This window comes from Lissotriton vulgaris, chromosome 5, assembly GCF_964263255.1.
Source record: "Lissotriton vulgaris chromosome 5, aLisVul1.2, whole genome shotgun sequence".
In the NCBI taxonomy this organism is placed as follows: Eukaryota; Metazoa; Chordata; class Amphibia; order Caudata; family Salamandridae; genus Lissotriton; species Lissotriton vulgaris.
The window spans coordinates 32,966,897-33,038,985 of NC_141693.1; the positions used below are offsets into that span (position 1 = coordinate 32,966,897).

A 72,089-nucleotide genomic window follows, 5' to 3' on the forward strand; every position below is an offset into this window, starting at 1 on the left:
GCAGTTGATGACGTCTCGGAGGTGCGGTACTATGACGGAGTTTGCTTTGTTGAAGATGTGGTGAGGACATGGGTCTGTGGGGGATCCTGAGTGGATGAGTTCATCAGGCGGATGGTGTCCTCAGTGGAGATTGGGTTCCAGTCGTTAAGGGTGTTCAAGGGGGGAGGATGTTCAGCATATGGTTGGGTGGGTTGGTCTCCGGGTTGGTTGTCGAAGCTGTTGTGGATGTCTGCAATTTTGTTGTGGAAGAATAAAGCCAGGGAGTCGCAGAGGGCTTGAGAGGGGGTGATGTCGTTGGAGTTGGCTGAGGGATTGGTAAATTCCTTGACGATGTTGAAAAGTTCCTTGCTGTTCTGGGCGTTGTTGTCTAGTCGATCCTTGAATGCTGTTTTTTTGGCCTTTCGGATTACTTGGTGGTGTATGCAGGTGGCGTTTTTGAAGGCTTCCTTGGTGCTGGTGGTTGGGTCTTTTTTCCAGGCCTTCTCAAGGGAGCGGCAGAGTTTCTTGGACTTCTTAAGATCATCGTTGAACCATGAGGCCTTCTTGTTGCCAGGTTTGCTTTGACGTTTTTTCAGTGGTGCTAGGATGTCGGCGCTGTTGGATAACCATAGGGTGAAGTTGGTGGCGGCTTGGTCTGGGTTAGAAGAGTGGGCTGGGGTGTTTAGAAGGAGCGATGAGGAGATCTGGTCGATGGTGATTTTGTTCCAGTTTCTTTGAAGAGTTGGTTGGGGGTGGTTGATGAGTTTAGGCTTGTTGTAGGTAAAGTGGACGCAGCTGTGGTCAGTCCAAAGGAGAGCCGTGGTGTGGCTGAAGGAGACGTGGTTGCTGGAGGTGAAGATAGGGTCGAGTGTATGACCTGCTATGTGGGTGGGGGAAGTGACCAGTTGTTTAAGTCCGAGGTTGGCGAGGTTGTCCAAGAGGGTGGTGGTGTTGCGGTCGTTGTTCTTTTCAAGGTGAAAGTTGAGGTCTCCCAGAAGGATGTAATCTTTGGAGGGGAGCGCGTGTGGAGTGATGAAGTCCGTGATGTCATCACTGAATTTTGCGCGGGGTCCTGGTGGTCTGTAGAGGAGGGTGCCTCTGAGTGTGGTCTTGGGGTCGATGTGGATCTGGAAGTGAAGGTGTTCAGAGTTGGCGAGATTGGCGTCAGAGCTGGTTGAGATGTGGATTGATTTTTTATCAAATCCGAAGGTACTGGATTGTTCCCCTATGTCGGAATCTGGGATTTAAGAGGTGTCTGGCCGCCTTTAGAGTCTTAAAAACTGATTTGTCGGACCATATTGTGTTTGCTATGACCAAGTACTTTGGCGCCCTCTGGTCTATCAGAAGGAAATGTCTTAAAATACAGACTTGAGTGCAGACTTGTTTTTAGCATACAAGGATTTCTTTTTAGTGGTGTTTTTATGAATTTTACAATTTGCTGTATAAATCATTTAAATGAAATGTTCTTTATAAACGTCTTTTATGGTAAATTTTACCGAAATAAAGATATTTTTGAATTGAATTGAATTGATAATCTGAACCTGTTTCGACATTTCGCGTTGACATTTCATTAAACAATACTGCCCTTTGTTGGCCCCCAAAAATGATCACAACATATAGTTTATATCCCGGTGTCTCGTCTCACACCAAAATACAAACCAAAGAATGCGTAAGGTTTGTGACGAGATGTTAGTTGTGGGAACAAGTGACGCCAACATTAATTGGTGGTAAGAGCCTGGACAATGAATGAACAGGGATTATATAGCGCTACAAACGTCCCGGGTTTACCAGGAGAGCCCCGAACAGTCAACGACTGCACTGGAAAATATTTGGCATTTTTGGTGAAAGTGAAACACACAAAAGGTGATACATATCCTTATGTAGCGGTGCGGGATTGGTATGGAATCCGGACCAGAAAGCAGTTTCAGTAACACAAATGATAATGTGTCAAAGCTGCATTTAATTTCCTCCTAGTGACACATTGCCATGTGTTTTATATGTTGGTGAGTCCTGTCAAGTCAATTCACGGTGTCCCACCGTCGCTACAAAATAATAGTCCTACTTCTATGTTCTTGGCATGTCCCAGTAGGATCTCTAATATGAACAGAACTTGGAAGACTTCTTTCTGTAGCACCCCTCCCCTCTCCTTCTAACTCAGGGTGTATCCTTCTCTTCACTGCTCTCCTTATCTCCCTCTCCCTCTCTCCTTCTCTCCTCTCTCCTATTCTCTCTCTCTCTATCTCTTTCTCTCTCTCTCCTTCCCTCCATCCCCTTCCCTCTATCCCCTTCTCTCCTGTCTCCCTCTCTGCACTTCTCTCTCATCCTCTTCTCTTCTCTCCTTCTTTCTCTCTTTCTCCCATCCATCCTTTTCCCCCTTCTCTCCTCTCTCCCTCGCTCTACTTTTTTCCTTCTCTCTCCTTCTCTCGCTCTCCCTCTGTCTCCTTTGCTTTCTCTATCTCTCTCTCTACTTCTCTCCCCTTGTCTCCGCCTACACTCCTCACTTCCATGCTCTCCGATTTTCCATCACTGTGCCCAGGGCACAAGTCCTAAAATAAGAAGTGGGGGGACGCGGTCACCGGAAGTGATGTCACAACAGGAAGTGACTTCACGAGAGGTGGCTTGCACCATCGGGCTCATTGCTTCCCCTCGCTCACCCCTTAGATGAGATTGCATCTGAGAAGCCAGTGCGTGAGCAGCGCGCTGTGAGCTCTGATCTCGTCCCAGAGAGGCCAAAGAGTGAAGTCCAGCTGTTTGGCAGGGTAAAATAAGTGGGGGGACACCGTCCACCCGCGTGGTACCCCGACTCGAGCCCTGACTGTGCCTTCCTCTCTGCCTTGCTCTCTATCCTCTCTGCTTCGCTGCATCCCCCGTCTTCCATGCTGCCCGTATCTGTCTCCAGACTCCTTTCCTCACGTTTTTATCTCTCACTAACACACCCTCTCTTCTTTTATATCTTCGTGTCTCGCTCCTACTTTTTTGCACTCATCACCTTTCCTCATCAACCTCGCACTTCATTATACTTCTCTCTTGCACTCCTTCCCTATCTCTCTCTCCCGCCCATCTCAGTTTACTTTCTCCCCTTCTAGAAGGGTGTAAAAAGGCTGTTTATTAGGGAGCAGGGTGGGCAATGAAACAAACATCATAGCAGGATGGGCAATAAAACAAACACCTTTCAATAATTTTAAAAATTAAAAGCCAGTTATTTGTAATATCAATACATCTAAGTCACGTCAATACAAAACATGTTGCATTACAAATGCTAAAAGTGTCACATTTGCTAAAGTTAAAAGTATTGGCATTGTAAATCACAAAACATAAATATAAAATGTAATTTACAAAACCAATAGCTCCAACTTTCCTACTGCGAGACCTATTGGCAACGCCAGTGCTTGTTGGTTTTATATTGGTTGCTGAGCATTTCATTAAAGAAATGAGAAAAAGCATAATCCTCGCCACCTTGTCCTTAATAGAATTGAAAATTCTTGTCATATATGTTTGCAAATGTTGAATTCTTGCGCCCTTTAAAGTGTCGTTAGCCCCGCCCATTGTCCCGCCTTCTTGCCACGCCCCCAGCTCAATTTGATGAGTACCTGCACCTCTTTTTTCCCATTTAAAGCACTGCAGACACGACGAAAGCGCTAACCCTGCCTGCCGGCCCATCGACAAATCGGCCTGCACTAAAGACTGACTTAAGCGTCCTCCCGGTGGTGCTCAGGTGTCAGGAAGAGGCCGGATCCTCCTCTCCTGACACCTTATAGGCCCTCCCCAATCCCACCCCTTCCTTTACGCCTGTAGTGCCTTCATTTTGTGCTTCCGTTTTGTCGTACGAAAACCCCGGGGGAAGAGTGGTCTGCGCCCTTCCCTTCCCCCGGGGGCCGCATCGACGCTCGAGCCTCCTTACCTGCGACAACCTCCCCGAGGTGCACAAAAGCTGAAGAGTCGGTCGTGGGAGGAGGTGTAAGCCTGGACCGAGGGAAGGAGCCGGAGAAAACTCCGCGGACCGAGTATCACAGCAGTGACCCCCCACTGCACCCTCAGCCCCCCAAACCCGCTATGGAGCCCCGCTCCGCCCAGCGCTGCCTGGCGCTGCTCTGCTTCTGGGCGCTGCGGGCGGAGCTGCAACAACAACCGGGTGAGTCTGAGGGGGAGAGGGGACCCCGAGTGAATATAGGGGGGCCAGGGACCACAACACTAAAGCGCCATGTCACATAATTCACTTCACAAATCCACATCAAACCATAACGAGCCGCCTTTTGAGTGGACTCTGCCTACGACCGACCCTACGCCCCCCTTCTACCGAGGATGGGAGTCCCATGACGAGCAGACAGAGCTGGCAGGTGGGGGCAGGTTAGTCTCGGCGTCGACTCAGCCCGATGCATATAAATAAGGGTGACCTTGTGTAAAGTATATGGTGCTCGTATACAACACTCCAAAACCTTCAGCTTCGAATTACCGCAATATCTTAAAAAAATACACTAGCATGTATAACCAAAGACTTAACACGAGGAAAGACAAACATACACATTTACTTGTTGATTTGTTCAAAGCGTAATAAGAAAACTTGGAGAAATCGCGGCTTCCCTGCTTAAATCGTGTGATATTAGGCGAATGTTTAACTTCACCAAAACTCTTTGTTTCCATTATCACTTTTAATAAATACTTCTCAGTGCAGTGCTGCTATTACGTGCCATACAAATGTCAACGTTTTCATATATCAAAGAAATAAACTTTTTTTTGTATTTTGAAGATACTTAGTCATATTGCTGTACGATTGGCATACCAGATATGTTCATTGCTCGGCTCATTAACCGGTTCTAAACTCCAAGCCCGCCCTCCAGCCGTAATATTGTCCCTATTCCAATAGGGACTAACCGCCTGATTCATCAATCTTTTTTGCGCTCGCAAAGGGCCAGATTCTAACTGCCTGATTCATCAAGCCGAAATGGGCCCGCAAAGGGCCAGATTCTGAGAATCTGGCCCTTTGCAAGCTCTATTTTTGCATTTGGGATTCAGCATCCCAAATGCAAAAATCGGTAATAGCGATTTTGCTATTTTGCGATGAATTACATTTAAGGAATCTCTATTTGAGATTCCTTAAATGCAATTCATCATCCTATTTTTTTTTTGCGAATTCGCAATTTCTAGGCGCAATTTACCGCGAGGTCAGACCTCGTGGTAAATTGCAAAAACTCAGAAAAATGCATTTACATGCATTTTTCTGAGTTGCATGTTACACACACACATGTCCAAAGGACATCTGTGTAATTTAACATTTCAGGGGTGTTACAGGCTGTCCTGTGGACACCCCTGCACCCTTGAAATCGCAATCTCATTTGCGATTAGCTAATTGCAGCTAAATCGCAAATAAGGAATCAGTAGGACTCGCAAAAAATATTGCGAATCCTACACGAATCCCGTTTTGCGAGTCTGAAATAGCGATTCCTTATGATTCGCTATTTCAGACTCGCAAAACCTCCCCTTGATGAATCAGGCTGAATATTATGACCATTTATGATGCACCTCCTGCGAGTGGACTCGCCCACACAAGGGCGGGCTCTGAAGTTGGAGGCCCCACCTCTATGGCAATCACCAGCAGCGCCCAGGGCTCCCATTGGCTGGGGCAGCGGAGGCCTGCCTCTATGGTAATCACCAGCAGCGCCCAGGGCTCCCATTGGCTGGGGCTGCGGAGGCTCCGCCTCTATGGTAATCACCAGCAGCGCCCAGGGCTCCCATTGGCTGGGGCAGCGGAGGCTCCGCCTCTATGATAATCACCAGCAGCGCCCAGGGCTCCCATTGGCTGGGGCAGCGGAGGCCCGCCTCTATGGTAATCACCAGCAGCGCCCAGGGCTCCCATTGGCTGGGGCAGCGGAGGCCCGCCTCTATGGTAATCACCAGCAGCGCCCAGGGCTCCCATTGGCTGCGGCGCCAAAGGTAACTTCTGAGGTTGGATGCTTTGGTATTACCAGTCCTCTCGCTCAGCAGATCCGAATGCAGGACACAGCAACACAGATGGTGCAGTGACCCCACCCCAGCCCCGCTGACATGAGCCTCCTGCGGGAGAGAGGGGCCCCGGGAGCCCCAGGGTCAGTGTCAGGGACCCTGGAGGGAGGGATGGAGACCCCCAGCACTGTGGGAGAGGGGCCACGGGGGCCCCAGGGTGAGTGTCAGGGACCCTGGGAGGGATGGAGACCCCCAGCACTGGGGGAGAGGGGCCCCGGGGGCCCCAGGGTGAGTGTCAGGGACCATGGAGGGAGGGATGGAGACCCCCAGCACTGGGGAGAGGGGCCCGGGGGCCCCAGGGTGAGTGTCAGTGACCCTGGAGGGATGGAGATCCCCAGCACTGGGGGGAGGGGCGCCAGGGTGAGTGTCAGGGACCCTGGGAGGGAAGGATGGAGACCCCCAGCACTGGGGGGAGGGGCGCCAGGGTGAGTGTCAGGGACCCTGGGAGGGAAGGATGGAGACCCCCAGCACTGGGGAGAGGGGCCCCGGGGCCCCTGGGTGAGTGTCAGGGACCCTGGGAGGGATGGAGACCCCCAGCACTGGGGAGTCTGGCTGAGTGTGAGGGGGCCTCTAGATAAATGTGAGGGGACCCCAGCTGAGTGTGAGGGTGCCTCTAGAGGAATGTGAGGGGACCCCGGGTGAGTGTGAGGGGGCCCCGACTGAGTGTGAGTGTGAGTGGACCCCAGCTGAGTGTGAGGGTGCCTCTAGAGGAATGTGAGGGGACCCCGGCTGAGTGTGAGTGTGAGGGGACCCCAGCTGAGTGTGAGGGTGCCTCTAGAGGAATGTGAGGGGACCCCGGCTGAGTGTGAGGGGGCCCCGACTGAGTGTGAGTGTGAGGGGACCCTGGCTGAGTGTGAGGGGACCCCAGCTGAGTGTGAGTGTGCCTCTAGATAAATGTGAGGGGAGCCTGGCTGAGAGGGGCGGGGCTTGTCCAGTATGACTGGGGGTGACCTTTGGGTTCCCCAACAATGAGGACGTCATAATGTTGAAATCCGTTCTGTGGCGAGCGGGGCGTACGAGGGGGCAGTGGAGGGAGAGGACTGCGGCCTGTTGGGTACTAAGGGAGAGAGAGCACATTATTCTGTCAAATAACCAACATTTCTGAAGACTTTCCAAACACTGGAAAGGAGAGAGTGGGAGTGAGGGTAAAACTCCAGGAGAGGTCACCCCAACAGACTGAAAGCACGGGCAGCCAGCTATTCATCTGATCATATGTTTATTGCTGCGGTGTAACACACAAACACAGCCCCCCCCCCCCGAAGCTACGCCCCTGCCAGCTGAGTGTGAGGGGACCAGAGTAAATGGACCGCCTTCTTCTCCCCCTTGGACCCCCTCCCTCTCCCCCTTGGACCCCCTCCCTTTCCCCCCCTCCTGGCCTTACTATCCCTTCCTAGCGCCTCCTGGCTGTACTGTCCCTTCCTAGCGCCTCTTGGCTGTACTGTCCCTTCCTAGCGCCTCTTGGCTGTACTGTCCCTTCCTAGCGCCTCCTGGCTGTACTGTCCCTTCCTAGCGCCTCCTGGCCGTACTGTCCCTTCCTAGCGCCTCCTGGCCGTACTGTCCCTTCCTAGCGCCTCCTGGCCATACTGTCCCTTCCTAGCGCCTCCTGGCCGTACAATCCCTAGTGCCAATATCGGCCCGCACACCAAACCCCCAATAAACATGTTGCACATAAATAAATAAACAGACAAGACAACTTGTTGTTGGGGAAAAAGTAGCTGCAGGTTTATTAGCATAACTTATGCCAAAACATGGTGGGTTATCTTACAGACGATCCAATGATCACAGCTTGCCACCTGATAGGCCAAGTAGCCCGCAGCCTTGGCCAGACGGTGCTTAGCGGTTTTGGTGAGAGGATAGCCCCTCCCATATCCGGTGAACCATTGGTCCACCCTCTTGCTCACACCCCCCTATGAGGGGCGGAGCGTTCAAGCGACCCCCGGTTGTCCAGGTAACCAACCGCCCGTAGGATAACGGGGCGCCGTCGCACCTCCAGGGTCCACCGCACAGATCTCCCGGGGATATTGGGCCTCAGCACCCTTTGTGCTTCTGCTTACGGTACTCCTGAGTACCTTTCGCCTCTGGATCGTCCTGTAACTCCTCCACAGCCCTGGATGTGGGGACCGTCACAGCCAGGCCCCCCCACCAGAGCTAATCTCCTAGATACAGCCTGCTGAGAGAAGGGCTTCCTGAATGTCCAACAGGAAAAAATCCATGCCTACCCTGGAGAGGTGGACTCCTTCCTCGTCAAAGCATCCTGTGTCAAGTTCCCCATGCCTAATGAAGCCAAAGCCCATCAGCTCCGCGTATTTACGCATTGCGCAGTTCACCTTCCTTCGCGCTACTTCTAGCGTTTGCCCAGAGCGAGCCCCTAGCCAAACCCAGCGTGGTGTGATCTCCGACCACCACAGCTCGCAAGGTTCTAATAAGTTGCTGAACTTGGAAATGTTCACTTTCATGTCCCTCAGTAGGAACCTTTTACCTAGGTGCAGGATAAGCACGACTGGGGGGTGGGGTTTCCCCTGTAATTCTTGTTTTAGAATGCCCAGCAACCCGTTCCAACGCAAGCCATTGCATTTGCGCCAAACAAAATGAGTTTACTAAACCCATGATTCCGCTTCCTGCTTTCGGCCCAAAGAGCCAACTTGGAGACACCCTCGTGGACCAACACCCAGACCGTTGTTCTTGGTAAAATAAAGAGAAGAGATGTCTGAAACTACTTTTTATTAAACACACATTAAAACCAGGCAGCCAGGGCCCCCCACCAAGGCCGGCTTTCCTACTTACATCCTGCTATATCTAGGGCCTCTTCCCTAACCAGCAAGGAACAGTTCGTGCTTATACTGGGCAGGTGTACCCCTCGCTCTCGACACACCCAGGGAAGTAGGCGTGTAGCACCCATGTCTGATGAGACCAAGGCTCCTCAGCCCAGAGAATGCACGCATAACGCAGAATTTCTGCGCGCAGGCTCCAATGCCTCCCCTGCCAAGCCACTTGTCTCAGGAGCCAGGGGTGATATCCTACCACTGACGTTTACCTGTCCCCCATAGGTGGCATAAACGCCCATGTGGACATTGTGGTCTTTATCCCTGTTTCATACCTTGCCACATAGACCGGACAACTATATAAATACTAAATTATCCGTGGTGCCTATCGCAATGGTGACACTCTGGTTTGAGGGAATATGAGGTGGTGTCCGGAAATAGACACTGCACCCTATAGTGCAGTGCCAACGTACAGGTGCCCGGACCCTGTTATCCACCTACTAAACCAGTGGAGGTGCCACTCTAAGATAGTGTGTCATATGTTAAGCTATCCCCCAATTTGTGGATTCGCTGGGACCCAGGTGTGTCCCAGCCAAAGCTGCGTCACCCACTTCGGGGGAACATATACTTCACCACTCGTGTTTGCTGGTGTGTGAAACTGCAAGGGGAAACCATACTTTAATACCTGTAAATCAACCTAAAATACTGTCTTGGGTGTAAGCTTGCCAGTGGAAATAGCCAGGTCCCCTCCACTGCGTGCCCACCCAAGCTGTTAAATCTTTGACTGTGCAAATTTGACTAACTGGACCCTTCAAGTGAAGTAAGGAAACAAGCGCCACATGGCCAACGCACCACCTGTGTCCGGAGAAATAAGCCAGTTAGAGTCTAATGTATCAGCCAGACCCGGGGTGCCGGGAAATAATACTGTCTGTCACTTGGCCCTTGGACCCAAGGCGGCTATTAACAAATGTAGGTATAGAGATGGGCTGCTTGGGCAATACTATTTTGTCACTGTGTACTTCCCTGCTTGGAGAGACTGCCTAGGATCTCCCCACCTAGGTCCTGACTAACTAAATGTGACTCGGGCCAAACTATTACTAGTGCACCTAGCCAAGGGCCCTCCACTGCCTGTCGAACCCAGCAGTTCGTACAAAGACTGGTTATTCCTGCCCACGTCCGGACCCTACAAGTGAAACCCAGCAATATCAATCGCAGGCCCTCCTGCTAAGACACCACCCTATCTGGCCGAAGTGCCACAAGCTATTCTGGGCACCAGTAATTACGCAAACCAATAACCAAGGCAAAAGTCACCGACGCTTTTGACTTACCCCGTGGCAGTAGTAGCGGTCTTCTCTGAAAGACAGACAGTGCTCTGTAGTGAAAAAAAGCGCTTTCAGCGTTATACTCCAACTCGCTGCTTGAGGTCATCAGGCGCTAATTTCATCTCTGAACCTCGAATAAAATTAAAAACTAAGGGCAGAAAGACCTTTTCATTTCTTGCTGCTAGGGCATGGAATCGCCTCCCCCCCAATCTTAGGCATGCCCCCTCAGAAAGCCTTTTCAGGAAATCCCTGAAGACTTGGATTTACTCTCAATCCGACTCCTCAGTTCTCGCAGCTATCTGATCCATGCTATCCATAGGAGATCTGCTGTGGGCTTAGCGCCAAGATGCTCCCTCCGGAGCGAAAGCAGCGCTTTACAAAAGCCAATAAATATCAAATATCAAAAATATCAAATAAAAAAGGGGATGGTGCCACGCACCAGAACCAACCACCCTGTAAAAAAGAGCGCCGGTGAACTTGCTGCTGATAATAGCAGTGGCGGGCACTAGCCGCACTTACGGAAGTCCATGCGGACTCTCACCTAGTGGGGTTAACAAGTTACCTGGTGACAAGGGTGTACCCCGCAACACTAGGCGGGCAAAATTGTAAGGGCCCCTCCCCCTTGTGCGAAACTGGTGGATTGTTATGCCAGGAAAGATGTACTTTATTCTTATATTATGACCAGGAATATTTTCGTGCAGCAACATCACGGGGATCACCAATAGCTGATTAGGGCAGTCCAAAGCTTGTTAACACAAAACTGCTACTGTACACCGTAGCGCAAGAGCACTCCTGTGAGCCCTATCAAGAGTGTGCAAAGCATCGCCTGCTAGTAACATGTGCTTGGGTAAATTAGCCAACTGTCTACATGTACTAACCTCTAGTACATGTCAAAAGGACATGCCCCATTATAGTATAGAGTGAAACTCTTATCCTGCCTCAGAGGTGAGGCTCCCAGGTGCATCTGGGCCAAGGCAAAGAAAGAATTGCTATCCTGGAGGCAGTAACTACCAGGCCTGAAACGCATGACAACATTGTGTAAATGCTGGGTCCTATTAAGGCAAGAGAAAGTGGGAATGAGTCTCTCCCCTGCAGAATACAAATGCATGTTGAGGACAAGCCATATGTTTAAAAGAAAAGCATATAAAATGTTGCCACAAGGGATGTAAGATTTGCCCACAGTCTGCCATTGCTTACCGAGCGAAACCCCAATATCTTCCTAGTAAATCAACAAACTACCAATGTGTTACTTCCCTGCGGCGTAACCTGCGCTCCCCAACAACCGGGACAGTAATGTCCGTTAGACGCCCTGCCCCCCTCAATACCAATATATATTCTCTGCAAAGATGCAGGGGCCAGCAATGCCCCGCACGCTACCCAGGCCAAGCCTGTATGTCAGTTACGAGAACTAATTTGACCAAAATACCTTCTCATAAGGAGTTGGGTGGGGCGAACACTTGCGTACTTCCAGTGCCAGAGGCAGAAATGTAGTAACGTGTCTTGAACTAAGCCAAAATTCAACAGCTAAGTCTGATACTGACCATTGCACATAGGTGTGAATGACTGCTAATCACATCTTACCTCGTCCCCTTACCATTCTACCCAGGAACACCTCCTCATCTGAAGCCTTCAACTGACCTCAACGTTCTCCTCCTATAAAGACACTTCCAAGTGCGATACGTGCCCTCTCCAATATCTGATGGAGGACCTCTTATTATAGCAAGTTCTATTCTCCTTGACTATGGAAGTGTCTTCCACGAGACTTGTGGTTTGAGAGTCTGCCATATATTGCAGTAAAATCCTTCAACCTATCTTGGGACTCTCTTATAACATGTACACATCACTTTTATCTTGTGACACACTGTTTGCTACTACATACGTCGTGCGCACAATGCAGTGGAAACTCAGCGAGCGAGGGCGAAAGGAGCTACGGAGGGAAATAATCAACGTTAGTTGGTGCACTTGAGCGTGACGCTTTTACCGACATACCCTCTGTTGGTTCCATCTCCCTTTTAGCGGGCAATCCACCCCCCTCTGTCCCCTTACAGACAGGGTCCTTAGCCATATACCTGATTCTGCCCAACAATTTTGCCACCAGGACAATCCCCTCGTCCATTGCGGAGAGGTGTGGCTCAGGGGTTAGAGGCGGCAGACCTGGAAGCTGAGATCGGCCCTGGACCAGGGTTCAATTCCCCGCCTCGGCGGGTCTTGGGCTCAAAAATTCCACGGACTCGACAATTCTCGCTCCGGTGCCCACTCGACTCACGGGTTCACACTCTGCGTCTCTGGGCAATAGCTTGCTTAATCTCCACAACGGCCTCTTGCGGTGGGATGCCTGGCTTTCACCTTGTGGATACCCTGCCGGGGCCATCTAACAGGGGAATACCAGGATGGGTTCCCTAAGCAAGCGCTTAGATACCGGGTCGGTCATTTGCGCTATATAAATACATGTACATTTACATTTACATTGCGCCGACTGCTTTGCTTTGACTCCTGAAAGATAAAAGAAATTGTCTTAACGTTCTTTTCATTCCTTCTGCTGAGTTTTTTAATCCGTTTTGCTCTTTCAGCTTCTGGCGTCGTGAATCCACAGCCCAGCTTTCCTCCGGCCAGTCCTCCGCAGCCGTACAAGGTCCACTCTTCCTGCAAGTACACACATGCTAGGCCCATTTTTTACATTTAAATGCTGTAAGCCCTGTCCACCACTATTAGTTTACCCCCGACGCCCCAGGGCTGGAGACCGGTAAAAGGCGGGGGGGGGGGGGGCAGCACTTATACAGCGCAAAGAAGGTGCCCCCTGGACCGACTCCTCGTCCTTAGCGCCGATTACTTTGCTTTGAATCCTGAAAGATAAAAGACATTGTCACAACGTTCATTTCATTCCTTCAGCTGAGCTTTTTAATCTGTATTGCTCCTTCAGATTCTGGCGTCATGCCACCATCGCCCAGCTTCCTTCCAGCCAGTCCTCGCCAGCCGTTCACATACATTTCCTGAAAGTACACACATGTTAGTGCCTACTTATACATAACATACGTCAGCCCTGATTGCCCTTATTTATTACTCCCTAAGCGTCCCAGGGCAAGGGCCCGATAAAAAGGTGAGAGGGAGGGGGGGGGGGGGGGGGGAGTTCCGGCCCTAGTACCACAATAAGTGAAGGTCGCATCTACTTCATAATAGCCTCCCCACTTGGGAATGCGGTGTCTACCAGGCCTAAACGGAAAACCCTAGGTCTGAGCGCCTGACGTGACTCCACTGTCCTTCTAGCGGCGAACACGACTCTCGGGAACTTCCCCCCCGAACAGAATCCCTAGGAAACTGTTGGGTATGATGCCCTAAATACCCAGCATTCACTGAAGCAGTCTCCTGTGAAGAAATCACCTTAACTTAGAAAATGAAGGAGTCTTAATGCAAAGTTCTAAAAGTTTTGCCGCAAGCGAAACCCGGCGTGCGTGCCACTTCGCCACACTCCATTCCACAATGTACCGAACGGGACCGGGCACTTCCCCCCCAGCGCTGGCCAGAGCAACGCATGCGTGACCTCAGCCTCCCCCCCGCCCCCTGCCTTCGACTCGTTCCTGTGTTAATAAAAGGCGAGCCTGCCCCCGATCGCCATACAAGCTGCGGGGGAAAACCAGGACCCTGCTGTGCACTCCTGTGAGCGCCCCAACCAAGCAAAGCGAGGACAAAAGACGCTGATAGATCGCAAGGGAATGCGCAGTATGAATTTCCAGTGAGACTCGAGCAGAGCGGCACGGGCAAACCCCCCATAACAGGATCAAGATAGGTGAATGTAATAAAAGCATCACGCTCTTCTCCAGTGTCGACCGACATCGCGGCCCGCAGGCTGAGCGGCGCACCCCAAGGAGATGAAAATTAATCCAGAGGGTGTCGAAAGGTCGCACAAAAATCTCTTAGACCAATCTAATAGCAGCCTTAACAATGCACCCATGCAAGGCAGCAGCCTCAACCTGCCTGCAGTAAGAAATAACGTAACATGCTGGTGTGATTCCAAAACAATAACAAAAGATGAAAACGGCGGCAACATGTGCACCGTATCCCCCTTACTCCATACAAACGAAGGAGCTGCTTAGCATAAGTCTGCCCTGGACCATTTCCAAACAAGCGCCTACCATAATAAATAGTGCCTAATAACTGGCCGCCCACAATCGACATACACTACGAGGGTCGGACAATGCAGCCAACCTGCCCCTAAAAATGGCCACGCTGTGCGCCATTAACCGTATGCAATGGACATACTGCCCCTCAAAATGGCCGCACCTGGACGCCATTACCACGTGGGCGAAAGTGAAAACAATATCCAAAACAGCCCATCTCCGCGCTCGGTCTCAAAGTCCCTATCTAAACCCCCATCGGAACTTACGACATGGAATGGAATGGAAAGGAGTTTTATAGAGCGCGGACAGTTACCCAGAGGCATCCAGGCGCTGATAGGTAGAGGAACTTCTGCTGGGGTGGATCGCTGGTGAATGATTTTATTTAGATATTTTTTTGGTTAAAGAGAAAAGTTTTCAGTTGTTTGCGAAAGGTGAGCAGGTTCGGGTTGGATCTTAGGTGGAGTGGGAGAGAGTTCCATAGCTTGGATGCGTTATAGGAAAAGCAGCGGCCTTCTGCTCTGGCTCTTCGTATCTGTGGGACATCAGTTAGAAAGGCTTTCGATGAGCGGAGTTCATTTTTGGGATGGTAGGGGGTGATCAAGGGATGAATGATCGGCGGCCCCGATTTCCAGAAGGCTTGGTGGGTAATGCAAATGGCCTTGAATTTGATCCTCTCCCTAACAGGGAGCCAGTGCAGGGACTTCAGACCAGGCCCTATAGAGTTTCTACGAGGAATTCCGAGGAGGGTGCGTGCAGCGCAGTTCTGAATCCGCTGAAGTTTTTTTAAGCATTATTCTGGGGATCCCAGATACAGAGCGTTGCTGTAGTCTATACGAGACTGGATTAGGCCCTGGATGACTACCTGTTTTGCCTCAAAAGGGAGGAGTGGTAGGATTTTTTTCAGCTGCCTAATTAGGCCGAAGTAGGTTGCTGACACTTTGGTGACTTGTGTGTTAAAAGTCAGGGCTTTGTCTAGCCATACTCCGAGACTCTTTATGTTGTCTTTGGGTGCGGGGGGGATCGCCTAGGCTAGGGGGCCACAGAAGCTCTAGAGTGGAGGGGGCCTGAGGGCCGAGGAGCATCAGCTCGGTCTTCTCCCCGTTAAGCTTTAGGCATGAGCTTGTCATCCAGCTCTTTACCTGCTCCAAACAGGGAATTAGGTTGGTTTGTGATTGCTGGCTGTCCTTATGTGTAAGGGAGACCACTAGCTGAGTGTTGTCCGCATAGGTAACAATGGTAATGCCATGCGGACGAACAATCTCTGCCAGTGGTCTCATGTATGCATTGAAAAGCGTGGGGCTAAGTGAGGAGCCCTGTGGCACCCCACACCCCAGAGGCTTGCTTGCGGAGACTGAGGCTCCTTCAAAGACGCTAAAGGTACGGTCTTTTAAAAAGGATTTGAGCCAAGCTAGGGCTTCTTCCGATATTCCCAGACTTAGTAGACGGTGGAGGAGGATTTGGTGGTTCACCGTGTCAAATGCGGCGCTCAGATCGAGGAGGATCACTGCCACTGCTCCTCCCCGATCTAAGATCCGCCTTGCCTCCTTTGTAACCGCCACCAGGGCCGTCTCCGTACCATGCTTGGGGCGGAAGCCAGTCTGTGTAGTGTCCAGCAGTTGATTACTCTCGAAGAACTCGGTTAGACAGGAGTTGACATGCTTTTCAAGGAGTTTGCTTGCCCAGGGGAGTAGTGAGATGGGTCAATAATTATTGAGGTTGCAAGGGTCGAGGGTGTTTTTTTTTTTTTTTTAGGAGTGCACGTACCCTTGCATGTTTCCATGCAAGTTGGTCTGTGCTGGTTGTTAGCGAGGAGTTCAGCAGTTTCAGTAGTGTGGGGAGAATTACCTGTTTGACCGAGATCAGTATGTTTGGTGGGGCAGGATCACAGGGTGAGCCGGATTTTATTTGATGCATTAGCAATCTAGTGTGACTGAATCTAGTTGTGGGAAGTGGGCTAGGGTGTTATGGAGAGATACCTCTGTTTCTGTTGCGGAAGAGCAGTTTTTGAAAGAGGGTTCTGCTTCCGTGTTCGTAAAGGATGTGTAAATATTATTTATTTTTTGAAAAAAGAATTCAGCTAGATCTTCACATCGTGGTGGTTCAGTGGGGTTAGTGATTAAGGGCGGGGGAAGCGTAGTGAGGCTTTTTACCGTTCGGTACATTTCTTTGTGCTTGCACTTGGCTGCCATTATTTTAGCCTCATAGTAGGCTGAGTCAATTTTATTGCTGACTTATAGGCTCTGATGGCATCTCTGTATATAGTTTTATCTGTGGCCGTATAGTTTAGACGCCACTTCCTTTCTAGCCTCTTACAGGTTCGCTTTTTTTCTCTGAGCTCTTCCGAGTACCAAGGGGCTGTTTTATGGTGTCTTTTTGATCTGGTGACGCCAAGGGGTAGTATGGAGTCTAGCGAGCTCGTGATCCAGCTGTTGTACTCAATGCTGCCTTTTGAGGGGGCACTGTTGAGTACAGGTTTAGTTGTGGTGAGGTTGCTAGCCCATTTATCCAGACAGAGTTTGGACCAGTTCCTAGATCTAGAGGGGAAATGGGGGGGATGGGACGCACTTGCGTGTGGTCCAGGTGAAAGGAATGAGGAAGTGATCAGTCCATGGGAGGCGGGTGAGGGCGCCAACTGTTAGTTGGGGGCAGTTGCTGAACACGGGATCTAGTAAGTGGCCTTGTATATGGGTGTGGGAGGGAACGAGCTGTTCTAGTTCGATTGCCGCCAGACTAGCTTTTAATTCATTGGCGACTGTATCCTGAGTGTTGTCGAGATGTATATTAAGGTCGCCTAGTACTGTAAAGTTCGTCGATAGGGTGGTTAGTTCAGCCACGGTATAAGGAAGTGTGGTGGGGAACTGTTTAGGCGCTCCGGGGGGCGGTAGATAAGGATGCCCGTGAAACTTTTGTTTGGGGAGAATTTGATGGCGAAATGCAGACTTTCACAGTCTGCGATGGGCTCAGGTGTGCATCGGCAGGTATAAGTATCTTTATAGATGATGGCGAGCCCCTGCCTTTTCCCTGGGCGCGGTCTAGGCGTGCAATCTGGTAGCATGGTGTAAGTGCCTGGACCAGATCAGGCTCAGAAGCCTGGGTGAGCCATGTTTCGGTCAGGAAGAGTATGTCTGGCATGAGCTCATCCAGCAGCATAGAGATCTCCAGACGGTGTTTTGGGAGAGATCTGCAGTTTAGTAACAGCATTAGGTATTCCCGCAGCTCATCCTTCAGCAGAGAGCTGGAGAGCTTGGTCTTGTAGTGAGGGCACTGGTGGGGGATTTCCAAGGGATGAAAAGTGTGGCCGCACTTGGCATTGTTAATATGCCGTAGTTGGTAGAGGGTATCAATGCTGTATAACCTATTTGTTCTCATGAGTGAGGGAGAGGTTGTTGGGGGGGTGGCCCCTAGCCACGGCCGGCCGGCCGCGGCCTTCGGTGCGCAGGCGGCGCGCCCGCTGCGCGGTCGAAAAATACACATATTTGTAGTGACAAAAGGGGCGTGGCCTCCCGGCAGTGGGCGTGGCCTGTGGGCTTGCGAGGCTGATGGCGGCAGTTACTTTTTCCAACCCGCGACAGCGTTCTCATGAGCTGCGCGGGGATATTCCAGCAGGTCTCCAGGGGGGGGGGGGGGGGGGGGGGGGGGGCAGCTCGCCCCCGGGTGCCCGGACACACTCGACTCAGAAAAGGAAGGCTAGCCCAGTAACGTACGTGCCGGGAACACTCTGAAAATGTGCCCCGTGACCCTGCCTGGCCAACCGTTGGTGTTCCGATGCCCCGCAAACCTCAATGCAGGGACGCATCTACAGAAAACATAAGGGGGGGGTGTTGGACTAAGCCCGTGCTTGCAACCTCCACACGCGTGGATACCCCCCATCTCCTCCGCGCTGCCTTGGCCTGTGTCGCCCTACCGGCAAACCTGGCCCCACTCACAAACCCTCTAGCGACACCCGCATCTGAGCAGCAAAATTAAAGCCCCCAAACACGCTCCATTAGAGTAAAGATACAAAGTAGCTGCAGGTTAAATAGTTCCATGATGAAAGCGCCCAGGCAGACGTGAAGCAGTCCCCGGTCAGAACTAGTCCTGTAGCTACCCGGAGAAGAAGAGACACCCCACCAAGGGCAGTACAAAGAAATCCAGAAACCCACAAAAACAGAACAGTACAACGATATAAACCCCCCACACAAACCCCCGGGCAGCAAAAAATACATTCCCAAAAATCACCCCACTCCCGTGGCAAAACCCCCGCAAAACAAGGAGACAAGGCCCTGAAAGTAGGCCGGAGAGGGCGAACCCCTCGCCGTGCCCAGACCCAAAGAAACACAAAACATAAACAAGTACCAAATTACAAAATCGAAGAAACATGCGTGCCCCAGCTTCAGCGGCCCGCTACTATGCAGGCCGCCCGGCCCAGCTCAACTCCCATTATGGGGGAAGCAGGCACGAAGGGGGAAAACAGCTCACCTCAGTATAAGACTCCCTGGGCACGACCAACATCGAAAGAAGAAGGATGACAAAGAGGCCGCCTAGAGGGAGGGGGAAGCCTAAATACCCCGACACCCTTCCCCCCCCCCCCACCCACCAGAAGTGACGCGCCTGCAGCTGGCTGCTAGCAGCTGGGACCTAAAGGGCTGGTGCGCTTGCCATCTTGTGGCACTACGGTGTCCGCCCTCTTATGAGGGTCCCCTGCGGCGACGAGTCGGTCGGCCTGCATTCCTAGCGCCTCCTGGCCGTGCAATCCCTTCCTAGCGCCCCCTAGCCATACTATCCCTTCCCTAGCTGCAGATGTTTTGTTAGATTTACTCCTTTTTTACTGGCCTTTTTACTGCAGCATTCTGAGTAGTTTCTTGCATGTCCTTTTTTAAACCCCCATGCCCCGCCCCCACACCCACAGGGGCAGGGCCCCCCTGTTTCAGCGCTGGTTCAAGGTAAAATGATGGAAAGTGCCCCTCCTCGGTCCCGCCCCCTCGACTGACCCCTAACTGTGAGACGTCCCCCACCCCTAATGTCTTCCGCCCCTACAGCGCTTCGAAGCCTGGCTCTACCTTTCATACACTTTACACATACCTCGACTGCTCTTCCTTTAATAAACTTGTACTTTGTTTGTTTTTCTCCCTTGTAAAGGCGCTGACCCCCGCCGTGTCCGCACCCCTGAGGGGTCCCCCTTCTTCATCCCGACCATGAACCTGACGTCTGCCCTGGTGATGTGAAGTGGGGCCCAGGCCCCCGACTGCAGAGGGGCCCCCATCATCACCGTGCTGTATGAAGAACCCTGGTCATTTAAACCTGCCCTTGGGTACCGTGTCCGGAACATGCCTGTCTGGTGGCAGCATCGTCATCGATGACGTAACCAAGAGGGATGAAGGATTTTACACCCTCTGCACCAGCTCCGCTCAGCCTCTACTGGTGATAGAGCTGAGGCTCACTGGTGAGTTCACAACTGAGACTCAGGAGTGTGCATGGGAGGGACCAGGTATGTCAGGGTCACTCACACACAGGAGTGTGCATGTATGTTAGGGTCACTTACACACAGGAGTGTGCATGTATGTTAGGGTCACTTACACACAGTGCATGTACATGCATGTCAGCTTCACTTATACATGGCGGTACAAAAGGGGGTGGTGATGGACGGAGCATCTGAATCAATCAAACACTCACACCCAGTCAAAAGATCTGAGTTTAATCCATCCCCGTTCTTTAGCCCACTCTGCCACCCCAGTTCAGACATGACTATATGCAAATCAGTCTGACCCTGTGCCTCATGGGAACAGTCCAGCTTGAACTGCCAAGCCATGTCTTCCCTGGACCGGAAACAAGCTACCGAGGACCGGTTTCTTGCATTCCAGCCGTCTTCAGCCCGGCTTGCTTGAATCCAGTGGCAAAGTGAGCAAGGGACTCATGTCTGAGCATACCCTGCCACTCTTATGGCGGCCAAAGCTGTACAAAAGGGGGTGTTGATGGACGGAGCATCTGAACCAATCAAACACTCACACCCAGTCAACAGATCGCTTTATTCGCCCTAAGTTGGCAGGGTATGCTCAGACGTGAGTCCCTTGCTCACTTTGCCACTGGATTCAAGCAAGCCGGGCTGAAGACGGCTGGAATGCAAGAAACCGGTCCTCGGTAGCTTGTTTCCGGTCCAGGGAAGACATGGCTTGGCAGTTCAAGCTGGACTGTTCCCATGAGGCACAGGGTCAGACTGATTTGCATATGGCCATGTCTGAACTGGGGTGGCCGAGTGAGCTAAAGAATGGTGATGGATTAACCCCAGATCAGTTGACTGGGGGTGACTGTTTGATTTGCTCAAATGCTCCGTCCATATCCCCTTTTGTATCACTTAGACATGGGTCATGTACATGTGTGTCAGCTTCCCTTACACACTGGTCATGTACAGGTATTTCAGCTTCACTTACACACGGGTCATGTATAGGTATTACAACAACAACAAGGGGAACCATATGCGGACAATATTTAGCGGGGTCCAGTGTACCTGTCCGGACGACTAGTAGCACAAGAGGGGTACAAAGTTCCCCGACAAGAGTGTGTGAGACAAGAGTGCGTGCAGCATAGAAGAAAGGAAGGAAGGGAAGGGCATTTCCCTTTGTGGAACTAAAACCCTCACACACCTAGCAAGCTAGATGTCATGCTTCATCATATGTTTTCTGCTCCTCGTCAGGTCGGTGCTGCAATGTCTGACGGGCACCCGTAAAGGGGCTCTTTATCGGAGATCTTTTGTTCCGGCCATATGGTGCGTGTGGGTGAGAGGGCAAGTGAAGGTGTAGTCGTTAAGGAGTGGTGAAACTAAAAAAGGTGGGTCAGTCCACAAGGATTTTTATTAGCGTGGCTGACACCCTTGGTTGAAAAGGTGGGAGGGGAGATATATGCAGAGAAGTGTGTTCAGCAAAATACCTGCGACCCTCAGATCAGGTCAACATGTTTCTTGCTCAGGTGGCAATTCTTCAGGACCTAAGTGCTCAGTACAACACAGTGAATATAAATTAAAAACTCAATGTACAACCTTATTCCAGGAGGTCAAAAGGAAGGCAGGCCGACAGGTCCTGCTATTGAGTGGCGACCTATGGAAAATACAGAAAAAAGCGGCGGGAAAATCAATGCATTGTTCTATTTAAGGTCACAACCATATAATGCTGGGAAAGCACTCTGATGCGAACACACTCATTGGTTAAAACAATTAAAATCAGAGAAGGGTGCTGGAAGATGGGCGAGAAAGCAAGAAAGGAGCTTACCCTAAGTAACTCCCTAAGGCGCCTCGCAGTCTGCTCTCGTGGGAACTGCGCCAATGGTCACGTACCTGTGGGTATGGAGAAATAAGCAGCGAAGCCGCAGGCTTAGGGACGACTCACAAGAGGATCACTGTGTAGTCGTTGGTTGACAGTGAAGGGTGCTCAGGGCTGATGGTGACCGTTTTATAAATAGCTGTTTGACACGCCATGAGTGGCGCAAATTATTGTCGAGTCACGAGATTGTGGCTACTAGGGGCTGCACAAATAAACACCGATCCCCGCACACACACACCAAGCAACCCAGTCAAGCCCTTGTTCACCCCAACCGAGAATCCGGCGGGGGTAGAGTCAGGCTCAACCGGCGCCCCGTGTACGCAAAGGGACCGGCATCCGGCAGTTACCGAGACCCAAGAAATCCACTCCACAGATAAGGTAGCACCAACACTCGGCGCACAAGAGCCAATACGCCCGGGACAGCCAGCGTCCCCACCCCGGTGCATTGTCAGGCGGAGCAAGGGCTCGAATACAAACTGTAAAACACTTACCGTAAAGATGCGCGGTCACAGCCGTCACAACCTACCCCCACGTGCCTGGTCAGGGCATCAGAGCAACTGCTAGCCTCCATTGCTCAAACACGCCGCATATGTAATTGTCATGATTACGCCTCATCAAGCTCGCAGTGGGCGGGGCAGTAGGCATATGCAACCGCGCGTGCGTGAGGCGCTCACACAGAGTACCAAACTCGCCCGGCCTGTTTGCAATGACCCGCGGTGAACGGTGGCGGCCATGTTGGTAGTGGTGCCCAGGCCGGTCTGGTCATAAGAAATATATAAAAATAATAACAATGGTCTCTAATAGTAGCGGGACACAATGGGAGAAATCTGATTTGGCTAAAGCAACGGTGAAGTTGGCAGGCAGGCAATCAATGACCGACAGGATTAATCGAGTTGAGATAAAGCTCGACCATCGGAACATCCATATTGTATTGTGTTGTGTCTATATACACGGAGGTGTATGGAGTAACGATAAACCAGTTCCCCAGTTAATAAGGAATATGGTATTAGTAGGCTCATAAGGCGATGGGAAAAATAATCCAGTCTGTGGGTATAGACAATTGCCAAGTGACTCAAGTTGATTAACATCCTCAACCTATTGTGCTCGAATGGGGGTCCTATGTGGGGAGGACTCAACTAAGCCTTGTATGGACAGGTGAGGTATGTAACGTATCAGATTCATAGTTAGCGTGCCAACGACACCCATGGCACTGAATCATTGAGACTCAGGGTGTCCAGTTTAAGACGGTGAACCCATCTTTGTTCGATTCTGAATAAGGCCTATTGTGAGATGGCAGGGTGGGATTCCAACACAATCCAGCGTATGCTGTCCGCATGGTGGCTTTGTTGTGTGTAGTGTTCATAGAGTCTGGTGTGTGTCTTAGAGCATCTTATATTGCTTTTATGCTCCATTATTCTGAGTTTCACTTGTCTCATAGTCATACTGACATAGTACTTGTTGCAGGGGCAAATCAGGATGTATATGCATTTTGTGCTGTTGCAATTAGTATGTGTCTGGAGACGCCACTTGAATGTCTCAGTGAGACTAATCTCTTTGCATGGGTGAGTTTGTGGGCAAACCGTGCAACCACTGCAGGGGAAATGCCCTCTAACAGGAGGGAGGTCCCATAATGTATTCTGGCTGCTAGTGTGTTGTTTCTTGGGCCGTGTGTGAATTAGAGCATCCTTCAAGTTCGATGTTCCTTTGAAGGCAAAACGAGGGTGGGGAATGTCCAGATCTCCAGTATTGATGATGCTCCAGTGTTTGTTTATCCACCCCTTGATGTATGCTGAGTTTTTTGTGAAACTTGTGACACAGGTTATCATTTCTGATTGTTCTTTGGGGCGTGTTTCTAGTAGTGCCTCTCTGGGGTTATTTAAGGCCCGTTTGCATGAGTTGTAAACAAGCCTAGATGGATACCCTCTATCTTGTAGCTTATGTTGTAGGAGGCTCACCTCTTGCTTGAAATCAGCTTTGTCTGTGCAGTTTCTGCGAACCCTAAGGAACTGGCCAAAGGGGAGGTTGTCCCTCAGGGCTCTAGGGTGATGGCTCTCATAGAGCAAGAGACTGTTCCTCTCTGTGTTTTTGCGGTAGAGTGTTGTGCTAAGCCCATTAGATGTCAGACTGATGCTTAGGTCAAGGAAGGGGATTGCTCTTTCTGAGATGGTGCCAGAAAATTTAAGAAAGGGATTCTGCAAATTGATCCAGGTACAGAAGGCCTCGCAGGTGACTAGGTCTCCTTTCCATAGCACAAGGATATCATCTATGTACCTGCGCCAGAGTGTTATAATTTCGCTGAATGGGTTATTGGCAGCCCTGATCACACTTTCTTCGAAAGTGGCCATATAGAGACAGGCCAGGCTTGGGGCGAAGGTAGAACCCATAGAAGTCCCCCGAATCTGATGGTATAGTTGTGCTCCATATTGGAAGAAATTCTCAGTTAAGGCTAGGTTGGCACATGCTATAATGAAGGAGATTGGTGTAGGTGATTGCCAATCCTCCTGTCGTAGAGTGGTTTCAACCGCTTCTAGGGTAGCCTGTTGCAGGATATTGGTATATAGTGCTTCTACGTCTAGTGTGAGGAGGAGATCAAAACCCTCCCTCCCCTCAATGTTACCCAGTAGACAGAGCACATCTAACCACTGGTTGGAGAAAAGAGTCACAGAATTTGGAGAGTGGCTCAAGTAATTAACCAATTCCTGATACCATACGTCTCCCTGGGACCGGTGTTTGTCCCTTGTGAATCTTTGGGAGGGTGTAAAAGTATGGTATCACAGGGTCGGTGGTAAGCAGGAATGCTGCTTCATTCTTGGTGATCCATTCGTTGGTCTCACCCTCCACAAGAAGGCTGGTGATGGCAGTAGTGAGCCTTTTGGTAGGATCCACAGTCAAGGGTCTATAGTGGGTGGTGTTTGCTAGCTGGCATTTACACTCTGTGTCGTAGTCACTGCTATTTTGGATCACAGTGGCACCCCCCTTGTCCGACTGTTTTATGACAATGGTTGTGTCATTGGACAATGATAGCACTGCTTGTTTCTCAGCTTTACTCATATTGTTGAAGCTACTCGTACTGGGTCTAGTTTCCAAGCTTTTGAGGACTGCCCTTTCAAAATTCAGAACTTCTGGTGCTACCATGTTGTCAGAGGGTGTGAGAGTAGATGGTTTACGAAGGCCGGTATCTGTTCTTTCAGTGTCAGGTTTCTCATGAAAGAACGCCCGCAGCCGTACCTTCCTAAATAACTGCTTTACTTCGCACATCTCAGTGAAGCTGTCAGGTATTGGTGTCGGGACAAAACCCAAGCCTTTCTCCAAGATCTTAGTTTCTAGAGGGGTTAGTGTCCTGTCTGAGAGATTGACGATCAAACTCTCCTTCCTCTCGTCGTGCTCCTGGTCTCCACCGGGGATGGTGTAGTTGGCTGGTCTTGCCGTTGTACTCCCTTTTGTGGTCCTCGCTTGCACCCTCTTCCTCTGCCCCAACCTCTGTCGTGAAAAGGGGGGTTCATAGGGTAGAATTGCTGCCGTCCCTGAGGGTAAAATGGGTATTGCCAGGGTGGCATCATTTGCGGTTGCCCATGGAACATAGGTCCATGGTTGAACCCTTGATTCCAGCTCCCGCGTTGCTGATTGCGATTGTTCCTAGTGGGATAGTTTCCACTCAAATCACTGTCGGAGGATCCCCTCCTGCTTCCAGTGTCCGAGTTCTCATCGGAGGAGTAACTTTTCCTATTGTTAGTATAACCTTCTTTAAGGTAGGGGTACACTTTTTCTTTCTCAAATCTAGTTATCTCCTTCTGGAGTTTGGTCTTCTTTTGTTTAAGGAGGAACTCTTGGTTCTCTGTAATCTCCTGATTGATCTCAGCCAATTTAGTAGTAAAGGTTTTTTAGGTTTCGACTGCAAAGCTGCGCAAGCAACTTTTGTGCAGGAGAAATCTGATGATTACAGTATGTTGCTCGGGAATCCCGCCCTCTGTTTCATTGGCTAGCTCCATAAATGGAGGCTAGCCATTGGAACAGAGAGGCGTCCGTCATGGCCGGACCAGATTCGGGGGCGTTCCCGAGAATTTTTGGCTTTTGGCTACGTCATGCTACGTCAGCCAAAAGCCGGGAATGCCCCCGAATCTGGTCCGGCCGGGCCGTGCTTGCTGCTGTCCTGCCTTCCTCCGTGTCCCTCCTCCCGCCGTCCCCCCTCCCGCGAGCCTGTCTTTCTCTGTCTGTAAAGTCTAAATAGACAAACGAAATCGGAACCGGAAAGACGCTCCTCTGAATACCGCCGCAATCACGCCTCTTCTCGAGGAGATTCAAAAACGGCAGCGCATCTCCATGCCCATAGGCGGTCCCGGGATAAGAGAGCGCCCCCCCCAGCACTGCTTGTGCCGCACTCCCGTAAGCGCCGCTCAGCCCTGCTGTTCACGGGGTGTACGCGCCAGACGTCTCCTCACCCCCGCCGCTCCCGACACCCTAACCGCTCTCACTCCTGCCGCGTCCGATGCCCCACACAACCGGCAGTTCAAAAACTTGATGGGTGGCCTACGGACTCCTTGTTGCACACACGACCTTACCGCTTACTGTGTAGTCACGCTCAGGGTTCCCACCGGCTCCATGCGAGTCTCTCTGCGCCCACACACCGAGCCGCAGCCTCCTCAGCCGGGACCAGCATCTGCCCTGAATTGCATGCGTTTTTTCGGCACCATAGGGGGAGACCACTGGCCCGAACCGCTAGTTTCCTCCACCTTGCGTGACTTGCGTCACGGCAGCAGCGCTCACCACCGCCCGCGGTTACAGTTTCGGTTTCGCCAGCCAGGGCCCCCGGACGCCTGTGTTCTCCGAGCGGCCGCAGACGGTGTCCAGAGCAGAACTCCTCACAAGTTGGACTCCCTATGCCAGCTCGAGTCGTCTCACCACATTTCTTGACGGTCAGCACCAGTTACTTGTAGGATTATGTATAATTGTGGGCACTGAGGTTGTGATGTTTTCTGTGCTGTCTCCCACAATTCTGCCCACCACTGTTGCAAAGAGATTTAAACTTGCTAAAAGGGCTGCTAGCCTCCTTAAATGTGTGTTTTAGGCACAGGAAGGTGTGAGCGTGTCCGCTTTGTAACCAGTTTAGAAAATAATCGTTTCTTTCGTCACCAAAGCCGGGTCAAATGTTCCTGTGACGTGGTTTGTGCTTCCCTTGTCATGGGTTTTTTGTGTGTTGCTTTACATCCTCCCCTGGCCAGGTTGTTATTGATGTACTGCCGGAAAACATCTGGAGAGGACCGGGTTCCTTTCATACCTCATTAAATGGAAATGGACTCTGCGACCGGACTGGTTTTCAACCTATGGTTTTACTAGGGTGTGTTTTTCTGGTTGTGAACGTTGGCCTTCAGCACGGTTGACGTGGTTTTCTTTACCTGCAGGCCTCCAGGTCGGTTCCCTGTATTTACTTTGTCAAATAAATCATTACAGCGAGGCAATCGTTTTTAAGCTTTCGCCATTGGCAGCAGTGCACACATCTGACTTTCTAAAAACTAAACCATGAACTCTGATTCAGTTTGTGTAACATCAAGCCCCAGCTCCCTCTGTGTGCCCTCGGAATGTTTTCTAAAATGAGAATATCTAAAAGAGTCCAGTCCACTTGCACGTGACTACAGCTGGGCCAGGAAGGGGACAGGAGAGAGAACAGGATGCGTCGGTTGTCCTTCGGGTTTGGCGAGTATTCCAGGATGGATGTCAGTTACTATAATGTTGACAGGTGGCACCTGTAGGCCAGTACCACTCCGAGGCCAAGCCTCTTACACATTGTATCAGCCCTTCTGCCCTTCCTTGAAGATAACAATCCGGTCACACTCTGCCTCTATTTAGGTCTTATTAGTGATGGGCAATAAACGCTGGTAAAGTTTCTGGTGGGCTAGAATGCCATGGGTAGATATATACTGGGAGCATAAAACCTGCCAGCATAAAGGTTGTTTTTAGGCACTAATCATTTACAAGGACTGTTGAACGTGCTATGGGAGGACACACTCTCAACAGGAGAGCAAATGCTAACAATAATGTTTGATAAGCTACAAACCATGATTTTTTAAAAGCAAAACTGTTTGAGATTGCCTCTTCCCCTAAACAATCAGCTTAGAAATCCAAACTATAACACTTAATGCGCAGCATCATATTGTGTCTAATTTAGTAACGGTCTTTGTGCCTATTATTCTATTAAACACATAGGACCATATTCACCATCCAGCACCGGATACTCTTAGCCGAATTACTTTTATCAGGATTGTGCACTCACCGTGCAACAAACGAGATATAAACCTAGCTTGATATTCTTTCGTACATTTACGCATACATGGTTGTACTGCTCTTTGTCAGTTGATTGCTTTGTTTACTTCCCTCTATCTATATCCAAGGAATATGATAAGCTACGTAAAAGAAATTAAAGAAAAAGAAATTAAAGAATCCTTTTGTTTCTTATTTCAGTTGTTAGTTTCATCACGATAAATCCTCAGATGTGAGCTGTGAATAATGCAATGCATTTGATTCGCCAGCGTCATATTTTCAATGCTATACTCTTGCTGCCTGGATCGAGTCTGATTTATTGATGTTGTGAGGTATTTTGTAATGGTCAAGAAGGCCTTGTAACTGGAGAGCCAGGGGCTCCAAAGCAAAAAGTGATATATTTTCGTCAAACTCCTATCCAGTTTCTCCTTTCACATAGTCCTATTCTCGTGCAAGCATGCTGAGCATCTGGCCCCAGAGTAGTGGCATCTCATGCCTTTGTGGCTAGGCCATTGTGTTGAGCACCAGCCGGAGATCTCTTCTAAGATGATGAAGTATAAACAAAGTTAACAGTATTATACTGCTGAGATTTAAGAGTAGGCGGTTTATTAAACATAAACACAGGCCTGTTAATTGATTTTCCAATGTAGTAGATTTAAGAATAGCAAATGGGCCTGTCGTTTAGTAGTACTGCACAAGGCCCGCGATAGGTGTAATGAGAAGAACCTGCTAACACTTTTACTTTCTGAGCTTGTAAAATGCATCTTGGAATAGTGAAGCCACTCCCCAAGGCTGCTTCTTCTTTCTCAGCATCCCACAGTAAAAAGGCATTCTGTAGTGTACATGCAGCAGCCCAACTCCACCATTATGTTATTCCAAGACTGCTTCCCATAAACAATAAGTCGTTCCGTGTTTTTTGACATACAGACCAAGGAGCCCGTATTAAAGCGCATCCAGTTAATTTAACAATTATGTGAAATCACAAATTCTAATTTGTTTTACAGCTTTTGTAGCTAAAGGTCGTACTTCAGTTCAGAATGGTGTTTAAATAGGAAAGTTCACACAGCAGTAGTACTTGAACAATTAACAATTTCACATTCTTCGACTCAGCAGACACAGAGCTACACAGCAGACACAGAGCACGTAGGGAACAAGCATTTACAATGCAATGGTTTTGCCTTTGTTAAAGTTAGAGCTATTGGCATTGCTCTTGACATTTTTTTTTTATTTATGTTTTTTTAACATAAATAAATGGCATTGTCATTTACAATAGCAGGGCAGGGCACAGGGAAGGGGGGAGAGAAGAGACGAAGGAGATCTGCGGGCTCAGGGAAGGGGGGGCGAGGAGAGACGAAGGAGAGCTGCGGGCTCTTGTTGTAATGCTTGCATAGATGAGTTGGTGGATGCATGCATGGGTGCATGCATGGATGGGTGTATGGATGGGTGTATGGATAGATGGATGGGTGGATGGATAGATGCATATATACAGCCAATCCCTCAACAATTTATGCAATCCACCAACCCATCCAACCAACAACCCATCCATGCATCCACGCATCATGCATACATCCATCCATCATGCATCCATCCACCCACTGTGTCCCACTCCGACCCCTCTAACTATAACTCATTTTTTCTGTATAAAGAGATGACTGTATTCACTAGTATATGCAGTAGTGTGTGGTGGACTTAGTTTGAGTGTTTGTTTCCTGCACACTCACACACTTCCCCTACACATTCACACACTGCTCACCCTGCACACTCACACAATGTGCACCCTGCACACTCACACACTGCAGTCACTGTCACCCTGCAGTCACTGTCACCCTGCAGTCACTGTCACTCTGCAGTCACTGTCACCCTGCAGTCACTGTCACTCTGCAGTCAGTCTGCACTCACTGTCACTCTGCAGTCAGTCTGCACTCACTGTCACTCTGCACTCACTGTCACTCTGCACTCACTCTGCACTCACTGTCACTCTCACTCTGCACTCACTGTCGCTCTCACTCTGCACTCACTGTCGCTCTCGCTCTCACTCTGCACTCTCACTCTCGCACTCACACTGCACTCACTCTGCACTCACTGTCACTCTCACTCTGCACTCACTGTCGCTCTCACTCTGCACTCACTGTCGCTCTCGCACTCACTCTGCACTCACTGTCGCTCTCGCACTCACTCTGCAGTCACTGTGGCTCTCGCACTCGCACTCACTCTGCACTCACTCTGCCCTCACTCTGCCCTCACTCTGCCCTCACACTGCCCTCACACTGCCCTCACTCTGCACTCACTGTCATTGCACTCACTGTCATTGCACTCACTCACTCTTGCACACACTGTCACTCTTGCACTCACTCTGCACACACTGTCGCTCTCGCTCTCACTGTCGCTCCCGCACTCACTGTCACTCTGCACTCACTGTCACTCTGCACTCACTGTCACTCTGCACTCACTGTCACTCTGCACTCACTGTCACTCTGCACTCACTGTCACTCTGCACTCACTGTCACTCTGCACTCACTGTCACTCTGCACTCACTCTGCACTCTGCACTCACTCTGCACTCACTGTCACTCTGCACTCACTCTGCACTCACTGTCACTCTGCACTCACTGTCACTCTGCACTCACTCTGCACTCACTCTGCACTCACTCTCACTCTGCACTCACTCTCACTCTGCACTCACTCTCACTCTGCACTCACTCTCACTCTGCACTCACCGTCACTCTGCACTCACCGTCACTCTGCACTCACCGTCACTCTGCACTCACCGTCACTCTGCACTCACTCTCACTCTGCACTCACTGTCACTCTCACTCTGCACTCACTGTCACTCTCACTCACTCTCTCACTCTGCACTCACTGTCACTCTCACTCTGCACTCACTGTCACTCTCACTCTGCACTCACTGTCACTCTCACTGGTCAGGGAGGAACCAACAACAAACAGGGGCGTAAGGGAGGAGGCGGCAGGAGGAGGTCGACGGAGTAGGTGAGTTGTACAGCTGGGACCGGGGAACCGGTGGTCTGTACTGGGCTGCAGGCACTGCACCGCCGCAGTCAAGGAGGTCAGGGAGGCGGGAGTGAGATGGCGGCGCGCGCCTGCCACTGCGTCAGGCCTTTGCGCGCGCCCACTCCACTGTGGGCGGTGGAGGGAATATGGCGCGCGAGGCAGTGTTGCTCATCGGGACAGGGACGATCCACCACGTGAAGCCAAACTGGCAGGGGCGGTGGTGGTGACACTGCAGCAGCCTATGTCAGTCCTCCTTTATGAGCAGCTGAATGAGGTCAGAGGCCGGCCTGGGCCCTCACTGCCGCTACCCCCGCTAGCTGTTGCTCGTGCTCGGCTGGGGACGCAGGGCACCGGACCGCCCCCTGCAGTGAGTATTGGAGGCACGGGAGGGGCGGGAAGCCCGGGTGTCGGGGATATTCATTGAGCATGGGTTTAGGGAACACGTCCGAAAAATGAGGGTGACCGATCGGTACTCTTTCTTACCACGTGACTGTATAGTGGGCCTTACTTTGCCGCCACCTCTTTGATTCCCTCACTATAATTCAATTGCTCCATTTTATTTATGCCAGTAGCGCATTCACCTGGAGCTTGCCAGTACTTATTTCTAGTAGTCACCGTAACCTACGCGATTTGTTTACTTTTTCCATGTCTATATTTCGCTGGTTTATTACACATGAATTGGGATTTAGGAGGGCGCACTTTAACTTCCAATGTGTGCCCTTGAGCAGAATTTTTTCTTAATAGTTTTATGTTCCTCTCCGGTTCCATTTGTCACGTAAGTCTTGACTAGCCATCATCGCTTTATTTTCGTCAGACTCCTGTATTTTTAAGTGTGTAGGTTTTGTCCCTTAGGCCTCGTTGTCTGGGGTTCTGCTGGCCCCATGTGTCTAGTTGCACGTGGCCAATGGGCATTCCCAATAGGAATAGATCGACCCAGATATGTACATACAATACCATATTGGACGGGTATATCCTAACTTTGTATCAAATGATTCCCCGTTGACTGCAAGTCAAAGGGACTCAGCTTTGTAAGTTCTGGGATTTCCTTCATACAATCATTAGTTTCAGACGTGTTGGTCGAATTGAAGTGAATCAGGACTACACATCCCAGAATGCACACGTTTCTAGCTTCTGACTGCCCTCTACAACCAGCAGCGTGTTGCTTTGCCAGAGCCACTCACCTCCTCCTGACTCACCACCTGCAGCATGTACAGCCGATTCTTGCCCATGTTTGTAGCATGAGCCACTTCTGCCCACCAGAGACATGTCACAAGGGGCGCTAAGATTTGAGCCGACGTCTGGGCTTCGAGTTCTCCTGTGCCTCAGTGAGAGGGTGCACGTGGATCGGTGTTACTCGTGTACACTCTGCGGTGGAGAGTTCCTTGCCTCGATTTACGCTATACATTCAGGGTCCAGTGTGAGAGCTGTGTGTGCTGTGAGAGCTGTGTGTGCTGTGAGAGCTGTGTGTGCTGTGAGAGCTGTGTGTGCTGTGAGAGCTGTGTGGGCTGTGAGAGCTGTGTGGGCTGTGAGAGCTGTGTGGGCTGTGAGAGCTGTGTGGACTGTGAGAGCTGTGTGGACTGTGAGAGCTGTTGGCAATGTAAATAACAATGCCATTTATTTATAAGGAAAAAAAAAAGAAATGTCATGAGCAATGCCAATAGCTCTAACTTTTCCAAAGGCGAAACCATTGCATTGTAAATGCTTGTTTTTTGTTAGTGTCCCTCTGATAGCTGTTTCTATGGCTGTGATTTTGACCAAGAGGGCATCTGCCAGTCTCTTAGCTGTTTTCACAATGAGGAAAAGCAGGTCTTTCGTGCATTTCCAAGATACTTGGCACCAATCTATCTTGAATTGGCCGTCTTCAAGAAAAAGTCTCGGCATTATATTTACTATCAGTCCCTGAGGAGCGATGTTGGCTCTCAAGTATTCGGTCATCATCGCCCCATGGACGGTGATTCTGAGCCATTCTTTCTTCATGATGGTTAAGGTCGCCCAATCTTCATTGGCTGAGCCTGAGGCGGTAGACCCTCCAGCTCCAAAGAGTGAGGGTGCTGATCTCAAGGCCTCTGCAATTGCTTCTTCGTCAAAACTCAGACCTGGGACGTCCTCCATGGTAGAGAGGAGCGTGTATGGATAATAACCAGGTGTGGTCTGGGTGAAAGGTCTAGGGAAGGGGGCCTGGAGTACCAAGAGTGGTATCACCAGGGAACTGATGGTCCTATCAGTAAGCTGTTACTAAAGGTATCCTCAATGGTTCCGCGGGAAGACTCCCACACACAATATTACAACAACAACAAGGGGAACCGTATGCAGACAATATTTAGCGGGGTCCAGTGTACATGTCCGGACGACTAGTAGCACAAGACAAGAGGGGTACAAAGTTCCCCGACAAGAGTGTGTGAGACAAGAGTGCGTGCAGCATAGAAGAAAGGAAGGAAGGGAAGGGCATTTCCCTTTGTGGAACTAAAACCCTCACACACCTAGCAAGCTAGATGTCATGCATCATCATATGTTTTCTGCTCCTCGTCAGGTCGGTGCTGCAATGTCTGACGGGCACCCGTAAAGGGGCTCTTTATCGGAGATCTTTTGTTCCGGCCATATGGTGCGTGTGGGTGAGAGGGCAAGTGAAGGTGTAGTCGTGAAGGAGTGGTGAAACTAAAAAAGGTGGGTCAGTCCACAAGGATTTTTATTAGCGTGGCTGACACCCTTGGTTGAAAAGGTGGGAGGGGAGATATATGCAGAGAAGTGTGTTCAGCAAAATACCTGCGACCCTCAGATCAGGTCAACATGTTTCTTGCTCAGGTGGCAAATCTTCAGGACCTAAGTGCTCAGTACTACACAGTGAATATAAATTAAAAACTCAATGTACAACTTATTCCAGGAGGTCAAAAGGAAGGCAGGCCGACAGGTCCTGCTATTGAGTGGCGACCTATGGAAAATACAGAAAAAAGCGTTCCCCGACAAGAGTGTGTGAGACAAGAGTGCGTGCAGCATAGAAGAAAGGAAGGAAGGGAAGGGCATTTCCCTCTGACATACATGTACATGCCCTGTGTGTAACTGACTGACATACCTGTACATGTCATCTGCGTAAGTGGCTCTGAAATACATGTACATGCACTGTATGTGACACTGAAATACCTGCACATGCCACGTGTGTGACCCTGACAACATGTAGATGCCCTGTGTGTAAGTGATCCTGACATACCTGTACACGCCCCGTGTGTAAGTAACCTAGACATACCTCTACACGCCCTGTGTGTAAATGACCCTGACATACATGCACTCTCCCGGTGTGCGCAAGTGACCCTGTCATACATGTACACACCCTGTATGTAAGTAAGGCTGACATACATGCACATGCTCCGTGAGTATGTGACACTGACATACATGTGCATGCCCTGTGTGTAAGTGAAGGTGACATACCTGTACATGTACTCTGTGTAAGTGACCCTGACATACATGTAAATGCCCTGTGTGTAAGGGACCTTAACACACCTGTCAATGTACTCTGTCTAATTGACTCTGACCTACATATACATACCTCATGTGTAAGTGACCCTGACATGCATGTACATGTACTCTGTCTAAGTGACCTTGACAAACATGTAAATGCCCTGTGTGTAAGTGAAGCTAACATACATGTACATGCTCTGTGTGTAAGTGACCCTGACCTACATGTACATGCCTCATGTGTAAGTGACCCTGACCTACATCTACATGCACTCTGTTTAAGTGACCCTGACATACATGTACATGCCTCATATGTATGTGAAGCTGATATACATGCACACTCCCTGTGTGTAAGTGACCCTGGCATACATGTACATGCCTTGTGTGTCTGTGAAGCTGACATACATGTACACACCCCGTGTGTAAGTGACCCTGACATGCATGTACATGCCATGTGTGTAAGTAAGGCTGACATACCTGGACATGCCCTGTGTGCAAGTAAGGCTGACAAGCCTAAACACGCCCTGTGTGTAAGTGACCCTGACATACATGTACATGCCATGTGTGTAAGTGACCCTGACATACATGTACATGCCCTGTGTGTAAGTGATGCTGACATACATGCATAAACCCAGTGTGTAAGTGAAGCTGACATACCTTTACACGCCCTGTGTGTACGTGACCCTGACATACATGTACATACCCTGTGTGTAAGTGGCCCTGACATACCTGTTCATGCCCAGTGTGTATGTAAAGCTCACATACCTGTACATGCCCCATATGTAAGTGAAGCTGACAAACATACACTCGCCCTGCGTGTAAGTGACCCTAATATACCTGTACATGCCTTTCATGTAAGTGACCTTGACACACATGTTCACTCCCTGTGTGTAAGTGACGCTGACATACCTGTACATGCCCTTCGTGTAAGTGACCCTGACACACATGTTCACTCCCTGTGTGTTAGTGACGCTGACACACCTCTACATGCCCTTCGTGTAAGTGACCCTGACACACATGTTCACTCCCTGTGTGTAAGTGCCCCTGACATACCTATACATGTCAGGGTCACTTACACACAGGGAGTGTGAATGTATGTCAGGGTCACTTACACACAGGGCGTGTTCAGGTATGTCAGCCTTACTTGTACACAGGGCATGTCCAGGTATGTCAGCCTTACTTACAGGGCGTGTACATGTATGTCCAAGCCACTTACACAGATGGCATGTACAGGTATGCCAGTCACTTACACACAGGGCATGTACAGGTATGTCAGTCACTTACACACTGGGCATGTACAGGTATGTCAGGGTGACATACAAACAGGGCTTGTACAGGTATGTCAAGGTCACATACACCAAGGGCATGTACATGTATGTCAGGGTTACTTACACACACCACATGTACATGTATGTCAGGGTCACTTACACACAGGGAGTGTTCAGGTATGTCAGCCTTACATCCACACATGGCATGTTCAGGTATGTCAGCGTCATTTACACACAGGGCATGTACATGTATGTCAGCTTTACTTACACACGAGGCATGTGAATGTATGCCAGGGTCACTTACACACGAGGCATGTACATGCATGTCAAGGTCACTTACACATGAGACATGTATATGTAGGTCAGGATCACTTACGCACAGGGCGTGTCCAGGTATGTAAGCCTTACTTACACACAGGGCATATACATGTATGTCAGGGTCACTTAAACACAGGGCATTTACATGTAGGTCAGGGTAACTTACACACAGGGCATTTACATGTACGTTATGGTCACTTACACAAAGGGCATGCACATGTATGTCAGTGTCACACACAGGGAGTGTGCGTGTATGTCAGCTTCACTTACACACAGAGCATATACATGTATGTCAGGGTCACTTACACAAAGGGCATATACATGTATGTCAGCGTCACACACATGGCATGTGCTGGTATTACATCGTCACTTGCATACAGGGCGTGTACATGTATGTCAAAGCCACTTACACAGATGACATGTACAGGTATGTCAGTCACTTACACACAGGGCATGTACATGTATGTCAAGGTCACATACACATAGGGCATGTACATGAATATCATCTTCACGTATACACAGGGCATGTTCAGGTATGTCTGGGTCACTTACACACATGGAAGGTACATGTATGTCAAGGTCACTTACACACAGGGCATATACAGGTATGTCAGTGTCATTTACACACACAGGATGTTGATGTATGTCAGAGTCACTGAGACACGAGGCATGTATATGTATGTCAGGGTCACTTAGACAGAGTACATGTACAGGTGTTTTAGGGTCACTTACACACAGGGCATGTATAGGTATGTCAGGGTCAGGGTATGTCAGGGTCACTTACACACAGGGCGTGTACATGCATGTTAGCTTCCCTTACACACAGGGCATGCACAGGTATGTCAGGGTCACTTACACACAGGGCGTGCACATGTATGTCAGCTTCACTTACACACAGGGCGTGTACATGTAAGTGACCGTGACATACAAGTGAAGCTGACATACATGTACACGCCCTGTGTGTATGTCAGCTACACTTACACACAGGGCATGTACAGGTATGTCAGGGCCACTTACCAGGTGTGTGCATGTATGTCAGGGTCACTTACACACAGGGCATGTACAGGTAGGTCAGGGCCACTTACAGAGTGTGTGCATGTATGTCAGGGTCACTTACACACAGGGCATGTACAGGTATGTCAGGGCCACTTACAGGGTGCGTGCATGTATCTCAGGGTCACTTACACACAGGGCATGTACAGGTATGTCGGCTTCAATTACACACAGGGTATGTATAGGTATGTCAGCTTCACTTGCACACAGGGAATGTACAGGTATGTCAGCTTCACTTACACACAGAGTTACAGCAAACAAATGATGGATGGAATGCTGACAATACAAACATTCACCCCAGTCACGAGATCTTGGTTAAATCCATTCTTTTGCCCACCACGCCACCCCAGTTTGGACCCAGCCATATGCAAATCAGTCTTGACCCTGAGGCACATGGGAACAGTCCAGACCGAACTGCCAGGCCAGGTCCTCCCTGGACCGGAAACAAGCATCCTGGGACCGGTCTCAGGGTATGCTTGTTTCCTGTCCAGGGAGGACCTGGCTTGGCAGTTCGGGCTGGACTGTTCCCATTAGGCACAGGGTCATGACTGATTTGCATATGGCCAGGTCTAAACTGGGGTAGCACGGTGAGCAAAAGAATGATGGATTTACCCCAGATCTTTTGACTGGGGGTGAATGTTTTGATTTGTTCTGCATTCTGTCCATCAATTCTGTGTCTTTTGCTCACTTACACACAGGGCATGTACAGGCATGTCAACTTCACTTACACACGGGGCATATACATGTATGTCAGGGTCTCATACACTGAGTACACATACAGGTATGTCAGCTTCACTTTCACACAGGGCATGTACGTGTATGTCAGGGTCACTTACACACAGTAAATAGGTTCTGGACCATTGTTTACCTTTACTCACTTACACACAGGGCATATACATGTATGTCAGGATCACACATGTGTTGTGTGCAGGTATTACAGCGTCACTTACATACAGGGCGTGTACATGTATGTCAGAGCCACTTACACAGATGACATGTACAGGTATGTCAGTCACTTACACACAGGGCATGTACATGTATGTCAGGGACACATACACACAGGGCATATATGTATATCAGCTTCACTTACATCCAGGGCATGTACATGTATGTCTGGGTCACTTACATACAGGGCAGGTACATGTATGTCAGGGTCACTTATACACAGGGAGTGAGCATGTATGTCAGGGTTACTTACACACAGGGCATGTCCAGGTATGTCAGCCTTACTTACACACAAGGCATGTACAGGTATGTCAGTGTAATTTACACACACGGCATGTACATGTATGTCAGCTTCACTTACCCATGGGGCATGTACATGTATGTAAGGGTCACTTACACACAGGGAGTATGCATGTATACCAGGGTCACTTACACACAGGGCATGTCCAGGTATGTTAGCTTCACTTAAATACAGGGCATGTACAGGTATGTTAGCTTCACTTACACATGCGGTGTGTATAGGTATCTCAGGATCACTTACACATGGGGCGTGTGCAGGTATTACAGCTTCACTTACATACAGGACGTGTACATGTATGTCAGAGCCACTTACAGAGATGACCTGTACAGGTATGTCAGTCACTTACACACAGGGCATGTACAAGTATGTCAGGGCCACTTACAGGGCGTGTGCATGTATGTCAGGGTCACTTACACACAGGGCATGCACAGGTGTATCAGCTTCACTTACAAACAGGGCATGTACAAGTATGTCAGCTTCACTTACACACAGGGCATGTACAGGTATGTCGGCTTCACTTACACATGGGGTGTGTGCAGGTATTACAGCATCACTTACATACCTGGCTTGGCAGTTCGGGCTGGACTGTTCCCATGAGGCACAGGGTCAAGACTGATTTGCATATGGCCAGGTCTAAACTGGGGTGGCATGGTGAGCAAAAGAATGATGGATTTACCCCAGATCTTTTGACTGGGGGTGAATGTTTTGATTTGTTCTGCATTCCGTCTATCATTTGTGTGTCTTTTGATCACTTACACACAGGGCATGTACAGGTATGTCAGCTTCACTTACACACGGGGCATATAAATGTATATCAGGGTCACTTACACAGAGTACACATACAGGTATTTCAGCTTCACTTTCACACAGGGGAAGTGCATGTAGGTCAGAGTCACTTACACACAGGGCATGTATGTATATCAGAGTCACTTACACACAGGGCATGTACATGCAGGTTAGCTTCACTTACACACAGGGCAAGCACAGGTATGTCAGGGTCACTTACACACATGGTGTGTACATGCATGTTAGCTTCACCTACACACAGGGCATGCACAGGTATGTCAGGGTCACTTACACACAGGGCGTGTACATGTAAGTGACCCTGACATACAAGTGAAGCTGACATACATGTACACGCCTTGTGTGTATGTCAGCTACACCTACACAAAGGGCATGTACAGGTATGTCAGGGCCACTTACAGGGTGTGTGCATGTATGTCAGGGTCACTTACACACAGGGCATGTACAGGTATGTTGGCTTCAATTACACACAGGGCATGTATAGGTATGTCAGCTTCACTTGCACACAGGGCATGTACAGGTATGTCGCCTTCACTTACACACAGTGTTACAGCAAACAAATGGACGGAATGCTGACATTCACCCCAGTCACGAGATCTGGGTTGAATCCGTTCTTTTGCCCACCACGCCACCCCAATTTGGACCCAGCCATATGCAAATAAGTCTTGACCCTGAGGCCCATGGGGACAGTCCAGACCGAACTGCCAGGCTAGGTCCTCCCTGGACCGTAAACAAGCATCCTGGGATCCAGGGAGAACCTGGCTTGGCAGTTCGGACTGGACTGTTCCCATAAGGCACAGGGTCATGACTGATTTGCATATGGCCAGGTCTAAACTGGGGTGGCATGGTGAGCAAAAGAATGATGGATTTACCCCTGATCTTTTGACTGGGGTGAATATTTTGATTTGTTCTGCATTCCGTCCATCAATTCTGTGTCTTTTGCTCACTTACAAACAGGGCATGTACAGGTATGTCAGCTTCACTTACACACGGGGCATATACATGTATGTCAGGGTCACTTACACAGAATACACATACAGGTATGTCCGCTTCACTTTCACACAGGGCATGTACCTGTATGTCAGGGTCACTTACACACAGGGTGTGTGCATGCATGTCAGCTTCTCCTACACACGGCATACACATGTATGTCAGGGTCACACACGTGACGTGTGCAGGTATTAGAGTCACTTACATAAAGGGCGTGTACATGTATGTCTGTGCCACTTACACAGATGACATGTACAGGTATGTCAGTCACTTACACACAGGGCATGTACATGTATGTCAGGGTCACACCCGGTCACCCCACTCACCGCACGGCCCCCGTGTGCCCTGGTCACCGCTGCTGCCTTCTCGCCGCTGCCTCCTGCTGCCTCCTGCTGCCTGGGCTCCCGCCCTCAGGCTTGCCCCCTCGCCGCTTCCTGTGACTGTTTTTCCCGCCGATCCCTCCGTGACTGCTTTTTTCCCGCCCTTGTCCCACCCGCTCACAGCCGCTGCTCCTCTTCAGCCCCGCCCCCTTCCTTCTCCCTGGTCCCCATTCGCCACCCCGCTCCCGCCTCCCAGCTGCTCCTCCCTCCCACTTCGCCATATATGGCGGGGACCGCGCGTACGCGCAGCGTTCACACGCAGCGGGCGCGCCGATTGTGCGCCGAAGGCGAGCCAAAGGCAAGCCCGTCTGCGCCCGTCCGTGCCTGGACCGCGCCTCGTGCCAGGACCCTGGTCCCCGACGCTGCAAGCCCACCCGACTGACCTACCACGCCGCCACCCTCAACGCACTCAAACCCGGTCGGAACCCTGCCTGCTACCGAGCCACCCCCAAACGCACCCATGGACCCTTCACCTGCCAAGTCTGCAATTTCACCTGCCTCCGGACCTGCACCGCACCCGAAAAGGCCAGGCTCCAGCAACAACCACCTCAATTGCATCCTGCTCAACACCCGCTCCGTCCACAGACACTCCGTCGAACTCTGGAACCTGCTCGACACAACATCACCAGACGTCCCTTCCTCACGGAAACCTGGATGAACGCCTCCTCAGCGCCCGACATCGCCATAGCCATCACACAGTGGCTCACCAACTGCGCCGATGGCCTCGTGCCACTGAAGAACCCACCCAGCAGACCCGGCAGCAAGAAAGCCTCGTGGTTCACCAACAAACTGCAAACCTCCAAGAAAAACTGCTGCACCCTCGAAAAAGCCTGGCGCCACGACCGGACCACAGGAAACATGACGGCCCTCAAGAATGCCACCCGCATACACCACCAGCTGATCCGCACCACCAAAAGGACACCATTCAAAGAACGACTGGATAACAACACCCACAACAGCCAGGAACTCTTCAGCATCGTCAAAGAGCTCTCCAACCCCAGTGCCGGAAACAACAACATCACACCATCGCAAGACCTCTGCGACTCACTCGCCTCATTCTTCCACCGCAAGATCGCCGACATACACAACAGTTTCGGCGCACAGACCACGCACCCAACCACCGAACCAACGCCCCCCACCACCACCCTCTGCAACTGGACCCCGGTCAGCACCGAAGACACCACCCGCATGATGAACACCATCCACTCCGGATCCCCGACCGACCCCTGCCCCCACCACGTCTTCAACAAGGCCGACTCCATCATCTCACCCCAACTCCGGGACATCATCAACATCTCCTTCACCACCGCCACCTTCCCGGAGAGCTGGAAGCATGCCGAGCTCAGCGCCCTCCTGAAGAAACCGACAGCGGACCCCACTGACCTCAAGAACTTCTGCCCCATCTCGCTCCTCCCTTTTCCTGCCAAAGTCATCGAGAAGACCGTCAATAAACAGCTTGCCGCCTTCATCCAGACAAAAGGATCCCTCGACCCCTCACAGTCCGGTTTCCGAGCCAACCACAGCACCGAGACCGCCCTCATCGCAGCCACCGACGACATCAGATCCCTGCTCGACAACGGGGAAACAGCTGCCCTCATCCTCCTGGACCTCTCTGCAGCGTTCAACACAGTTTACCACCAAACACTAATACAGCCACCGAAGTCATCTGCGGCGTACCTCAAGCATCCCCGCTCAGACCCACCCTCTTCAACGTCTACATGAGCCCCCTCGCAGCCATCGCATGCCAACACAACCTTAACATTATTTCCTACGCCGACCTCACCCAGCTGATCCTCTCCCTCACCAACGACCCCGCCACCGCCAGAGCCAGCCTACACGAAGGAATGAAAGACGTCGCCGAGTGGATGAAGAACAGCCACCTGAAACTGAACTCAGACAAGACGGAAGTCCTCATCCTGGGATCATCTCCCTCTGCCTGGGACGACTCCTGGTGGCCCCCTGCCCTGGGCACCACCCCCAAGCCAACGGACCACGCACGAAACCTGGGCTTCATCCTGGACTCCTCCCTCTCGATGACCAAACAAGTCAACACCGTCTCGTCAACCTGTTTCAACACCCTGCACATGCTCCGAAAGATCTTTCGATGGATCCCCAACGAAACCAGGAAGACGGTCACCCAGGCCTTCGTCACCAGCCCACTGGACTACGGGAACACCCTCTACGCTGGAACCACAGCCAAACTACAGAAAAGACTCCAGCGCATACAGAACGCCTCCGCATGACTCATCTTGGACATCCCCCGCAACAACCACATCTCCGGCCACCTGAGAGACCTGCACTGGCTCCCCGTCAGCAAGAGGATCATGTTCAGGCTCCTCACCCATGCACACAAGGCTCTCCACGACCTGGGCCCCAAGTACCCCAACAACCGCCTCACTTTCTACACGCCCACCAGCCAGCTGCGATCAGCCAGCCTCGCCCTCGCCACCGTACCACGCATTCGCAGAGCCACCGCCGGAGGAAGATCCTTCTCCTACCTGTCGGCCAAGACATGGAACTCACTCCCCATCCACCTATGGCTGACCCAGGACCATCTCTCCTTCAGGAAGCAACTCAAGACCTGGCTTTTCGAGCAGTAACGGACCCCTCCCCTCCCCCCCCCCCCCCCCCCCCCCAGCGCCTTGAGACCCTAGCGGGTGAGTACCGTGCGATATGAATCTTATTGATTGACATACACACATGGCATGTACATGTATATTAACTTCACTTACACATGGGGTGTGTACAGGTATGTCAGCTTCATTTACACATGGGCGTGTACAGGTATGTCAGCGTCACTTACACATGGGGCGTGTGCAGGTATGTCAGCTTCATTTACACATGGGCGTGTACAGGTATGTCAGCGTCACTTACACATGGGGCGTGTGCAGGTATGTCAGCTTCACTTACACACAGGGAGTGCACAGGTATGTCAGGGTCACTTACACATGGGGCATGTACTGATATGGCACAGTCACTTACACACAGGGTAAGTCGAGATATGTACGGGTCAGTTATACAAAGAACATGTAATGGTATGTTGGGGTCGCATACACACTGGGCATGTTCATGTATGTCAGGGTCACATACACACAGGGCATGTACATGTATGTCAGATTCACTTACACACAGCGAGTGTGCATGCATGTCAGCTTCACTTACACAGAGGGCATGTAGCGGTATGTAAGGGTCACTTATGCACAGAACATGTAATGGTATGTCAGGGTCACTTACACACAGGGCATGTACATGTATGTCAGGGTCACATACACACAGGGCAAGTACATGTATGTCAGGGTCACATACACACAGGGCAAGTACATGTACGTCAGCGTCACTTACACCCTCCAGGTTCCCACACCCTCGATGCAAAGACAATACCCTATGGATGAATTGGTCAGGGATATTTTCCTACGCTTTTCCACCTCTCCCTCCTCTTCCATTTCTGGTTCAGTAACTCAGGCGGGCGTCTCTCACCATTATTCTAGTGGCCCCCTGCATGGACTCGTCAACCACGGTTCACCACACTACTAGAACTTTCCGTAGTTCCACCCGAGACACTTCCTCACCTCAAGCCTTCTCACTCAGAGCCATGGAGTAATCCGGCATCCAAACCCCAAGGAGCTCAACCAGGCGATCTGGCTCCTGAGGTCCTAGAAACTGGATATCGAAATCAGCCACCAGACTGCATGACCATTCTTAAGGAAGCAAGAAAACCTACCATGAGAGCGTGCAATGCAGCGAAGTGGAAAAGGTTTGTTATATATTGTAATAACCAAACAATTGGCCCATTAGATGCATCTATACATGACATTATTTTTCATCTATTATATCTACAACGTTCAGGCCTTGCCCACACCTGGTGACGGTCTATTTTCAATACAAACAACACTAATGTTTATTCAAAGTACCAGTAATTAAAGCTCTCATGGAAGGCCTTAAAAGAGTAATACCATAGAAAGTTTCACCCGTCCCGGCTGAAGCCTTAATGTTGTCTTGTTTATGGGTCCACCCGTTGAACCTTTACATAACTGTTCCCTCCGTTTCTCTCTTGGAAGGTTGCATTTTTGTAAGTGATATTCAGGCATTTACACTAGAAAAACTATTCTTCCAACTTCCTAAAGATAGTGGTTCTTTGCACCAATCCAAAGTTCCTTCCAAAAGCAGTCTCAGCTTTTCATATTAACCAATCTGTTGAGCTACCTGTTTTGTTCCCTCAACCCGATTCTTTAGCAAACAAAGCTCTCCATACATTAGGTGTCAGAAAGCATTAATGTATTATATTGATAGAACAAATGATTTTCACAAAACAACTCCTTTGCTACACCTCATAAAGATATACGTATCTCACAATCTGACATTTCTAGATGGATCGTTAAATGTATCCAAACATTCTACATTAAAGCCAAAAGAACTTTGTCTATACCTCTGGGAGGCCATTTGACCCTTAAAAGAAGAGCATCTATGGCCTTTTTAGGTAACATTTCTATAGCTGACATCTATAAAGCAACTACACGGGCTACGCCACACACATTTACCAAACAATATTTTGTGGCTGTGTTAGCACACCAACAAGTTAATGTGAGACAAGCAGTGCTTAAACACTTTTTCAAACAACTGCAACACCCACTGGTTAGCCACTCCTCTTTGGGAGAATACTGCTATACAATCTATGCATAGCATGTGATCTACAGCATACATGCCTCACACGGATTGTTACCCTGTAAGCATCTGTTCATGGCATGAAGAGCTGTAGATTCACATGCGCCCTCCCTCCTCCCCGGAATCCCATTGGTTGTTGCAGTTCTTATATACATTACAAATGCATGGACATCTCTGTACTTACTCTTTCTTACTCCATTCTCACCCTCTTGCGGTGAAACAATCTAACAATGGAGTCGATGCCCGCGCACACTATCACCGAAAGGAGGAGTCACCTTACCTTGTGACTAGAAAGACTTGTTCGAAAGAAAAAACAACTGGCAAACATCTGGACCCAACACTAGATGGCAGGAGTATGCAAAGCATGTGAATCTACAGCTCTGCATGCCAAGAACAGAGGCTTACCGGGTAAATAACCCAATCCTTACTCGCAAAGACCCAATCCATCCGAGGTCTCGCAGGGTTCAGTGTTGATCTAGTGATATGAATTAGCAGATATTAAGGCACGAAGAGAATTGTGAATGTGTTTCAGCCGCTGTTGATTCTCAAACTGAACCTTCTTCTTTGCTCCCTCTCTAGAGCCCTCTCCTGCACTGACCGACCCGCCAGATACACTTACGACTGTGGCAGGTGAGAAACTCCAGCTCTCGTCTTACCTCCAACCAAACCTTTGAAAACGTTTCTGTGGACTAATTGCTCTTGGGGTTGGGATCATGTGTACAAGTTCAAATGCTGGTAAAGCAGTTATCTGTATCTAGAGTATTCCAAGAAGATCCCTTATAATACTCCCAGCAGCCTCCAGGGCGGGAATCAGGCCACTCGAAGACTCTTCTTACTACTCTTAGCTCCTCTGCGTGGGCTCCAGCTGAATGTATTATGATGATGCAATGGGGTCAACTAACGGTCTGCATTCTTTCACTTGAGCGATAAAACATATTGGTGTTTGTCGCAGCTGCCGGTTCAGGTGAAGGAGGGGTCATTTTACTTAGGGTGGTGAGACTGTGTGAAAATCCACCCTCTAGAACTCCTGCGTTGTAGCCTCTGTATTTTGTGCTACTGTTAGCCTGTGTCATTTTTTCCAAGCCTCAGTTTGATGTTGCTTGTTTCCTCTGGATTTGTCCGCCTCTCCTGCTTCTTTATTTTAATTGGTTTAGAGATCTTCAGCGTCTTACCACCATTTTTGCTTCCCGCCTCCCAGATAACACCACCCACCTCACGTGTGCCATGCCAAAGTCACTGCATTTAATATACGTAAGTCATCCCAACTCCAGGCCCACGGCAGGGTGCATTATATTTTATATGAGGACATATCTGCATGAGCAGATGGGCCCCTGTGATGTCTAATTCTATTACTAGATATTGCAAGGGAACAGGGAAGCCATCTCAAGGTTTGTACTGGGAACTGGTTGAAACGTATTACCCAGCTACATCATGGCTTCAATGAAACCTGTGGTGTTTGGTATCAAGCACATTGTCTTAATAAATCTGTACTGATGCCAGTACTAGATGCAACACCCTTTACCTGGGCACCAGTAAGACTATCCTTGCCAAATTACAGTTAGTGTGAAATGCAGCGGCCAGGCTTACACAAGGTATCCCCTAAAACATGTCAGTAGCATAAGAACTGCATGAACTGCACCGGCTCCCCGTACAGAAGCAGGTCACTGTCAAGAAAATTGTTCACAAGGTACTTTACAGTGCCAGCCCCGGGGGCGTTAAATCTACGCTCCGGTGGTATTCCCCTAGCAGACTCCTTCGATCAGCAGGCCACAATTTAGAGGTCCTCCCCAGAGTTCAGAAAGAGAGATGGGGAGTTAGAGCCTTCTCGGACACTGAGGCCAACCTCCGGAATACACTCCCCCTCCATCTGACCCATATGACGTCACGTATGCCTTTTAGGAAGGCCTTCAAAGCTTGTCTCTTCTCTTTATAACTTGCCGTTCACCTGTCCTGACTGGATCTTGAGCAGAGAGACTCTTGGGATTGACTATTAGCCCTCTGAAGCCTTTAAGCAATTGATGTGCTATACAAGTTCATATTATTTAATTTAATTACGACATGCACCCAGAGGGGGCACCTTGGAGGTGCCCCCTATAACCTCACTAGTCTAATAGTGTGCTGCTCGACTGGACTCTTCCAGGACATGCGGGAAATTGGATAGCCAGGAGGCATGCTGCACTGGCAGGCTAGGCACACCGTGAAGGTGGGCAGCTGAAGTGAACATGAAAGTGAGGATTCCACCCTCTTGTGTGTGGTGCAGTTAGGAACTCTGGGACCGGGGATGCCCACTCCCCACAGAAAGTGGTCAACTAGGGGGTGTAGCGATCCCAGGGGGAAGTTGCCCATTGGCTTTATCTTCACTCCCCTTACTGCCCCTAAATTAAGTATTTAGGTGACCCCCCTGACATCAGGAAATCAAGATTCTCCTGCTTTAAGAAGAAAGAAGCACAAAGAAGAGCCAGTGATGCTAGAACTGAGGACTTCACCTCCACTTGGTGCAAAACCCTGGACCTCGACAGTGGCACGGACCCGGCTCATCCAGAACGTTGTAACCTCCCAGAGCTGTAGAGGACCGACCCATGACTTTATCTTGCTAGCAACATCTACCTTGGAGCAGAGGAGCTGCTTCTCTGCATCTGAAGGCACCGCTCGCAAAGTCCAGTACTCCGTCCCTTTGAGCATCAGGCCCACCAAGGGAGCACCGAGGCAAGCGAAAGATTGTTTGGAGCCCAGGAGGTCATACTCGCCACTTCACCGAAGTACCGAGATGCTGACCCTCCTGAAGGCTCCTGGCATCTATTCCCAGAGTACCGGTCCCCAGGCAGCAACCAAGCCTTGTTGTTGGTCTACACCAAACTCCAACAGCACCAAGGCCGACCAACCGTCCAAAGACGTCCTGGTCCACAAGGCCAGTCTCCAAGAGTGGCATAACTGCCCTGTTTCCCCTTTTCACCAGGTCACCAATACAGAGTGAGCTTCAGACCGCCCCAACGAGACGCCTGAACACCTCTCTGCACCCGAGCCCACAGCACCTGTCTGAGTGAGTCAACAGTGTCCAGACGCCCTCTAAAGCTGAGCCTCTCCTTGGGTGTGGCGGGACTGGTCCCCAATCCCTGCCGGAAGCCTCCAAACTGACCTATAGTAACCAGACCTCCCGCTACCAAGAAATCTGATCCAGCGGAGCCCTCCAACAACCCTCTATACTCATCCCACTTGACTCAGGAGCAACTTATTTCTACTCATCAGTGGTGCCCATAGCACAGGGAGTCACACATACACACTTCACACTACTACTGAATCAGTGAAAAAGAAGGCGAGCTGCTGGTTAGCGGGGTACCTAGATTCTATACTTTATACATTATACACATCTCGGAATTGATATCATACTAACCTGTTAATAGGAAAACAACACATCAAGGTACTCTGCTTTTTGGTCGATGGACCAACTAGTAGAAGTCAGTTGATGGCGATGAAGACCAGCTTAATAACAGTAATCCCATGAACTTTTAACATTTCATTTCGGTCATGACATTCATAGAATATATCGGAATCGAGTTCGAATTTTCAATAGTTTATCAAATTCATTTTTGAAAGAAACTTAGCATATATTTTAGACAAGCAAAGTTTAAGCATTTCTATTTAGTACATGTTAAAGACAAATAAAATTAAAGGCATATGAGCTGCAGATTGTACACTTACCAATAGATCGCCACCTGGTGTTGGGCTCGGATGATTGCAGGTTGTTGTCTTCTTGGAAGAAGTCTTTGTATTAAAAGCATATTACCAAATGGACATAAGCGAATGACTGAGTTGCATTAATCAGGTTCCCAAAGCTGTCTGTCTCTCTATTCTCCTCAATGCCTCCCTGCCGAAATACAAACTCTACAATCGATCATCTTCTTTGCTCCGTCAAAGTTAAAGTCCAAAAATATTTCAAAGTCTCTAGCACCAGAAAATTGTTCACATCGACAGCATGTCGTGGTGCAAAATAAAATTCATGGAGCAACCTTTTCTCTCTCTTTGACGCGAGCTCTTTTTTACCCTCATTCTCTAACTATCTAACTTAAAATTGAAACTTTTAGGGTCCACGGTCATTTCTGATTGGTCCATTTGAGGGGTGGTGATGATCAACTCATGTACTCTTACTTCTAACCAGTTTGCATTTTGTCATGTCATCCTCCTTTCATTCTCATAGCATCATCCAAAAGTTTACTTGTCTTTCGATTCATGTATCTCCTTTTATTTATTAAGCTTCCTTTCCCACACTCTTAGATGCCGGCATCCTTTGGCATGCTTCCTTGTCCCAGGCCAAGCTGACCTTGACATCTCTCACTTCGTGTACGGGCCATTCTATTCACACGTTCTGCTCACAGCGATGCGTGGAGGCCATCTTTCTCTCGAAGTGTTGTCATTGACATTTTCTCTCTGTCTGACCAGTCCGCGCAGGCCTCATTGGGAACTAATGCGAAAATAAACAGAACAGAAATTAGATTGAGAATTATAGCCCTTCTGTTTACCTCCACCATTCTAATATCCCAGTTAGTTGTTACCTAGCAAAAGCAAACCTATAGAGTCACTTTACTTACCAATTGTATTTCCTCTTTGCCACAAAATATTTTTCTCTACTTAAGCACAAATACACACGCTTAGTTAATTAAATATATATTATTACAGCTCTATGTTAGTATGTCTCGTTTACATTTATTAGTATATTATTTTCGCAAACGGCAATTAGTTTCCCACGGTTAATGTAAATTCTTTGTGTGTATTTTTGTTGATCAGTTTACACGCTTCACTCTGTTAATGTTGTTATGAGAGATTAACTTTACAAGGGGTACACAAAAAAAATGTGTCTCTCCCCTGCTCTATAAGTGGCAAGTCCTCGTGAGTGGAGTGCGTGTGCTCGTCACTCTGAACTGTGTGAAAGGTGTTCACGTGAAGTCTGCTCCCTTAGGGTTTAGGCATTAGCTCATCTCATCACTTGACTCCCTGAGTACCTTCTGTAGGAGAGTAGGGTCTGCAATCCTATGATCACCCAGATTTTTTGCTTTTGTTTCACTGGTTTACGGCTTTCTCTGGCTGTGGGCCTGCTAATCAGACCCACAGCCTAGCTGTTCTTTCACTAAATTACAACGTGTACCTTAGGTGCATTTACCAATTGGTACTGGGCCACCTTATCAGACCCTGTAACTCAGGGCATAGGTGTACCCAGGGCCTACCAGGGACTGAAGCATGTATTATGCCACCCCTGGCTGGCCATCTAAATCTGACACAACTGGCTGCACGACAGCTGGGGCAAGGTGGTGTAATCACCCTTTGCTATAGATATAGTATACCTATATCTAACCCTAGAATGGACACACAGATTCCTATCAGTCACTCCTATGGCAGGCCTTAACAATCCTGAAGGCAGAGTGCTTGGAATCGTGTGAGATGGTGCTCTGGCATGAGCTGAGCCCGTCTGCAGCTGGCGGAACCAAGTCCTAATAGCTGTTCCATGATAACGCATACCATATACTCTTAAGTGCATTATAATCCTCGCGGTTAAATGCCAACTCTGGTATCGCTTTATCAAAACATGTCGAGTAAGGTGTCATACAAATTGGAATACTAACCCCTCGCCAATTCTGGCGACGGGGTTAGCATTCCACCCTTCTAGAGGGACACGACATGGTAGTAACTGTGAACCCCGGTTAAAGTTAACTCAAGCCTCAGCTCCACAAAATGGATGCTGCCACCACAGACACGAGTCTGACCTCCTGCTGCTGGGAGTCCTTCCAGCGAGGAGAGCTTGGACAAAGGGTTTCCTGTCAGGGGCGGTGCTAGCACCATCCCAGACAGGGTATTGTGTAGCCTGGGTAGGCAGGGCTTTACAGGAAGGTGACTGCAAGTGGCACCCCGGTGCTCACTATGTATAGGCCGGCTAGAACCAGTTCCAGGGGCACGCCAGCCCCTGGCCTGGGGAAAGTCCGGCATGGGAGAGGGGTGTAACCACCCCCCTTCCTGGTCCCACCCCTTGGGCAGGACCTAGTCGCGTACCCACCCCTTTCTTTAGGATAAAGGTAGGAGCGGGGACCCTTCCAAATTAGATCATCTTTGAATCAAGAAACTACTTTCTACGAAAAGGAACTCTCGACTCTTCTCAAGATTTCTCCCTTGTGACTAAGGAGTAGTCACCCTGCACCCGCAGGCACCATCAAGAACACTGCAGTTTGCTGCACATCCTTCCTCGGGAATCCGACCGACCAGCACGACGAGACCCGGCTTCCCTGGCACCTCTGACCTCTACCTACCTCTACAGCTAAGCTGAGAACCGTAGGTGCGACGAGACCTCGAGGGACCGGCCATCATCAGAAGTGCACGACTTCTATCCAGCACGACCGCCGAGGGATCCTCTGGTGAGTGCTTTGGGGTCCGAGAAGCCCCGACCCTGAGCAGTTCCAGCACCGAAGCCCAGCCCCCCAGCATCCACGAGATCTGCGTGGGGCCCTTCTGCTTTTTGGCTGCTCACCGCGTTGTATGGCTACTAGCCCGCTGGCTTGTGGCCTTCCCGACGACGATCAACGACGACAACACTGCTGGTCTGGTTGCTCCAGACTGGCTCTTGCTCCCTTCCAAAAGAGGAGCACCCCGGACCCTCCTGGTCCACTCCAGACGCCATTTTAGGTCCACCGCGTGGGCTTGAATTTGCCAAGACTTGTTGCCCCAATCCTGGGTCCAGCGACGTCGACAGCATCAACCATCGTGGGACAGCTCGCACCTCCATCCTGGTCGCCGACAACGCCTCCTGGTCCGTGAGACTGCAGAGCCCAGCGTCGCCCACTCACCTGGTCGAGGTGACTTCGCCCGGTGCCATCCTGGTGCCCACACAATCACTGGCTAGTGATTAAGAACTTGGTCCCCTCTGCTTTCAGGTGTCATCTATCTTCGATCCAGGCTTGGATCCATCGAACAATCTTCACTGGTCGCCTGCCAGCAACTTCTTTCTTCAGGCTCCTGGTTCGTCAACGAGGATTCCCGACATCTTTTCAGACCTATGCAGCTGCAGCCCCTGGGCTAGGTAACTTCTGCATTTCGGTGCCCCAGCATAGCCTCACTATCCAAGGGTCCAGATCCACTTTCGTTTTCAACCTACCTAGTCGGGTTCGCCCGAGAACACTAACTTTGCCTTTACTAGCCTCCATAGACTTTGTCCTGCATCCCGCATGAGAGTGCACACTCTGCACCCGAGTCCCCTAGGCCTCCTATTAGTAATCTGAAGGTTCAATAGTCAAGTCCTAGCGATTCCAAAGCCTATTAGTCCAGTACTTACCTGCTAGTAATTTCGCATTCCACTTTCATAGCATATGGTTTTTTGTGCCCCTCGGGCATCTGTGTAAATTGTGCAACTTAAAGTATTTTCGTAAGAGTTTTGTTGTGTGCTTAGTACCCTGTCCTCATAAAGAGTACAGGGCTGTTGTGATCTAAAAAAATACACTGTTTATTTTCATAACACTTGTGTGGTGTCCTTTCACTTGGTGTTCAAGGGGTATATGTGATGGTATAACAGCTGGCTTAACACGCCCTCTAGAGTTTAGCCCGAAGACTGCTCGTATCCAAGCTACTAGGATAGCTGGTCTATAAGGTTGACTTACAACCAATCACCATAAGGGTTGTTTGGACTGATACAAAGTGCTCACTAGAATAGTGAACATTATATATCAGGCCAACTTCTCACACCTTCCTCATCAGGTAAATACCTCAGGGCTCCTGAGACAGAGTACAGAGGTTCACTGTCTCGTTCTTAAGTTGTGGGGTTGACCCATGACCAGAGAGGCTGCTCTGCGTCTTTGGCCCTAGACAGTCACCTTGTGCTGGACCCGCTGGCCACTTGTCGGGCTCGGAGACCTTCATTTAACATTACAGGCCGTTTCATGCAGAATCGCATATTAATAATTTGGTTTTTCAAGTTTTTTGTTTAATTTTAAGGGTATTTACCCCCACATTCACTGATATATTCATATTTATTTGTTACTTTACGTTTTTTTCCTACAGTGCCCCATTACTCGAGCTAGAGTGTACTTTCTTAGTGTGTTAAATAATTTTAAAAGTTCTTGATTAATGTCTGTGGGGGGAGTGGGGATTTGGTGCTTTCCTTTTAACTGGGCAAAGTGTCCTGCAATGCTGCAAGGGCCTTGTAGGGTGTCTCGTGAACGCTGAGATACACCTTGAAGCTCTGAGGAGTGGCTGAGCCCTTCTCTCTGTCCTACACCCGCCCCCCCAACCCCCCAGCTCTGCCCATGAATGGTCTCAGGACAGTTTGTGTGCACAATATATTCACACTTCGTGTTTTTGTTTCAGAGCCACGTGGAAGGAGCCGGTGGGGTCCGGTGCTGGTGGCATCACTGGTGACGTCGGTGCTGGCGGGGACGCTGATGTTGAAGTGGAAACCTTTAAAGCGCTTTTTCATCCGTCATCACGAAGGGCAGAGAGCCTGCGGAGCGCGGCCTTCTGCAGAGTTAATTGAAGAGGGGCTGGGGATCTTGCCTCATCCATTGCCCCCAAATCACCACAACAGGGACAGAGATGGGTCCAGCACTGGAAGTGACGTCGGAAGCAGCACGCACAAGGAATCCGATGAGACCATAGTAGTGAATGCAGACACGATTAATTGAATCCTCAGAGGTCCGTTGTACTTGAGACTTGTAAATATCTCTGGACCCTCTGAGCTGGTTCCTTTCTACCCCCTCCAGTGCCCCCTCAGACACTGCTCTATTCACTCTCGTGTGAGCGGATTGTGCTGAGTTGAGCGGTGCATCCAGGCATGGACTGCTGGTTTCACTGGTGTTAACTGGGTGTGTGAACCATCACTGCCCACGGTCTGTGCTGGGACCCACAGTACTTTACAAGCAGGGGCCCCAGGACCCCAGAGTGTGAGGGCCCCTAGACCCCAGTTATAGCTGTCTTTTACAACCAAGCTAAGTATGGAGACTGTTGGAAAACGACCCTCTCTGAAGGGTTACCCCAAACTTGATTATGCCTTCCTTCCTCATCTGTTTGCTGAATTCTTTTTGCTGGCTTTAGGACTCTGAGCGCTTTACCCTAAACATGCTATCATTGGTGTATATACAATTGGCATGTTTAATATGCAGAACTGTTTCACTTCATTGTATCACATGGTATCACCGCATTGAGAGCTATTAGTGATAGTTTTCAAACATGAACTTAAAAACATTCCTGCTCAAGCCCGCCCTGACAACGATGCCAACAGTGACTGAAGAGGCGAGGCAGTTATGTGCACCTTAAGGGTGGCCTGGGTCCCTGTTATACATGAAAAAACAATATAGTTTAATAAATATGAACATAGGAGAAGGTTTTGTTCAACGCACATTCTAAAGGCATGTTACATTTCATATAGGTACCCTATTTAGGCGCAGTTAACATTGCAACCATTCACCTATATCCTTCCCTACATTACATACATAACGGGTCTTAGGGACTGACCTTTTACCTAGATACGACACTGCATTCAGAACGCGGTTTTCCCCCTAGTTCGAATCTCATACATTATGCATGAGGCTTCTTGGAAGCACAGCAGGACTGACAGCAGGACGAACATCTCCTGTATTATATCTCTGTATAAAGTTCAGGCCCGACGTCATCCTTCAGGCAGACACAGTAACTAAGCATGGGCGAATTTTGCGAATTCGCGATCCGCAAAATTCGCGAATTTGTGCGAATTTGCGGATTTTTGGTTTTTTGCGTGTTCGCGGGGTTTTTGCGGGTTCGCGGGGTTTTTGCGTGTTCGCGGGGATTTTTGCGTCTTCGCGAGCCGCTTGCATAGCGAAGTTACCCATGCAGTCGTTTATGGGAGAGGGAGATAGATAGATAGATAGATAGATAGATAGATAGATAGATAGATAGATAGATAGATAGATAGAGAAAGAGAGGGAAAGAGAGAGGGAGAGAGAACGAGAGAAAAAAAGAGAGGCCGAATCTCTGAAGGGCCAGATTCCTGAGTTGCCCCTACAGAACATACAGCTTTTTATTTTTAGCAAAATGCATATGAAAATTGTGCTGTAAAGGTCTCTTTTAGTTTAACCCCTGCTGACAACTCAAAATGGGTGTATTTGCCATCCTCTCCCTTCTTCTTGTTTTTTATATCTGTAAGTGCTTCCTGATGAGGTTTAATTCCTTGGACAGGTGCCTCGTTGCCTACTTGTAACTATTCTCTGACCCTGCTTCAAGGGTCAGAGCAGGGTCAGAGAATAGTTGCAAGTAGGCAACGAGGCGCCAGGAAGCAATTAGCAGCAGGTGTCCAAGTTGAAGTTAATTTGTTTGTAACCCTTTTGTAAAAGGTTACAAAGAAATTAGGTTCAACTTTTGCACCTGCTGCTGTAACCCTTGCTTGGCTGAAAATTCGTCCCAGCTGATTCCCGGATTTTACCGCGATTTCGCGAGATTCGTGGATCGCGAAATCGCGGAAAATCCGCAAATTTGCATGCGAAACGGATTTTACACCCACCCTTAACAGTAACACAGCGAGGTAGGACCCCTGGGGAGACCTGTGGGTGTATATACATCATGTCTTGCTTGGAAAGACAGACTGAGACTTTCCGGCTGACACACTGACCGGAGACGCTGAGGATCCTGCATGCAGACGCTCCAGCTCGCAGTGGTCTAACATACCTTATTCTCTCATTCTCAGGTAATGGGGTTGACTAGATCCTAGCGGGATACTTGGCATCACATCTACACAGACGCTAGGTACATTAAGGTGCATCTTATTAGGGAGGCATTGTAGGAGTACGTACTTATTATCATGTGTTTTATATATTTGTATGTATTCATGATTATTGTAAGATTTGTAGAACTTTACCATCCCTTTACTTTTGTAGTTCTTCTAATCATATGTCTCTTCTACTGTCTAATGGTTGTTGCAGCTCATCTATTCTATTCTAGAAGAAATACTGTTCAATAAATCCTTATTGACAAATGCCCGATATGTTTATTCTGTGTCTCTCTGAGACAAACTACGTGATCACGGGTGACTGAGCGAAATGTAGTATATTGTTTCCATGATTCTGAGGGATCAGGATTGTCATGCTCTGAGGTTGCCAAGAACTATTCTCTCCCCGGTCAGAGGAGATTCTAGTGTCGCTGTGAGCGAGCTGATACAGACAGGCTAACGTGTCTGGTGGGGGTGCACAGAATCAGTCTGCCACCAGTCCCACAGTTTATGTTATCCAAATGCGCAGATCCTGTATAGGTCATAGAGGAGCTACGCAACATACTCTGAGGTACTCATATACGTGATAATGAAGAAAAGTAAAATACAATGATTGCTTATATATTTTCTGTGTCCGTAATTCTAGCAAACAACCACTAGATGGCAATATGAGACTTTTAAACACAAAACAGTAAAACGGGTGAGCTAAATTACAGTTAGAGATCCCCAAGGATTTAGAAGGAAAAATGCAGGCAGGCTTGTGGGTTCAGCTGCGCTCGTGTTCTGCTCTCAGCGGCGGGAACTGTGTAAGAAAGGGGCTCTGTATACACTGCACCAAAGTGAGATACAGGGGGCCTCATTTATGAGGTTTTGCTGTAGGGGAGCGCAGCAGGAATGCGCCGTATCTATAAGATTTGGCGCATTCCTGTCCTTTTCCCCTGCGCCAGCGCAGGCCCCTTTGCACCATGGTGCAAGGCTGCCTTCGTTGTGGGGATGATTATTTTTGTACAGGAAGGGAAACCTTTCTGTACAAAAATAATCACAAGAGGCTTTTCCTCTTTCTATGTGTGCTGCAGACTGCAGAACACATAGAAAGAGGAAAACGAGGCGAAATAAAGATATTTCTCCCCGTTGCGCCTCCCTTACGCCTCCCCTGGGGAGGCGCAAGCTTTTGGCACTGCCTCAGATTCACGATTTCTCGTAAATCTGGGGCAGTGTTCAAAGGCCATGGATGCTGCTGGGAACGCCCCCAGCAACACCCATTGTACGCCCCTTTAACGCTGAACACTGCGATAAAGGGACTGATATTTATCAGGCAGCATTGAGCCCAAAAAAGTGGCTGAGTGCTGTCTGATAAATATCACGCAGGCTTCTGCGCCACGGAACGTCACAAAAAGTGACGTTCCGATGGCGCAAGGGGCCTCATAAATGAGGCCCAGTGTGTACAGAGTGCAAGAGTCTCCAGAGGTTTGGCCGAGGCTTACGTTAGATCTAAACTTCCTCTCTAAAGTGGTAGCTTGGTCGAGCAGTAAGGCAGAATCAGAGGATTTGTAGATAAAAATATAATGTTTTATTTTTAGAACCAAGCAAGTCTGGTGCAGGTAAGCATAAAAATACTTTTCAGTAGTAAATTACTCGTATGAACACAGTTCAAAATAGCAGTGTAACTTGTACTGGTTTTGGTTACAGTTTTAGGTAAGCAGTTTGCAACACATTGCAGGTAAAGTACATTCAAATGAATGGGATTTTTAAGTAAAATGAAGGTAATTACTTTTCAGATTACTTTTGTTAACACAGGGCTGGATCCTGGATTCAGCCCTGGGACATTTCCTGAAACCAGGTGAGTAATTGTGTTTTAGTTAGAGGTACGATTTCTTTTTTTTTTAAACTTTATTTTTACATGATTTTGTTGTTGGTACAAACTTAGAAGGTGCACATGTATCTACACATCACAGCAAGAAAATAGCATTTAGTACATTTTACAGCATGTGGCATTAGTTCTAAAACACATAAGCTTACAGTTACATAGTGCAGGATGAACATCCACTTCCAACTGTGCTCGTCAGGAATATTGGTGTTTGAACTATACACTTCGACTTTAACCTCTTAACTGCGCCGAACGTTCAGCTCCAGTGCTGAACGTTCCATTGCGCGGGTGGGGCCGCGACGGCCAACGGACGGGCGCAGCACTACCGAGGTAGTGCACGCAATGGCCGTTGGCCGTTCGCAGCAGCGATGAGGATATGAAGTAGCAGTATACTTCCTTATTTGGGTATACATATAGTGCGCACCCTGTCCAGTAGTATATGTGACAGACATCGATACAACCTCTGTAATTCCTATCTCATATACTCTAGGTGATCCCTACCCGTGACTTATCAATGAATTCACCAAGTTCGACCCTTGCAACCTCCCTCTAAAATCCGTACCACCTTCCATCCCTACATACGAATGTAGTCTCAAACTACCGAATGTTAGTCTATATGCGAGGATTGTGCTCCTTCTGCGGGGTCGGGCGGGCTTGCTCTAGTAAATAACACTTCAATGGGGCCCATATGTCAGTTGGCCTGGAGGCTACCGGTAATAGCTCAGCATATGTTGTTATTTGTTCCTGACAATAGGTAAGATCTCTCATCCACTCCTTGAATTCGTGTGCTCTCCCTCTGCCCCACTGACATGCCACTCTCCTTTTAGCCATGAGTAGTGCCATTGTGACAAATTTGCGGTGTGCTGCCTGTATAGGTTCTACGTATTCCAAAAGCGCCAGAACTGGAGAGGGTTCCACACCAATATTTATCATCTTAGACAGGGCAGTAAATACTTGTTGCCAGTATGCATGCACTCCTTCACAGGCCCATGCTAGGTGCAAGAAGTCCGCTCCGGGAGCATGGCATCTGTCACAGGCGCCTGACTCACGCAGGTGGTACCTGTGCATGCGAACAGGTGTGTAGTATAACCTATGTATGAATTTATAGTGAATTATTCTCAATCTGCTGCTTGACGAAATCCGCTCAGTCTGTTGCATGCAGAAATCCCATTGTCTATCCGTCCGGTCTACACCCAATTCCTGATCCCACTTTGCTCTGGCAGCTGGAACTGGCAGTTCCCTCAGCGAATGCACTGTCTTATAAATTGTCGACACTAGCCTCTTGGCTGTTGCATCATGGAGAATCCGCTGTAGCGGCGCAAAAACTGAGGGATCATTAGGGAAGTCAGGTGTAACTGACGAAAGTCCCTGTCGAAGGCGAATGTACATGAAAGTGTCAGGACAGTGACAGGAAAGTGTCGAGTGGTGATCGCTGTATGCCAAGACATAAATGGTCTAGTGTACGAAATGTCCCTTCATGATACAGGTCTCTCCACGTTTTAACATGCGTGCGTTCAGCTAGTTTGTGGAATATAGTTTCCTTTAGTAGGGGCATGTCTGGATGGTATGTTGGCGGTAAAAGTGGTGAGTATATCAGAGGTATATCTAACAGTTTGCCTAGTTGGGCCCAAGCGTTGACCGTGCTCATCACTGTCGTCGGTGTCTTGTCTCTACCAAGGGTCGGGGCATACAGTGCACCCTCAATGGGAACCGGCAGAGCCAGCCAATGCTCTGCCGCTATCTGAGGCATATACCGGGGCTGATCTACCCAAAAAAAAGCGAAATGTGCTTGGGCACTGTAGTAATACAATTCAAAGTCGGGTATTCCGAATACTCCCTGTACGTACGGCCTAGTGAGAATCTCACATTTGAGTCGTGGGCTCTTACCTCCCCACACCAATCGGGTCCGTTCCGATTTCAACTGCTGGAAGATATATCCCCCGGGGTAAAAAGGAATGTTCAGGAATAAGTAGAGTAACTGTGGTAGTATCACCATTTTTATTAGGGATGCTCTACCTGCCATAGACAAGGGGAGAGTGATCCAACGTGTGATTGTATCTGAGATATGGTCCATAGTCGTCCCATAGTTGACTCGCATTAGTTCATCTCTGTCTTTTGATATACGAATCCCTAAGTATTTAAACTCATCCTCACACCAGGTGATAGGGTAGTCCATGGGGAATTTAGTTGTTGTCGCCGTAAGGGGAAATAAGCACGATTTACTCCAGTTTATGTGGATACCAGAAAGTCTGCCAAATCTTATAAACTCTCTAAGGATGGGGTTCAGGTTTTGGTGGGGGTCACGGATATATAGTCTGATATCATCCGCATATAGAGATATCAAGATTTGCCTTATGTTACACTGCAACGCTTTTTCCTTGTGGTGTTGCCGCAGCTTTGCTGCTAGAGGCTCCACTGTTATTGCAAAAAGTAGAGGCGACAGTGGGCAACCTTGTCTCGTGCCTCTCGTGATGGGTATTTCTAGGGACATTCTCCCGTTAATGACTACTTTAGCTATTGGTGATTCATATAGCAACCTAATCCAGGATAAAAAAAATAGGAGGAAACCCCATACGTTTCATCACTTCAAACACGTAATCCCATTCTAATGAATCAAATGCTTTGGTGGCATCTAAAAATATGGCCGCCATAGGCAAGTCTTCAGAGATGTTATTCATAACTGTAAAGAACGTTCTTAAGTTGTGAGATGTTGCTCTACCAGGGACAAAACCCGACTGATCAGGCAGGATCAGGTTGTTCATAAGGAGATTGAGGCGCGTAGCAATGATTTTAGCGAGGATTTTAACATCACAGTTAAGCAGTGACAGTGGTCTATATGAGTCACAGCTCTGTGGTGGTTTCCCTGGATTTAGTAGTGAAGTGATGAGGGCAACTCTCATGGTGGGGGGGAAGATGTCCCACTTCCAACGCATCCTCATATACTTCTCACAGTATTGGGGCCATAAAGTCGATGTAAGTTTTGTAAAATTCAATTGGTATCCCGTCTAATCCGGTGGCTTTACCAGATTGCATGTGCATTATAGCGTCGCGTACTTCGTCTAATTCAAACGGGGCACCCAAGAACTGCCGTTGCGTGTCGCTCAGCCATCCCAAGGACACATCCTCTAGGTAATCATTTAAATTGAGTTTGTCAGTTCTAGTGGGAGCATAGAGTGTCGTGTAGTGTGTAACAAAAGCATTCAATATATGCGCCGTGTCTCTGTATACCAATCCATTCAACCCCTCAATTTCCAGTATCACATTCGTCTGTCGTGTTAGCTTGATCGTGGCAGCTAGTGCCTTACCCGGCCTCTCGCCCTCGCCATAGTGGCGGGCCGTCCAGTATCGCCCCCTAAATTTGGACTCTCTACAGGCTTCTTCCATATATTCTGTGAGTTTCTCCCTAATTTTTGACTGAATTGCCCCATCTGGGTGTATGGTCAGGGATTCCTCAAGCGATTTGAGCTCAGTTTCGAGGTTAGCTAGTATGGTCAGTATGCTCTTAAGCACCCCAGATCCTTTTGCTATGCAGATCCCTCTCAGGGTGACTTTAAAGGCCTCCCAAATAGTTTCTACATTCTCGACAAAGTCCTTGTTGCGTTCAAAGAAGTCCAAGACTTCTTCTCTTAGTTCCTCTTGAAAGACAGTATCAAGCAGCGTAGTAGGCTGCAAGCGCCAGTAAGAGCTCGCTGGCCCCAAGTCTTCTGCGCTTAAAGTAAGCCGCACTGGAGCATGGTCCAAGTAGGTCCTGGCCAAGTGTTTCATTTCTGAAATCGCAGGATACAGTTTCATCAATAGAAATATGTAATCTAAACGCGCCCATGACGCCGCGTGCGCAGTGAAATGTGTGCCTTCTTGCGTGATAGGGAGAAGGTGTCTCCAGGTATCAATCAAATTGAATTCCATGTGTAATTCAGCACGCGCTTTAGAATAATGGTGGGGGGCCGGGTGTGATCTATCGACTGCTGGATTATGTGATATGTTAAAATCCCGCACCCATATTATGTGATCGGGTCCGGAGTCCACAACAGTGGCCCATAGCTCAGTGAAAATTTGGGGATCATCTATATTTGGGCTGTAACAACATACTAAGTTGACCGAAATGTGCCCCATACGCCCCCATACCACACAGTACTGCCCGTGTGTGTCACGTCTTTCTCCTGCCAAGGTGAACGGAGTTCCTTTTTTTACAAGAATCGCAGTGCCCCTCGCATATGTCGAATATGAGGAGAAGATCGCATGCTCCGCCCATCTACAGGCAAAGGTGTTATTGGTCTGAGGTTTAAAATGTGTCTCTTGCAAAAAAGCAATGTGTATGCTATGCCTGTCGAGATATGACAACACCTGACGCCTCTTTCGCGGATCACCCAGCTTCCTTATGTTCCATATGATAATGTTCAGACCATTTCCTGCCATGGATAGTGTACTACGTAGCAATGATGCTGCCTGCATATCTGGCTGTCCTGAAAAAGACCAGAGTCCCGTCGTAGTATACAGCTAGTGTCTACTGGTATGTAACATGCAATAATTTGCCACGATGAATACAAGTCCTCTCTATTATGGTAGCAGACAGAGCTCGAGTGTGTGTTTCCCAAGTGCACCATTCTATAACAATCCAACCCCCAATCCCCCCCAACCTGCCTCCTCTCATCGCTCCGCCGGGACCCATAAACACCATCAGCTCTGCCTAGTGGGTCAGTCCATTCGGCGGGTTGAGCATTTCAAGCTTCCTTGTCTGTTTCTTGTGCATTGCCTCACTGCGCAGAGTCATGACCATTTACTCTCTGGTGCTTCCTCTTCAATGTTCGTAGATAGTCCTCCACGTGCTGTGGATTTGTAAAGAAGCACTGTTTCACTTGGTGCGTCACCCGAAGTCGCGCGGGATACAGCAATGCGTAATCAATCTGTGCTGCACGTAGTTTCTTTTTTACTTCAAGGAACTTGTGTCTTTGTTCTTGCACCAGTGGAGTGAAGTCTGGGAAAATCGAAAAGGATACTCCGTTATACGTCAGAGTTTGTTTGGTGCGCGCTGCACGCAGGGCCACGTCACGGTCACGATAATTTAATAATCGTGTAATAATGGGCCTCGGCGGATTCCCGGGCGTTGGTTTGGGGCCGAGAGACCGATGTGCACGCTCAATGATGAATTGCGTGGAAAAGGCCTCAGACCCAATGGAGGTCAGGAGCAGCTTTTCTATATAGTCCTCCATTCACCCAGTGTCCAGGGACTCTGGTACGCCAGTCATGCGGATATTAATATGCCTACTACGGGCTTCCAAATCTTCATTCTTCGCAGCGATTACCCATAGTAGTTTATCCATTCTTGCTAGTTGCGTCGTGTGGCTAGCGGTGGTATCGCCGTTGTCTGATATACGCCTCTCAGTCTCCTTAATCCGTTCTTCATGCTGGTCTACTTTGTGTACAATTGCATCCATTCTAGATGGCATTCGGTCAACTTTATCTACCATGGTGGCGAACCCCTGTCTCATTTCTTGCAGTATCTGTCGCATATTCAAGTCCGTAGATGCTGCACTGCTTCCCGCCATATCTGCACTGTTCGGTTCAGCATCCGCTGAGTTAGGTTTTGGTCCCTTCTTTGCTGCGTCAAAATTGAGTTTTGGCTGGCTTTATCTTTTTTTCCCATATTGCCACTTACAACAGGGTTTCGTGATTGTACCACAGTTATTCAAAGCCGGCTCCCTGTAGACAACTCAATATCTGCCTTCTGAGTATTTTGCAGCTCTCACCACACCGCAAATGCCCGTCAGCTGCACACTTAGATGTATGCGTCCATGTGCAGTAGGGCCGCTTATCTGCACCACTCCGTAATAGAGGTCCGTTGCACTGCAGAGATGGGGCCTTGCTAAGCACTGTCCCAGTCCACTGGCCTCCACTGGCCTAGTCGCCGACCTGCAGGCCACTGCGCCACACCGTTCTAACATTCGTAGTGTCTTTCAGTGAACAAATCCCCAACCAGTACGAGAGGTTGCACTAAGAAGACGTCTATGAGCGCTGCCACGTTCCAGAACTCTCACCCCCTGGCTTCGCCACCTGTAGTCTCCCCTACTGCAGTAGAGCAGACCAGCGCTTCCATAGGCTTCCCAACGCTATATTCACTTGCCTCAGTGCGCTGCTGTGGGGGTCCAAAATCGCGTCTTCACTCTTGTGCAATGCTGCAGCGCTCCATCCGTTATGCTACAATCCAGGTCTTTGCGGCGCTCGCCTATCGGCTGGACCTGTGAACCCGGGCCGTTAGTTGGCTCAGCTGTCGCCCTTCCATGCTCCGCTCTCGATCTTTGAGGCGCTACTTCCCCACGTTGTGCAGTCAGTTCCAAGACGCTCTCACCAGTTTGGAGTTGTCTGGCGCCGTCACTATGAAGACCGCCTCAGATCGTCTGGGCCTACTCTCCGCGTGGCAATCCTCTGGTTTTCCTACTTCCAGACGCCGCTCTCCTTAACCCTCGCAGCTCCAGCGCCGATCCCGGGAAGAACTTCTGCACATCCGCGCCCAGGCACGCAGCTTCGGATCGTTCCCAAAGTTTCACCGAGGCTGGGGAACAGGTCTATCCGCATTTAGGTATCTTTATAGCCAAATTGCGATCCAGTTAACAAGGATAATTAGAGGATATATGATCCAGGCAGCAGGAGCCTCACCAGACGGTGGCCATTCTGCTTGTGCGCCCTCTATCGCCCCCTCTAGAGGTATGATTTTTTAAAGAATATTATTGTATTTCAAAAGTTGAAACTTTTTCACAGAGAATCACCAATGTTATCCTACTTTAACAATACTTTTCTTACTCCGTGCTGGAAACCTAGATTCAGCCCTGGGACATCTCCTGAAAACAGTTGAGAAAATGCGATTTGGTTAATCGGGTGATTTTTAAGGAATATTCTCAGTTTTCAAAAGTGGAAACTTTTTGGGAGAAAAATGTCAGTGTTATTCTATGAGGATAAAGAGGTTATCAGTTTCCAGGTAAGTAATCGGTCTTTGAAGTTAGGGTTCCGGGGTTAGACTCCGGGGTCTCCCAGGGTCAGTGATGCACTCGGGCAGCCGGGTGCAGAGTGTTGAGGCCCAGTGTTATCCTACGGAGCATAGGAGGACTCCGGTTGGTGGCTGCTGGCAAGCAGGCCACAGGGTTGTGGGAGCAAAGCTTCTAGAGTTAAGCTCAGGGCAAGGTGGGGACCAAGATAGCCAAACAGGGGCACCCTCAGCGGCACTAGGGCGGCCGGGTGCAGGGTGCTGTTTTGAGGTCGGTGCCCTGTTGATTCTCCGAAACAAAGAAACACTGCAGGCTCGGGGACGAGGATCTTCCAGGAGTGACCACCACTTCGATGGGTAAGTAGGGATATAGAGGGTTAGTTAGGCACTGCTGGGTTGGGTACAGAAGGCCTTGGGGCGCCAGGTGCAGGGTTGCCTTGGGATGACATATTTTCTTACCCGCTGTGGTCGCAGTAGGGTGGTCCTCTGGAATGAGGCTGCAGGTGAAGTCTGGGGGCTTGAGGCAGGTCGGGGGTCGCCGGATCTCGGGTCAGGATCGCGGGTCAGGACCTCCTTGTGGTGTTTTTCCACTTGAGCTCAGGCCGGATTCGGCAGGTGCAGAGTGGGCTTGATTTGCGGTTCCTGGCTGGTACCAGAAGCTGCAGTTCATACACGTCTGGTGTTCACGGGAGAAACAGCTTGGAAAGGGAAGGCAGGCAGGTCCTCTGGGGTTTTTGAGGTTGCTTGCCTCTGGACACGCCGAGGTTTTGCGGGAGCAGGTTTGAGGGGAGACAGGCCTGTAGGGATGGGGCCAAGTCAGTGGGCGTCGTCCTCTTGTTAGCTCTGCACGGCTTCTCATCCTTCTTCTTCTCTTCTTTTTGTTGTGGTTGCTGGATCTGAGGAAGGAAGGGTCAGGGTGCCCCTAAATACTAAATTTAGGGGCGTTACGGGTAGGTAAAGGGCAAGACCAATGGGTCCCTTCCCTGGGGTGGGTACATCCCCTATTCTGCCACTCTCCAGTGGGAGGGGGGCAAGAGCCTGTCCCTGGTTGGTTGGGTCCCCCATCCTCAAGATGGCGGGGACTCGAGGTTGTGCGTCACCTCGCCTCCCCCACCTTAGAGGTAGAGTTGGCGGAGGTGGGCACACCTCTCTTCCTCACTTGTTTTTCCCGCTGGTTCTCCCGCCCAAAGTGGGGGGAAAAACCAGTGGGGACCAGCTGCTGAAAGTAGCAAATGGTCTGGAGAGGCTCACACAGGCGGCAAGCCTTTGAAGCTTCTCCTTCGTGAACCCTGCCCATCTTGGGTGAGGAGACTTGGCACTTCGTCCCAGGATGTGCATTGTTTCAGGTCAAATCAAATCAAATCAAAATAAGCTTTATTCGGTTTTTAAGTTTAAAACCATAAAAGCAACAAGAAAAAAAATACATACATGCATGGATAACTCAACAATTCATTACAAAGTAAAAAGAAAACCGGCTATTAAAAACTAACTAAAATCAATTTGACAGATCAACTAATCAAAGTAATAACACAAGATACACGGAATCCCCTTTCACCAAGTATTGTAATTCAGTGACATTTGTCTTGGTAACGGATAGTATCGGGGGTCAGGATAAAAGTCATACAAGTCCCAGATACGGATGGGGCCATCTCCTTCTTTGGGCTGGGAAGATCGTAGGTAGGGGGCAATATTCCTGTTCTTGAATTTAATTAATATCAAGTCCCCCGGAGAGTCTTTGGGCAACATGCCTAGCCACCCCACCCTCCTGACACTCAGGATTCCACCATCTAGAGCAGATGGTAAAGGTCTGTTGTTTTTAAGCCAAAAAATGGCTTTGTTCAGCAGGTCCTGGTGTGTTTCAAGTTTGCCCCGAGTAAGTGCAGGGACCCCAGAGAGAACGGTCACGTATGGGGCGGCTTCAGGGGGTAGATTAATTTGAAGCCTTCTTTCTCGAACGATCCTAGGAGCTCTGTGAGGGACATGTGCGGGATTAGAAATAACGTTGCGGCCACTTGGAATGAGTGTGGTAAGAGGGGATTCAAGAGTTTGAACTTTCCTGCGTGCAGTGGAGATAGATTTTTCATAGTTGGTAGATGGAGTATGGCAAATGGGTATAACAGTATTTTCAGTTGTTTGATGGATCCGTTTTAAAGTTTTTTCAATACTGGTCAACCTGTCCCCCAGGTCTTTGAGTTTTGTGACCAGAGGTGATATAGCAGAATTTAACAATCGCTCAAATTGGGCCAGTAGGGTCAACTGGAGGGGCGGTACAGAGTCATGTATTCTAATGCCAGCCTTATCCGGCGTTAATGAGGTTGGGTTAGAGGGGGATAATGAGGGGCTACAGCACATTTGATCGGCATTGGATGGATTCTCATTGATATTATCTTTTTCCTCATCATAGTTTCTTTTACTGGTTGAACCCCGGGGCAGTATCTTGGGCAGTATGTTGACTTGAGAAAGGGTTTTATTGGGGGATAAAAGTACATCCTGGGGAGTGCAGTTTGTTTGGACAGCGTCTTTACCCAGTCTAGGGGGGGTTGATATATCCGGGACATACTTTGTGCCACACAGGGCATTCAGCTCCTCCCAGATGGACATGTTTCTTGTATAGCACAACTCCACAGGCGACAATGGGCAGTACAAAGCGGAAATGATAGGAAGGTAAAACGTCTCTGTACCTCCTCCTTCGATAGAGCCAAATGAGGTGGCCCTTCCCGTCCTCCTCCGGTCCCCTGAGGGCCACAGAGGGCCCGCCCTTTGCCCGGGCTTCGCCCGGCGTCCCGCGGAGCAGAGCGCTGCTTTTAGGCGCCTCCTGGCGCTTCCGTGGTGTCAGGAAGCAGCGCCGCCGGGAAATGTAGTCCCGGGGCGGCGGCGCTGTGGGCCGCACAAGTAGACTCCTGGTGGTGGCGGCTGCAGTGGGGGCCTCCTCGCCTCCCCCCTCCACCAAAACTGTAAGTGTCAAATGCCCCCCCATTGTTTCAGGTCTCCGAGAGCAGCAGGCTCTTGACCCAGGGGTCCAGAATGTCTGGTGGTGGCAGCCTACGCAGCCACTCAGTCAGCTCACTGGTAGTTGGTCGAGTTTCACGGGGCATCTCTAAGATGCCCTCTGTTGTGCATTTTACATTAAATCCCACACTGGCATCAGTGCAGGTTTACTGTGCTGAGAAGTTTGATACCAAACTTCTCAGTCTTCACACTGCACTTACAGGACCCAGGAATGGCCCTGGGTACTGTAGGGGCACAGGGTTCATGCACCTGTACCCTCATCGCTGGCATAGGGCACCCAGCTATACGGGTGACTGATGTATGCCAGGGCAGTGGTTTGTGGGTATGGCACACAGGGATGTGTGCCATGTCGACTCTTTGTTTTGTTCTGCACCAAGACACTCAGCCTGCAAAGGCAGTGTGTGTGTGTGTCAGGGCACAGGGCCTCTAAGGGTGGCACAATAAGTGGTGCAGACCTTAGGGGCCTTCTCTGTATTGAGGTGTACGGGATGTATACTGGAGGCCTTACTTTGATCCCATCCTCGTCGCCAGTGTGAAATTCATGAAGAGTGCACACTGTAATGGCATAGGGCCCTAGGCCCTCATGCATGTATGCATCCAGGACACAGGCAAGGTACCTGGATAGTAGAACTGGCCCAGGGCATGTGTGCCCGGACCCTTTTGTTAGCAGGGTCACATGTCCAGTGACGCCTGTGGTGGATGGGTATGGGGTGGGGTGCAAGCCAGTCCTCGGGTAATGGTTGGTGCTAAAACAACTAGAACAGTTACCACTAGATCTCTACATCACTCCCAAACTTTATTCAAAACTGGAAACAATAAAGTCCTACCTTTGGGAGAGCATAAAACAAAATAAGACAAGAAACTTCCACTGAGTCCCTATAGCTGCCTGCAAAGCAATAACGATGGTACGACAGCAGCTTGAACCACCAGTTCTATCTGGTACAGTTCATTGGTACCCTGCGGGTCTGGTCCTCTTTGACTCTGGTCATGGAAGTTGACACCAATGTCTTTCAAGGCATAGCTCTCTTGGTGACGGAGCAGGTAGAGTGATGGTGGATTGGATAGATGTTACTTTCCCCTGGTTGTCGTGGAATTTCCACACAATCAGCATTGTTTCTCTCTACAGAATAGTGAAGTAGTTGCAAAACATCCCTCTCACGAGGATGCCCCTCTCGCAGGTTTTCCCCTTCCACTGACTGGGTGTACTTTGCCGTGTCGCCTCAACGCCACCCTCGAGATGTGTGGAGGAAACGCTACAAGTTCCACCTTCAAGTCCTTAGCTCCATCTGAAGGGTAGTTTGTTACTCATGCCACTTAGCACGAGATCTTCGTCTTCCTGAGAATTGTGGGAGGGAGGCTGTAGACTCATCTCTTGTGGTGGGGCCAGCTCTCACCGTCGTCTCTAAGGCCTTTGCTCCTAGGTTGCCACGGTCTGGTGTAGAGTGGTTGGATCCTCCTCTTCAGGAAGTCCGAGCAGTCTCACAGTCCAGTCTCCCATGTGACCCCAAAGTTGGATGTCACGAATGGACAGCTTGACTGAGGAGCCAGGGGGCATATTATCAAGACTTGGTGATAATGGGCTTGATAATATGCTCTATGGATTACCAATCGAAGCTCATGTTAAATGTCCTTCACTTATAACATGAGCTTCAATTGGAATTTCATAGAGCTTATTAGCAAGCCCATTATCGCCACTTTATCAGCAGTTTCCTGCCGATAAAGTGGCGATAATTTTATCGCCAAGTCTTGATAATATGCCCCCTGGCTCCTCAGTCAAGCTGTCTCTCCCTTCTATCCCCTGCGGGCCCATTCTGGTTGCAGATTTAGACCTCACTTGGCTCTCCATTAAACCATTGGCATAGGTTCGCTCATACAACCTCATGGGTCACACATCCCAACGTGGCGTGAGAGTGAGGTGCTGCAGACATCCGTGTGTGTCATCCGTGAGATGAGCAGGGAGTTTCACCAATAAATGACACGTTTCATGCTGGTTTTGGGAACCAGTGAGTCTTTATTACTGTTCAACAGTGCATTGCCAGATTCTGCCCGAGCGTCCGTGGAAATAAAGGCTTCAGTTTTAAATCTTTGAAATCCCTCATCAGTAAATGAATCTTAGAGCAGTGGTCTAAATCTTCGAAATCCCTAATCAGTAAATGAATCTTAGAGCAGTGGTCTAAATCTTCAAAATCCCTAATCAGTAAATGAATCTTAGAGCAGTGGTCTAAATCTTCAAAATCCCTAATCCGTAAATGAATCTTAGAGCAGTGGTCTAAATCTTTGAAATCCCTAATCAGTAAATGAATCTTAGAGCAGTGGTCTAAATCTTCAAAATCCCTAATCAGTAAAGGAATCTTAGAGCAGTGGTCTAAATCTTCAAAATCCCTAATCAGTAAATGAATCTTAGAGCAGTGGTCTAAATCTTCAAAATCCCAAATCAGTAAATGAATCTTAGAGCAGTGGTCTAAATCTTCAAAATCCCTAATCAGTAAATGAATGGTAGAGCAGTGATCTCTGTGGAATCCACAGACCTCGGCACACATTGGTGTCCCTGAGAGGCAGGTGAGCTGTGCCTGCGGTGTGGACTGTATTTCAGAGACGCTGCTCAGTCGTAAAACGTCCACACTTTATCAGGCCAAGTAGTTGTTTTTTTATTATATAAGACATTTCTGTTGGTATTGCACAAGACAGTTCACAAACTCCCTTGTGTTATATATACATAATAAATCATTTTGCTTGAGTGATTTTTTTCACTTTTGATACAATTCCACAAATTAGAGCCCTGAAAGTGGGCGTGTTGTTTGCCACTCACCCCTGCCCAAACCCCATCAAAACCCCATATCTAAGCATTTCCTGTCTTCATCGTGCCGCGTCCTCAAGAAAGATGTTTCTGTTCGTCGGAGTACCCATAGAGAGGGCCCCCATAATCTGGAGGGGCTGTTGAGCGTCACATGCATGCGCGAACCCTCAGTATATTGTTGCGTCCCCAGTGCAGAGTTTAGTGACCATTAGTTTAACTTTATGATATATATTAGTTAATCTGTCAAGTTTAACAAAACATTTTTAGGACACATTTTTAAACATGGGCGTCTTCAGAGAACCCCTCCCAGAACACTTTCCCAACTCTGCCTCATCCAACTTTACAACATTTAACATGCACATAATAGTTATATGGATTTGGTGAAGGCTTTCTAAACGGTGGAAATGAGAGCTTTGCCTTTAGAGAAAAATATTTGAAATGATTTGCCTATAATTAGGGCGTGCACTGAGAAAATGGCGCTGTGTTCGATTTTTAGCCAACAATCGAGGCACACACAGTTCTCAACAAAGCCGTTTAAAATTCATGTCTGTCGAGGGCTGAACATCATGACTTTTGAAGTGATTAACCAGTGGGTAATGATACTGATGTAAAGGAAGTTTGGTCAACGTCCTCCATCTTTGGCGCAGACTGTCAATAAATTCAGATTAGAGGAACCGGAGCACACCATGACTTATGCAGGATTCAAAATCGATACCAACCTTTTTAGGTCTCGGCTAGGCAGCGCATGCGCTGTCTCGTCAAAGAGATGCTGTAGAGTATTGTGGGGAAGCTCCGCCCAGTTTCTGCCCATGCTTTTGATTGGCTCAAATCTCATAAGCTGCATTCTGATTGGTTGCCAGCGTATTAGATACGCCTCCTTACTGCCATGACGTCATGTTTATCCTTCCATGGCTATCAGCCCGTTTACTTCAGCCACTCTTTTGTTCTCCTGCCTCCCCCTGCTCACTCCCGCACTCCGTGACTTCTCTGGCCACCCCCTCCTGTTCCTGCCTTCTTCGGCGCCCGTATTTTTAGGTCTCGCTGGAGTGGACTGCGCACATGCGCAGTCTCGTTTGCGAGATTTTATGTTTTTTAGTAGCTTTGAGTATCGGGCTTTAAGCCCCGTCCCTCTTTCTCATTGGTCGGCGTCACTGTTTATGCTAAATGGTGGCCAGCCATTGGGAAAGAGCATTCTCTGACGTACACTTTTCTCTTTTTGAGACGGCTCACTTGGACAGGGTCGTCTGACTTCCTTTTGGCGTAAAAGGTTTCTTATCTTTAGGGGGCCATCTCAAAAAGGGAAAAGTGTACGTCATGGAGAGTCCCTCGAAATGAGTTAAGTACTCATTTATGTAAAATGATTTATGTTACAAATGTTGGGATAGATAATTGCTTCACGGTGATTGCTCACCTCCCCCTCCTGCCCGCTCACAGACCTGCATTTGGAGAAATTCACTGGGAGTTGCACTAGGGCCCCTGCATTATGACTGATAATAACCCTGGGGTTTCTGAAAATAACTAAGTATGGACGCAAAATCCACTCCGCTCGCGAAATTTGTGAATTTTTGGCAATTTCGCGATCCGCGAATCTTGCCATTCTAAAATGGTTACAAAGTTAGCTTCAACTCGGGCACCTGCTTTAACTCTGTAAGTTATTCCATGGGGCCAAAAATTAAACCTCAACAGGAAGCACTTACAGATATAAATAAAGCAGCTGCCCGAGTTAAAGCTCAAATTCAGTAACGTTTTAATCAGCCAAAACATTAATGAGCACGGTCGATCCTGGGCAAGTGTGCTTTAACCCCATATCTGCCGTCAAAAATTA

The 72,089-nt window shown here is 49.2% G+C and overlaps 1 protein-coding gene across 1 annotated transcript; it reads left to right on the forward strand.

Annotated features, from left to right (window-relative positions):
* Positions 1–3,663: 3,663 nt before the first annotated feature.
* Positions 3,664–55,877, forward strand: LOC147710050 (uncharacterized). The gene is made up of 4 exons (XM_086920708.1): positions 3,664–4,111; positions 19,297–19,600; positions 45,484–45,534; positions 53,245–55,877. Exons 2-4 carry the CDS (start codon positions 19,435–19,437, stop codon positions 53,556–53,558), a joined length of 531 nt encoding a protein of 176 aa, XP_086776834.1. The 5' UTR covers positions 3,664–4,111; positions 19,297–19,434; the 3' UTR covers positions 53,559–55,877.
* Positions 55,878–72,089: the final 16,212 nt, after the last annotated feature.

Bases quoted from the DNA above. Each gene is read 5' to 3' on its own strand.
- LOC147710050 (XM_086920708.1), top strand. From the start codon at position 19,435: ATGAAGAACCCTGGTCATTTAAACCTGCCCTTGGGTACCGTGTCCGGA. The intron at 19,601-45,483 runs GTGAGTTCACAA...CTCCCTCTCTAG, and splicing joins GATAGAGCTGAGGCTCACTG to AGCCCTCTCCTGCACTGACC. The intron at 45,535-53,244 runs GTGAGAAACTCC...TTTTTGTTTCAG, and splicing joins TACACTTACGACTGTGGCAG to AGCCACGTGGAAGGAGCCGG.